General features: G+C 35.7%; 7 protein-coding genes across 9 annotated transcripts in view; 3 read left to right on the top strand and 4 right to left on the bottom strand.

Moving 5' to 3' along the window:
- The window catches only part of LOC127857999 (ubiquitin carboxyl-terminal hydrolase MINDY-3-like), a 33,725-nt gene extending 25,768 nt beyond the window's left edge, over positions 1-7,957 (bottom strand). The window contains exon 1 of the mRNA XM_052394833.1: positions 7,770-7,957. Within this exon, the coding sequence (XP_052250793.1) occupies positions 7,770-7,875 (106 nt within the window). The 5' untranslated portion in view covers positions 7,876-7,957. The remainder of the gene's footprint in view (positions 1-7,769) is intronic.
- Positions 7,958-15,940: 7,983 nt separating this feature from the next.
- LOC127858695 (fibroin heavy chain-like) lies at positions 15,941-25,530 on the top strand. Its single transcript, XM_052395920.1, has 2 exons — positions 15,941-16,075; positions 16,365-25,530. Exon 2 carries the CDS (start codon positions 17,489-17,491, stop codon positions 22,001-22,003), a length of 4,515 nt encoding a protein of 1,504 aa, XP_052251880.1. The 5' UTR covers positions 15,941-16,075; positions 16,365-17,488; the 3' UTR covers positions 22,004-25,530.
- A 9,811-nt stretch (positions 25,531-35,341) lies between these two features.
- LOC127858479 (uncharacterized) lies at positions 35,342-35,881 on the bottom strand. Its single transcript, XM_052395668.1, has one exon. The coding sequence runs from the start codon at positions 35,879-35,881 to the stop codon at positions 35,342-35,344; it is 540 nt and encodes a 179-aa protein (XP_052251628.1).
- Positions 35,882-44,367: 8,486 nt separating this feature from the next.
- On the bottom strand, positions 44,368-48,584 carry LOC127858152 (uncharacterized transmembrane protein DDB_G0289901-like). 3 transcript variants are annotated; one of them, XM_052395115.1, is made up of 4 exons: positions 48,439-48,518; positions 47,067-47,188; positions 44,910-45,802; positions 44,368-44,876 (listed from the first exon to the last, which is right to left on the bottom strand). In XM_052395115.1, the coding sequence occupies exons 2-4, from the start codon at positions 47,186-47,188 to the stop codon at positions 44,554-44,556; spliced, it is 1,338 nt and encodes a 445-aa protein (XP_052251075.1). In that variant the 5' UTR covers positions 48,439-48,518; the 3' UTR covers positions 44,368-44,553. The 3 variants fall into 3 exon arrangements, with proteins under 3 accessions (XP_052251075.1, XP_052251074.1, XP_052251073.1); XM_052395114.1 differs by having other exon boundaries at positions 44,368-45,802; positions 48,450-48,584; XM_052395113.1 differs by having other exon boundaries at positions 44,368-45,802; positions 48,439-48,515.
- Positions 48,585-54,799: 6,215 nt separating this feature from the next.
- Positions 54,800-56,873, bottom strand: LOC127857588 (serum amyloid A-2 protein-like). Its single transcript, XM_052394063.1, has 4 exons — positions 56,697-56,873; positions 55,964-56,126; positions 55,362-55,472; positions 54,800-55,037 (listed from the first exon to the last, which is right to left on the bottom strand). The coding sequence occupies exons 2-4, from the start codon at positions 56,122-56,124 to the stop codon at positions 54,878-54,880; spliced, it is 432 nt and encodes a 143-aa protein (XP_052250023.1). The 5' UTR covers positions 56,125-56,126; positions 56,697-56,873; the 3' UTR covers positions 54,800-54,877.
- A 3,867-nt stretch (positions 56,874-60,740) lies between these two features.
- LOC127857587 (uncharacterized) lies at positions 60,741-62,546 on the top strand. The gene is made up of 3 exons (XM_052394062.1): positions 60,741-60,889; positions 61,353-61,473; positions 62,091-62,546. The coding sequence occupies exons 1-3, from the start codon at positions 60,784-60,786 to the stop codon at positions 62,521-62,523; spliced, it is 660 nt and encodes a 219-aa protein (XP_052250022.1). The 5' UTR covers positions 60,741-60,783; the 3' UTR covers positions 62,524-62,546.
- A 5,486-nt stretch (positions 62,547-68,032) lies between these two features.
- Positions 68,033-72,089, top strand: part of LOC127857585 (hornerin-like) — a 6,095-nt gene continuing 2,038 nt past the window's right edge. Inside the window, exons 1-2 of the mRNA XM_052394060.1 lie at positions 68,033-68,190; positions 68,595-68,715. Of these exons, the coding sequence (XP_052250020.1) occupies positions 68,076-68,190; positions 68,595-68,715 (236 nt within the window). The 5' untranslated portion in view covers positions 68,033-68,075. The remainder of the gene's footprint in view (positions 68,191-68,594; positions 68,716-72,089) is intronic.

Here is a 72,089-nt window from a genome sequence, read left to right as displayed (position 1 = left end):
TAATAAAATTTTCACTTGTTTTATACCCCTCATTACACCAAGCCTATCATCATCAATGACAAACAAATAATATTTTCAAATTCAATAAATCCTTACATATTAAGTCACATAAATCAATTCATACAAATAAAACCTGTGATTTCCATGTGCATCATAAAATAAACAGTACTTTAATATTGTCATGACAATCCAACACCCTATATACACTATAATGTACATGATCATTACATATTGTAGAGCTTGCGTCCAATTAGGAATCTCATTTTACTACTGTAATTTTAATTAGCAGACAAAATGCCAGCTGTGCTCATGCCATCTGTCACATACAGGCTTAAATAAACCACACCAATCGGTCCCTATGGGTATATTCATCCACAAAAAAATCATGGCCAGTTACTTAAGACTGATGATGAAAAGCAGGTGTAGTCCTCATGGATATTGAGCATTTCATGCATAAATAAATTTTCTATCGAAACACACTTCCAATTTTAATGTTAACACGACGTAAAAAAAACATTCATGCTTCAAATAAACCGTGTTCATGTATAATGTGTTGACCCAAGGCCCTGATTAAAAGCGCGCAAAAATTATGCTGGACATGTACAAACGTCACGTTATCCGCATGGAAAGCGAGGGTGTATTGGATTGTGTGCACTACGTCGATACCGACACGATTATTCGCATTCGTTACTGGCCCACGTGTCTTGTTTAATAAGAACCAATGTGAACAATGAACATATTAGATAGAATGTTAACATTTTGTTTTCCGAGTTCAAGTGTTTTGATTCAGTTGATCACTATATTTTGACCAATATTTTTTATTTGTATGCATTTACTTACATAAAACACTAAGCGGGATATAGGAGTCGTTTACGTATGGATTTATAAAATCATGGAAATTAGCACTATTCACAGGTGAGTTAGTTTCCGTTTAAATGGTTATGAATTAATGTCTGACAAAACGACTGGATAATTAGTGTTTAAGAGTTTTGAAACACAAAACAAGTTAACAGTAGAACATACTAGAATAAATCGTATTCCTATTTACTGTTTGGAATGTGTTGCGCGTGTAAACTTTTTTGTGCATAAATACATGTCTATAACGACGTCATTTCATCGCTTAGGTAAACTACTGCATATGTATATACAATGTGCGCGTTCTCATTGGTTACTATCGATGTTAATGTACGTGTACTAATTGTGCTTGCAGAACAGAGAACTATCAAAACTGTCAGCGAAATGTCACTCTCTTTCATCGTTTGATCTAAGCCTTTATTGTTTGTAGTGAATGCCCATGTATGCTAGTTGCCTGGATAAGCTTTTACAGCAGTCGATTGTTTCCTGTGACAATAAACTGATAACATAACAAGCATCATGGATGACTATATATGACATGTGAAAATATAGAATTTTTAGATGGAAAAGTTGAGAAAAAAACTGACGATGTTGTAAAAAAAAGAAGGCGAAGTCCACATCTCCTTCATGTAATTTTAGGGCGACATTATTATGTCCCCGGGGAAGTTATCGCCCACAAGGCCCTCACGGACGAGCCCTGCACATGTAACTGCCTCAAGACAGAAAGTACACAGAGACAAGCAAATTCGTTGAAATCCCCCTGCAAAATAAAGTTTGTTAATGGATGGGTGCAAATTCCTTCATATATGGTATAATCCTTCAAAAGTATTTAAGTGTAGGGTAATTAATTTTATGAATTGCAATTTTTCTCACTGATATCTAAACACTCATGCAGTTTCATATTGAAATCTTGTAGCATGTCTGAGATATAACCCTGAAAAGTTACACAATACAAAACCAACAAAGGGTAATAACTCTTATTTAAGAAAGTGTAGGGTTATGGTTCTAGTGCATTGCACTTCTCCTCATTGATAGCAATACACCCATAAAGTTTCATGTTGAAGTCTTGTATGGTATCTGAGATATAGCCCTGAAAAATTACATCATAAAAAAACAAAGGGCAATAACTCTTATTTAAGAAAGTGTAGGGTTTTGGTTCATGTGCATGGCAGGCCACAATGCCAACGGAAACAACGTCAACAGATACCAAGATGGAAGCATAGACAGAGCTCCAGCTAGGCCTAAATGGAAGGGCGCCACAACCTGCCCTTCAGAGGCCCCGCCCTGCCCTTTTATTTATAAAAAAAAAAGATTTTTTTTTTTTTTTGCATATGATATCATAATTTATAAATCTCTTATAACATTGTAATAAATTTACTCCTCATTGTAGACATTTTATTTGCATGGTTTAATAATAATGGGAATAATATATTCTAACAATTATTAATAACATAAAAATTAATATGCAACAGTGAGTATTCCAGATACTACCGCACACTCGACAGTGCCCTTTTTACAAAATTCTGCGTGTTGAAACTTGAAAGTGCCCTTTTGACAAAATAGCCCCCCAGCCCTTTTCAAATCCTTGCTGGAGAACTGCAGAGGGGAAGATGCAAACCATGCAAATGTTGCTTGACAAATACATGTAGTTGGAACTAAAGGTGGATTCCCACTGCCGATCCGATCAACTCGATCATCCCGATCACCGAAATTTCCCGACCAAACCCGACCAAGCTCGACTAAAAAGGGTATACACGACTTCTTTTCGACCTCTTGTCGATATAACATGACCCCCACACGACTCATTCTTGATGTCCACTCAACCATCTTTCCGATTTCTGCTCGATCATCTCGACATATACGCGAGCCCTATACGATCACAGCTCGACCAAGTGGACCTCAGCTTGATCGCCACCAGATCTTCACATGATCAGATCGTGATGGTCGTACTACATTTGTACAAAGTCACGAACGGTTGTGTATTGAAACAGGAAGTCAAAGCTGTCCAAAAGCTGCTGTTGCCTTGCTGTGCGCTGTGCAGCACCAGATCCCGATTTGTTGGCAACCTTGATGAGCTTTGAGTACTGTGTCCACATATTTGGGTCAAATATTGTAGACAGGTCACCAGGTATAAGGCCCAACTCAGCCTCCTTCGCGGCCCATGTACTGTTTTTCTTCTCCTTGTACTTAAACCCTGCGTATGACTTGTCAAACAGGAACGAGTTCTCTCGCAGCCACGCAACAAGGTCATCCTCTTCGCCTTGAGTGAGTGTACGTTGTAATGTTTTCCGGGGTTTGAATTCAGTCTGCCAAATTGAAAAGAACACTTATGAATATCAATGATAATTGCCATTAATGTTATTTTGTAAAAAAGGCCCTTTGAGCCTAAACTGTCAAACAAATACAGCAATATACTAACTGTATGAATGCATTTGTAAATGACAAACCGTTTAACAGTATAAATAAATGTAAGACAATAACTTTTGAATTACTTAGTAAACAAAATTAGTGTTATTTCAATTTTTTTGTATTGAATCGTAGAGAAAGTGAAAAAAAAACAACAACATTTTGGTACCTCATTGTCGGGAAAATAAGGGTGTTCTTCCACAAGCTCAATTGGATGTGTAGGTGGATCATTCCTCTCTTCCTGTGAGGATACAGTTACTTCAGTCTCAGCGACTGTACAATTACCACTAGTTTTACTAGTTTTAGCAGTATCAGTCGCCTTGTTGCCCTTTCTTGGCATCTTTGGATGTTTACTCGTCCGATTCTAAGAAGGTTGTGAGAGATAAACACGACGTTTTGCACATGAGTTTTGTTTAAGTGACATGAGCTCGTGTATGGTCGAACAGCAATTGGGAAGTGATCGTGTACGGTCGAGTAGCCGTCGGGTAGCAGTCTAGTAAATCTGTACATCATATTGAATAGAGGTCGAGTGGATCGTGTTGCAATCTAAAATAACTCGGGTAGAGGTCGAGCGGATCGGGTAAAGATCGTGTCAAAGATGTCAATCCGATCGCGACACGATTGCTTCACGATCAACTCGATCTTCTACTCGACTAATACATGACGACTTCCCGAGCGCTTCTCGATCCATTTCCTACTCGACCGCTACTCGATAGTTTTTGACATGTTAAAAAATATCGGGTAGAAAGCCCGACCAATGGCGACCTACCTGACCACCCCCGACCACTCATGCCGACCAAACCAGACCAGTACCCGACCGCTTGGTCGGGCTTAATCAAGTTGATTGATCGGCAGTGGGAACCCAGCTTAAATGGAAATGCGGACAGTAATCCAGATGCAAACAATCATGCCTTTGGAGAGACACAGTATGCTATAAATAAGCCGCTGCAAAATCCTCAGAAATACTTTATGCCCCACATTTGATTGGGACAAAGGAGTTTAAAAAAAACAACTGTTTATTTGTTGCTGGAATTTGTAAATGAAATGTGAACAATCAGGGTTGGCATATTGACCGGTCAATTGAGTATTGACCGGGCTGGTGGTCAATACCCGGTTAAAACCGGTCAATACTGGTCAATTGAAAATTGCAGCATTTAAACATCACAAAGGAAGACTTTATTATTAGTTATTCTATACTATATCAATCATTATTCTGTAATTGATAAACTTTTTCGGCCGACGTTGATTTTTTTTTTAATTTAACGTGTCAATTCACGTTCTGTGGTGCGTTAAAACTCAAAGAAAAACAGTGTCAAAAGATGTCATTTGGTGTGCTATTACTCTTCAAGAAAATCCCCCAGTCGTTAAAAAAATAGATAATTTTTTATATTGTTTAATTGTTTTAAAACTTTCCCGCACAGATAGTAAAATCCCGACTCGAACGATTCCCCAATACATCCGTTTCAACCCGACTCTATTACTGTATACTTACTACTTTTCAAGTTTCTATTTATTACCCGATAATCCCGTTTATTCCGTTTTTATAAATCACTTTCTGGTAAATATTTACGATAAAAGCTCTCAATTATTTCTTTAACACAAACCTTGCCATTTTTCTATAGTATCAAATAAATTTTAAGTGACTAGATTTGATGAAATATTGCCTCTGAACATGCGTCAATCCCCTGACGTGTAGTGTGCTTGTTAAAACGCTCAATACACGCACGCTTCTATGCAAATGACGCGACGTTGTACATGCTGCATAATTTTCGCGCTCTTTTTTATTGAGAACAAGATTCAACACAAAATAAATTTGCACTGCTAATTTGAAGCAAAAATATTTTAACGTTGCGGTAACATTATTACATTCGGAAGTGTGTTTCGGATTAAAAACGCGTTAACATCGACTTACGGGAATGGGTTTCAGATTACAAATTTAATTATTCCCATTTGAGATTTCAACAAATATTAACAGTTGCGTTATGAATTCAACGATAATTTGTTTAAACACTTTACGAGTCGAATAAATGTTTTGACGGAATTATGCATGAAATTCACGTTGTCCACGAGGATTACGGCCGGTTGCCATCATCAGTCTTCTAAGTATCGATTATCGGACGAAACATTTACAAGTGTGCGTAATTAATTCAATGAAAATTGGTTAAAGCGCATTACGTGTCGAATAAATGTCAGAAAAACAAGGTGAATCAGTTCAATAAATGGACATGATGAAATATACATGTACTGGAATTAAATTGTTATCGCATAATTGTAACCAGGAGTCTTTTGCACAACTTACTCGCTATAAGTAATTAATTGTTTACCACTTGCAATTAATTTCTCGTATTAATTTTGAGTCATAGGTAACACATGTTTACAGTAAAAAGGTGTGATGATGAAGCCCGAAACCGTTTTTAATGTACAGTACTGTACTAATTACCGGTTTTATATTACGTAAATGGTACAACTTCTTGCTAATCAAGTTGCGATAAACTCTTACTTCGTGCTCGACGTCAATCAAAAATAATGGTCGATAGTTAACCCCGCCATCATAAGCATTCGCGTAACCGATTGGAGGGTGAACATCACAGTTTGACGACTGGAAAGTTACCAGATAGATCCTTGTCAGCATTTAAATGACTGTGTAATGTGGCTAGAATAATCAATACGCGCGTCATGCTATTCTCTTATCAGTGGATTATCCATTACCCCATGTGGTGTTTATGGCGATTACTTGTGAAATTAGGTACCGAGTGCTCTTTTAAAACAGGGAATATTGATACACTGATTGAGAAACCTTGATTTTTTTTACAATCTCTTCTTTCTTTTACTGAATAAAACACTGATCGGAAAATTTCAAGCGCCCCGGGGACTCTTATTTCGAAATTCAAGCACCCCGGCGAGGGATCGTTAAATGGCCTGTGGAAAGCCCTGATTTGATAAGCATTTGGACAAAGAGAATTCTTGTGCTTTCTAGGGTCATAAATCTGGACCCTAAGCCTTAATTGGTAATAAAATGCATGCAGTGTTATGTCTCTGATATTGAAAATGAAGCAAATCTGCCCTTAGGCTATTTCATATCACTCACACAAAAGGAGATACCTTGCTATTAATTTAATAGTTACTTCTAACTTGTCTCCTTACTGTATTAAGAGGTTTTTTTTCCTTTCATATTAAAAAGTTCTATTGGTCTTCAAATGAATAAGCAATCAAAGTTCTTGATTTTGCCAACAAACAATGTTTTCCAATTGTGGGTCTACTCTAGACTCTTCTTTTCAATTATTTTTTTCTTTTAGTAATTATTTCTTATTATGTTTTTTATTTTTATATCGATGGAAAATAAAATATTTTTTTCACTATTTTGTTTAAAAAGTATTTAAAGAAATCTAGGCAAGAATACATGACAAGTAAGGGTCGTGTCAAAAAGGTGCCATTTAAGGCCCTATTATCAGACAGTTTTGGGTTCCTCAACCTGTATAGGTGAGAAGACTGTGGGGACAGTGGGGCATGAGGAACAACTAATACACAGTAATTGACAGGTTCATGTTGAATCAAGCACATAATTATCTGAACATTCATAATTCATTAGAATCGAAAAAAAGTTCGATCGACCAGAAAAATCCAATTGACCAACTTTGACTCATTTGCCAAATTTGAGAGATTGGCCTACAAATTGCATGAAAAGGAATAAAAAAGTGGGTATTAATAGCTTAAGACATTATTGGCAACATGTCTGTTTAATTTATATTATCAATATTTTTTAATTAAGCATGGAATATTAATCAAAATTGGGGGTAAAATTCAATCGACCAGTATTGACCAGTAATGGCAACTTCGGGAGTATTGACCGGGGCGGTTTTTACCGGTAAAAACCGCCGGTTAAAACCGGGGGCGGTAGATTGGTGCCAACCCTGTGAACAATACTATTCAGGATGCAATTTTTATAACATGCCATTTAAAAATAATCCACACTAATTTCCATCTGTTGAGTGAATAAATATTTATTTTTAAAAATTAACATGAAGCATTTTATTTTGACAAAAAAGTAAGATTCAGATTTGCGATCATAAAAATGTTAGCATTGGCAGTAAAAATATAGGGACAGTCTTTTTCACATGAAGCAAATCATTTCTGTGCACCTTACTACCTGTGGGACATTGAATTTCTGGATAGACATTGTGTCCCACACTGGCAAAATATATGTCACACAAAATGTTTGTCATGTTTCACATAAAAATGATAAACAGTATTAAACTTCACATAAAAATGATAAACAGTTTTAAACTGCTCTTATAATTCAGAATTTTATTCACTCAAGATTCAAAATCTGCAGCATAATGAATTGCTTCTTTGAATAATTAAATACATAGTATTAAGACTTTTTTGAATGTGTTCATGCTGTGGTATAAAGACGTTTAAGTTTATTATTCTATTATCATGATGTTTTCACTTTGCTGTTGAAGTTGTTTAACAGTCAGACTCAGACTTAGAATAGAAAATTAACCAACCCTGTGACCACCTCAAGAAGACTTCGTCTTTTAAATCATTTCCCCATAGAACAGATTTAACACTTTCAATTGTTTCATCACTGATATGGTCGTTTACTTCTGCCATACTGGTAAACGACGTTAAATTCAACAGCTACTTCTACTTTTCTTTTGATTAGTCCGCCATATTGATTTCATTGGAAATAATAGAAAGCTACACCGGACAATAAAGAGGCGAACCTGCACTACCGGTATACTCATGTAAGTTAATTAGTATTCTCAGGCTAGTAATGTACAAAAAAGTGTGTTTATTGATTATCAACAATTGGACTCGGAATAATAATGAAACACTTTTCATAGAAATTCTTTAAAACGAGCATTCAATATATACGTTTTGATCTAACGTATTGTAGTGAAATAAGGTCACTAACAAAAGCCTTGCTGTTGGGCTAGATCTTTAGTGACGCGGCTATAGTGTCTGACTACCAATGTGGAGGTCGTCGGAGCTCAGGATTTTTCACTTAGTATAATTTAAAAGCCTACAACGTGGTAACTTTCTTTGTTTATTGTGCGTTCTGCGTTATCATAATTATTCATAACCATTAAAAATATAGAAGGTATGTAAGTGCATTCGTTTAATGACGTGTTTTAAACTAAAAGTATCAGTCTACATGTTCCTTATAATAACCATATAAGGTTCACTTAAAAATTGCGCGTTGACTTTGTAGAAATCGGCATCATGTTTTCCATCTTACCTTCTAATCTATGAAGGGATCAACTCGAAACTAAATAGATAAACATATTTCAGTGAAACTATGTGTGTTGTACATACGCTTTTTGATACCATAATTGTTAATATTTATTACGTAACTGCTGTCTGCATTTTTACTGATAAAATTTTCCCGTAAATCTTACAATTAAATCGAAAGTAGCAAAGTATAAGTAATAAGTGATGTGTCTGGTGTAGGTTTTGAGCAAGGGCTGGTAAGGATGAGGAAAGGTATTTAAATTGTAACACGTGTTGTTAGTGTTAACATCATCAAATTTTTCCTATTTCAAACAGTCTAACACTATTACGCGCTAATGCTCACGTAATTAAATGCCATCTGCAATTTTTTATTCAAACGTACGGACGAAATGGAGGGAAATACTTCAAGACAAATCCAAACAAAAGTTATTATAAGTGTAAGATTCAGGAACCTAAGCACACGATCCTCACATTTGTTGTCAAGCGATCTTCCTTGGGATCTAGCCGACCAGTATCTTGATAGCGCTCACTGTGCTTCTCGATATCAGGTATATAAATGCTACCTAAAACTGACATCAAGGGTTTTGTTATAATTAAAACTTAAAATTAACATTATAAACGTTCTATATTTTGCATTCTAAGTTGAGATGAAATGAACTTATTTATATGCGTCGGGTCTTTTGATGTGTCGCACAAACTCCATCACTATTATTAATTTGGAATTCAAAATACATCACTAGTTTGCAATAGTATGTAATTGACTAATACAAAATTAATAATAAAAGAATAAAGAACTCTCTTATATTGTTTAGAAGAAAATAATCTACTTTGAACTTAACTTATCTGTTATTGGTTATTGATAGACCGTTCTAGCAGGCCATCATACACTTGATTCTTGCTGTAAAAAATCCGGACTTGTTGTGTTATTCTTTTTCTCGATCTAAGTGCAATCATGTTTAAAAAGAAATTACTATAGGCGAGTTGTAGTAAAAATGTGCACGGTTCATTTTTATCAGCAGTTTTTATGTATGAAATATGAACAACCTATCTTAAAAAAGCAATACGTTTTATACATCATGTATGTTTTATTCATTCAAGTATGTATACATTTGTTGGTATTTGACAGATAAATATCATTGAGGTTCGTCTTTGCTTCATTTACCCCCTAAAATCTACCGGTAAGCACTGAACAAACTTAAGCGTTTGTGGCTTATCGTGGCACATGTTTGACACATTTTAGTTTGTATATTGGTAAAAAAAAATGCACACGTTGCAGATATATGTTGAATTTGATGAGAAGAACTCACTTACAGTTAGAAGACTAAACAATTGAGATGCGCAATTACAGTATTTAAAAGCATCTTGATTTAATGGGAGATGAATGCTTTCATTTCATAATACTTATTATTTGATTCTGTTCTACATCTGTTAGCAGGGAATGTATTGATGTTCATTAGGGAAATTGCTGATATGTTTGAAGATTGGAGACAACAGCGGGAAACTTGCGCGAAAGCGGGTTACAACAAACAAACAAGAAGCCGTAAAAAACGTTGAAAAAACGTGTCAGACTTTGCTCATAATATCCTTTTTCATACTTTTTTGTTTCTTAAGTACATTCAGCATACAACCTTTTTTTTAATGATGGTTATGGGGTCCCGATGTTCAACATGTTGACTATATGTTTGACTTAGTTTTTTTTCCATTCAATTCCGTAAGAATTGGAAAAAAGTATGTTGTGACCAACACACAGAGGATTTATTTGCGTATGCGTTTGCTCATATCAACTTCCGGAGCCTTTCTTCGTTGCGGGTACACTAAATTAAACACACTGACACACGTTGAACGTAAAATCAAGAATATTTCATTTTTAAAGACTTTTAATGTCCTTTAAATGGTAAATTTATTAAGTTGTTGTGTACGTGAACTTCTCGCACGGGTTTTATTCACGAATTAATAATTAAACACACAAGGTTTTGAAATCTGTTTATTATGCAAGTCCAACGGGAATGCAATTAAAAAATAATATGTGATCTATGTACATAGTTAGCACATGTAATGCCCCAGTAAATCAAATATTAAAGGAAAAATGTCGCAAAGAGCGAGATCAAGTATTTACAACTACCGGTACTTAAGAAACAAGTTATTTTGACGCTACGGTAAATATACCGGTCGATATTAGACTGTACCCGAGTTGTATTCCCGCCCAAAATCCGATGGCGTAAAACGCGCTACCGATAACCGTAAAACGATACTGTTTATCTTAAACAAACTTCTATTTTAAAGAAAACAAGGGGCGTAGCTGCTATTAGGCACAGCACGCCCGGGCCTACAATTATTTTTTGAAACATGAAAACAATAAATATGCTTCAACTTCGAAAAACGCTATATGTTGACCCTGAGGGAGGTGAGGTGTTAGAAATCTGCATTTCATATTGACATAATCCTCAGACAATGGATTCTGGTCGTGTTCAAAGGACATATCTTCCAATTATCAACTCTACTTCTTTCTATGTGCATAGATTCTAACTCGCTTCTTTTCACGTGACTTGCTGTTACAAGTTTACACATATCTACATTTAGATCTACTTGTCTCCCTTTCAACACTATAGTAGGTTGTTATTGATTATCATTGGATTTTAAAAAAAAACATTCCGAATTATGTTTATGACCTCGGAAAATTAAAATGGACCACTTGCCCCCGTATCCCGATCTATTGACTGAATCCGGGTCGGTTCGGTCCCTTGATGCAGAACAAAAACGTGCCGTTATTAACATGCAGACAGTATTATTACAAAGAATTTCCATGGTTTGACTTGTGAATAAGTGGAATGTTAAACGTTTAAATGTTTCTCTGTTCCATATTGTTTTAAAATTTAGTTCTCTGGTATAAAGACAATACAGTAAAATTAAGTTCTCTGACATTGAGATAAAACAGTAAAATATCAAAGGAAAACAGGCCAAAGTCTTATATTTTATTTTCTTATTATTTGTCTAGATATGCTTTAAATCTCACCCCACCACAGGCGTTATAGGATTCAAAAATGTTCAGGGGGAGGACCCAGAAACCCCCCTTTTTATGTATCATATCCGGGTCTACAGCTAAAAAATGCTACCTACGCCCCTGAAAACTGCATAAAATGCTTTTTGAGTGTGAGTTTTGATAATATAGAGGCCATTTTACAGAAAATTGACATACATGTGAAAATAATTAATTTCAAAAAAATTGCCGACAACGACCGATTTAGCGTTAAATTTCCTCGGTACGTTTTAGTATATTTACCGTACCCGGGGTACATGTAAGTAAACTTAAGAGTACCCGGGGTACATGTAAGTAGTACCCGAGCCGACAACGACCAATCGAGCCTAAATACCTGAAAATGAAACTATAATTAATGCTCGATTGGTCATTATAGGCTCGGGTACTACTTACATGTACCCCGGGTACTCTTAAGTATATTTATATGTCCTAGCATATACTTCCTTAAGTATATTTAAATGTCATAGCACACATCACCTATCAGTCAATTCTGTCTTGTGATCCTGAATGCTTCATCTAACGATAGTTGATGTAACACTGTTTTGATTGGCCAAGGAAAGAGAAGCAGCGAATGAAAGCAAACGATACAGAAGGTCGTAGGCCTGAATATTGCTGACGTTAATAATTTAATAATAAGACGTTAATTTTAATTACTTTATTACTATGTTATGAGTCGGTTATGAGTAAATATTTTGATTTTAAAGTGTATATGTTATCACTGATCATTAAACTACAGTATGTGCAAGCAATGATAAAATCAATCAACCGTGACGATCGGATGTTTTAGCTAGTGGGGAAGGTAGCCTGCAACAGGCCAAATATAATCATATTGCGTTTAACCAATACAACGTGCAAAAGATGAAACCACACCTAACCCACGTGCAAAAGCGCCCGATTGTCTAGTATGAATGATTTTATCGCTATCTTGCGCAGAATATAGTCAAATGATTACATGTGAAATTTTAACTCAAAATCTTAACTCAGTTTTGAGATATTCAAGTTTGAAAAAACATGAGTTTTCACAACATAGACTTGATTATTTGTGTGAATAAATGTTCATGTTTGCGCTGAGCACTAGTATTTTCAAACAAAGATTTTTTAATCATAAGAGTACTTTCACTTTGTATATTATAAGAAATAGAACGAAAATTCAGATTTGGCTGCAATGAAATAAAAATGTACCTGGTAACTACTTCAGCTGTGAATTTTAGAATAACTCATACAAAAAATGGATCTTTATGTGACAACTTGCAAACATTTACGATTAACGTAGACATTTGCGTATCAGACATTGCAACGTTATTTAAAGGGACAGTGTCACTTACAGATGCCCAAAAGGACATTTTTCGAATAATATAGGTATATAACTGTTAAGTATATTATTTTTTACATTCTTAATAACTTATGTAAGACTGCTGGAAATTGCTTGAATACAATATGAAAGCCATACAGGAGGTTATTTGCCAACAGTGTTTATTTTCCAATGTTTAGTCCATAAATGTATATAGTTGGTTCGTGCATGTACACAGTAATGTACATCATGAAATTCCCGGAAAATTCGCCAGCACTACCGAGATTTAATGACCCAAAGCAGACACCTCGAAACAAACCAGAGGCATATTTCGAGTATTTTAATAACTGTAGTATACCTGTGAGCTGTGATCATGTTTAAGCTTATCACATAATGTAAACAAATAACAGTTTTATTATATGGAACGGAAACAATTTACAGATCACACATCAATAAGTTACGAGCAAAACATTGGCACAGTAGTTTCATTAATACAAAGGGAAAATGAAGTGTTCCAAGTGTATTTGTTTGTCTTTTAATTTAAATTGAAGCGGAGCCTATATTCGGCTCACAAAATCATGTCACATAAAAATCAAAATTGAATCAGAAATATGAAATAAAAAAGCTTTTTATTAGTTCTTGTTTACATAAGTACGTATTTAAAGACTCCGAATTACACATATGGCATGCTTGTTCAATTGCTTATTGGTAGAATTTGGATGTGCCAGTATATATAAATACGCATAAAGGGAAATACAAGTTAACGGAAGAGACCAGGAGAACGGAATTGCGCAAATTAAGTTACCACTGTTTGGTTAAGACATTGAACTTGCGGCTGCAGTCTTCTATTCTTTTTTAACTTATTCGATAGCCGCAAACTCTAAAGGAAATATATTGTAAAAAAAAAAACAATAGCAAAAACATAGTGTACTACTCATAATAAACACAAAACCGTGTAATAGACACTTGCTTTTGAGTTACCATTTTATTTAAAGTATGTGACATACCGGCATGTCAAGTGTACGTCTAAACGATAGTTGCATTTGTGTCGGTAATCAATTACAGTTTGCACTATCACAAGACTGTTTTAATTGATGCCAGCATTGTTTTTACAACCTCCATCTTTGCATTTCGTACAAATAGCTGACCGTAATTAACATTGTTACTCGTGAACATCTAGGCACGTGAGTTCTCTACGAATTAGAATAGTGCATCACATGAATGTACAATACATGTTCTAGTTCTATGTCCTGAATTCTTATCGTCGTTTTCTTTACGTCTGACAAACAAAACACCTGACACGTATCATAATAATGAACCACTTTGTAAAACAGGTGCCAAAATATGTCAAAATATTTAGTTTATTACTTTTATATTTTAATTCACGTATTTAATAATTATACTTAAATAGCATTGCTTTATGTCATAATCTCGTGATTTGCCTTGTTTAAAGCTGGTTTTGCTACAAGTTTGTAAGCTACATTTCAGTTGTTTCGTTGTAATACACGTCATTTGGAAAAGACATATGTTACAATAAGGTAATGTTTATTTATGTTTTAATTTGTTCAGACATAAAACTGTGAATGTTTCTTTTACAGAGTATAGATATGTAAATATAAAACTATTAAAACATAAATGATATAAAGTCAGCTATAGGCATGATTCAAATATTAATATATACGTTCTTAAACAGAGTGTTCATTAAAAGAATTAGATTTGTGTACTATTAATGATCAAATTTACCCCAGTTGAATTCCTTTTATTAAATTGTCATTAAAGAAACCATATCATTGATCGATGCTACTTTATTAAATGGGCCCTGTAGTAACACATTGTAATGTCAAGAGCCTGTATCTAGTAACACGCGTGATTGTGAATTTTATTGAGATCATCTTGTTTTTAATTGAGATCTAAAAGTGTGTCACTTTAAGCAATTGAAAAAAAAATGCTTTTACACATTACATGTAGCATCCCAGCTTATTATTCAAATGTATTCAAAGTGTTTATATGTTATCTTATGTATATGATAAAGAAACATAATACTTCTGTAATGGTAATATTATATTTTAAAATAATAAAATGATAATTTTACTCCGAAAAAATAATTTATTTTTATTTACAAAACGATCTATATAATATGATGTATATAATAAATGAAATATTTATGAGAATTTGCAGCACAAACAATATTTTGGTTTCACAATGTATTCAATAATTTTTATTATAATCTAAAATAGCGCAAATCCGTACACTTACGTTTTGTATGGGAAATTGATTTTCATGTATGTAATGAAAATTGAAACATTGTCACAACTTTGTGAGTTACTATAAACTTATATTAAGAACATTTATTTTTGTATTCGTTATAAAAAAACAATCAAAAAGGCAGTTCAATAAAATATCGAGGCAAATAACAATAAGTTGCAAAATAAAATACTAGTTAATCACTTCTTTTCTATTGTCATTTATCAAATAAGGACATGCAACACATCAACACAAATGCATTGCATAAAAGTGTTCACATATTCAATCAATGTTGTCATGTTCTGTTACACACCACTGGCTTGGTCTTTGCAGTTTGTTTACTCCCCCCTCCCCCCCCCCCCCCGAAATCACCAGGCGCGCTTGTCAGAAATTCGGTCCTTAATATTTAATTTATTAACTTGTTAAATTATGAAACGTCTGTATTAATCCTAACATTTAGTTTTCATGTATATGAAAATATTTTACGCAGTATGTTATTATGTAATTAATAAATTAATACGCATGATAATTGTTAATGTTCGCAACATAAATGAACATTTAGAAGAATGCTGTCTCATATAATTAAACATTGATAGTTTCGATAAGCTGGTTCTGTGATAGGTATTTAGTTTTACATATTTTCCATATCATCAGCCTGGTCAGAAATCTGGTCCTTACTGAGTAAATTCAACATCTTAGATGAACCTGCAGCTAAGTTAATGGTATTAAAAGTATCTTCATTCTTTTTGAGCAGTCAACAGTGGCGCGTGTCAATTTTCTTGATCCCTTAGAGCTTATGTAACACAAATCAATCAGTTGCTGATTCGTAAATGGTTTTTCAAAGTACATGTACTCACATGCATTCATATATTCATTCAGATGTCACAAGGAACGCTAATCAGCATTCTTATGCTGTTTGGTTCCTCGTGTACGCTGCACACCATTAACAGAGATATTCTGACCACTATCAAAGACATACCACCCGTGAACGCCAGTCTGCCTAGCGTGTAAGTCAGATTTGCAGTATTTTTTCCCCGGAAATATCTTAGTTAATTAGCAAGTCCGCCGACTGATATTGAGTACATATATTATACAGTAACATTATAAAACATTTATTGTGCGATGTTTTGAGATAAAATATGATTTTGTAATTAATTAAAATATGTATTAAATATCAAAAGTGATTTTATCACTTCAACATTTATATAAACTAGACGAAAGGACAATTGTTCATGTATAGAACCAACAAACGCTGCATTCTGTGGTATTTATTTTATTTAGAATTTTCGTTTACAGGCTGCCAAATACAGACCTTAGCGATGATACTCCAGATATTCCCAAACCAAGCAGCATCAATGTTGGCCGCGGTCAACACCATAGCTTTAATGGAAACAGTATGCATCAAAACGAAATTGCTCAAGAGAAAGGTTTAACAAGTGAAACTGCAAGTAAACCAACACACTTGCAATCTGCTACTATCCCGAAGACTATAGACCCATTCGAATTTTTATTGAGAGGTCCTATTTCATCAACGCAAGGCATCATAGATCCTCTACGTATGTTTGACCGTGATCAATTGTTACTAATGAAGAAAGTCTCGCTAGGAGAATCGTCAAGTGCACATGGCGCACATACGGCAAAAACCGGAACTGTAGAACCCATAGACTTTCTTAACAACGACCAGCAGTGGCCGATGAAAGGTTCATCAGATCTTTTACGAAGAATCAAAAGTCCTATAGCGGAAATGCCGAATACGTTCCTGCCAAAAGAAAACTCCTCAAACAGTATAATTGGGCAAAGCAAGTTAGTGCCTATTGAAATCAACAAGACATGGCCTTTTACCATCGTTGGTGAAAGCGTTGCTTTAGGTCCAAATGCCGTTCCAATGCCTGGAGGGGTACACACAAAAGGAACGGTAAACGATATCCTAAGCAATATACCTAAATTGTTTGGTAAGAACAGACGCCATTCAGTTACCTCGAATAATTTCAGGTTATTCCAGTTTAACTAAGTCTCAGGACAATATATCCGGTAAAGATAGTAAAGTGAACAGCACACAACTTGATGATGTCACATATGCAGCCCATTCGCATGATAAAGGCAACTTGTCGACAGATGCAAGTCCGATAGACTATGAAGACTATTATGTATCGACAGAAGCAACTCATGTAGGCTATGACAATGGTTATGTTTCGACAATTGCGAGTCCAGTAAATAATGAACAAGGTTATGTTTCGACAGATACGAGTTTGGTAGGCTATACACATGGTCATGTTTCAACGGATGTGAGTCCTGGGAATTATGAAAAAGGGAACGTTTCGACAGATGCGAGTTTGGTAGGCTATACACAAGGTCATGTTTCGACTGATGTGAGTGCTGTAGGCTATGATCACCGTTATGTTTCGACAGATCCACGTCCCATGGACTATGATCAAACTTACGTTTCCAAAGATGCAATGCCTATAGGCTATATTGCAACCAATGAAGGTAATGTAGTATATGAAAAAGGTTTCATTTTGACAGATCCAAATCCTGTAGGCTTTGAACAAGGTTTGGTTTCGACAGATGCAAGGCCTGTAGGATATGAAAAAACTTATGATTTGACAAAAGCAAGTCCTGTAGGCAATGGACATGGTGACTATCTGAAGGATACCAATCTAAACAAGGATACACAAGGTGACCTCTCCAAATATGCAAGTAATTCGGGAAATAAACAAGGCTACCTCACGAAAGATGCAAGTAATACGGGAAATGAACAGGGTTACCTCCCAAAAGATACAAGTAATACGGGCTATGGTGAGCGTTACCTACCGAAACAGGGTTACCTACCGACAGATACTTTTCTAACGGGCTATAAACAGGGTTATCTACCAAAAGATGCCAGTCTCACGGGCAATGAACAGAATAACCTTCCACAAGATGCCAGTATAACGAGTAACGAACAGGTAACTACTCGTACGGGCTATAAACAGGGTAACCTCCCGAAAGAGGCCAGTCATACAGGTAATAAACAAGGTTACCTCGCAATAGATGCCAGTCCTACAGGCAAAGATGAGCGTTACCTTCCGATAGATTCCAGTCTTACGGTTAATAAACAGGGATACCTACCAAAAGATGCCAATCATACGTACAATGATTTAGGATACGTTCCAAATAACTATCTTTATGTTGAGAATGAGCCAGTAAACGTCTCAATTTATACCAGTCAAGCCGGCCAGAAGGATGTAAGACCAGAAGTCAAAAAGCAGGTGTACGTTCCCAAGAACTATCATGCGGGCAGTGAACAACAATACGACCCTATAGATAAACGTACTATGGGCATTGAACAAGAATACATACCAACAATTAAGACCAATGCGAATAACCAACAAGGCTACATACCAAGTGTGAAAAGCCCCGTAAGCAGCGCACCCGGTTACGTACCAATATCAAGAAATGAACACGATTATATCCCCAGTGAAGCATTTCAAGCAGAAAGCGGACATGGTAACTTACCAAGTAAGGCAGGCTTAAAGGGTAATGAAAACGGTTACGTACACAGTGGTGCGAACCCAGAGGGAGCCAAACAAGTTTATGTACCAAACGATTCACGTCCAGTTGGAAGTGATCACGGTAACGGACCCGGGGATTTAAGCCCAGTAGTAACTGAAAAAAGTAACGTACCCAATGATATAGGTATGACGGGCAGCGAACAAGTAAAGGTACCAAGTGATACAAGCCGAGCGGGGAGCGAACATGGTAATGTACCTAGTGATTCACGCCTCCTGAAAAGCGAACAAGGTTACGTACCCAGGAAAGAAGACCCGATGGGGAGAAAACAAGGTTACAAAACCAGTATTACAGGCCCAATGGGAAGCGAACATGGTTACCTACCCAGTGATGTAGTCTTAGCGGAAGGCAAGCAAGGCAGCGTATCTAGAGTGGCAAGCCCAAGAGGGACCGAGAAAGGTAACGTTTCGATAGATGTAGGCCCACGGCAAAACAAACCAGATTACGCACCCAGTGATGCAGGCCCGGGAGTATCTAGTCAGGGTTACGTATCCAGTGATGCCGATCAATCGGTAAAGAAACGAGGTTATGTTCCCAGTTATGCAAGCCTAGCGGTACCTGCACAAGTTTATGTAGGGCCGGGTGGAAGTGAAGAAGGCTACAGAGTAAATGATGCAGGCCAAACAAGAAGAGAGCAAGGTTACGTTACCAGTTATGAAGGCCTAGGAGTCACTGAAAAAGTGTATCTAAGGCCAATAAGAATTGAACAAGGCTACAAAACAAGTGATGCAATCCCAACGGGAAGCGAACAAGGTTATTCATCAAGTGATGCTGGCCAAACGGGAAGTGAACACGGTTACGTACCCGTAGATGCAAACGCAACGGGAAGAGAAAACGGTTATGTACCAAGCAGTTATGCAGGCCTAGGAGTAACTGAAAAAGTGTATGTAGGGTCAAGTGGAAGTAATCAAGACTTCAGAGCAAGTGATGCAGAGTCAATGAGAAGAGAGCAAGGTTATGTTCTCAGTTATGCAGGCCTAGGAGTAACTGAAAAAATGTATGTAGAGCCAAAAGGAAGTGAACAAGGCTACACAAAAAGTGCTGAGGGCAAAGCGGGAAGCGAACACAGTTATTTACCAAGTGCTGCAGGAAAAGCGGTAAGCGAACAAGGTAATATGCCAAGTTCTGAAGGGCTAGCGGGAAGTGAGCAAGGTTACTTACCCAGTGATGCGGGCCCTGGAGTAACTGAAAAAGGTCACGTACACAGAAATGCACGCCCAACGGGAAGCGAGCAAGGTTATGTACCAATTGCTGCTGGCAAAGCGAGAAGCAACCAAGGCTATGTTCCTAGTTCTGCAGGAACATCGGGAAGCGAACAAGGTTATTTATCAAGTGCTGAAAGCTCAGGGGGAAGCGAGCAAGGTTATGTACGAAGTGCTTCAGGCAAAACGGGAAGCGAACAAAATTATTCACCAACTGCCGAAGGCTCAGCGGGAAGCAACCAAGGCTATGTTCCTAGTTCTGCAGGAAAATCGGGAAGCGAACAAGGTTATTTATCTAGTGCTGTAAGCTCAGGGGGAAGCGAGCAAGGTTATGTACGAAGTGCTGCAGGCAAAACTGGAAGCGAACAAAATTATTCACCAAGTGCTGAAGGCTCAGCGGGAAGCAAGAAAGGTCATGTTAAAAGTGCTGATGGCTCAGCGGGAAACATACAAGGTTATATACCAAGTGCTGAAGGCTCAATGGGAAGCGAACAAAGTTATGTCATAAGTAATGTAGTCAAAGCGGGAAGCAAACAAGGTCATGTGCAAAGTGCCGAAGGCTCAGCGGGAAGCGAACAAGGTCATGTACCCGGTGATGCTGTCAAAGCGGTAGGCGAACAAGGTTATATGCCAAATGCTGAAGGGCCAGCGGGAAGCAAGCAAGGTTACTTACCCAGTGATGCGGGCACAGGAATAACTGGAAATAGGTACGTATCCAGCAATGGAGGTCTTACGGAAAACGAACAAGGTTATGAAACAAGTACTGTTAGCAAAGCGGGAAGCGAACACGGTTATTTACCAAGTGCTGCAGGAAAAGCGGTTAGCGAACAGGGTTATAAGCAAACTGCTAAAGGGAATGCGGGAAGCGAGCAAGGTTACTTACCCAGTGATGCAGGCCCAGGAGTTACTGAAAAAGGTTACGACCCCAGTTATGCACACCCACCGGAAAGCGAGCAAGGTTATGTTCCAAGTGCTGCGGACAAATCGGGAAGCGACAAAGGTTATGTTCCAAGTTCTGCAGGCAAAGCGGGAAGCGAACAAAGTTATGTACCCGGTGATGCAGGCCTCACTCAAAGCGAGCAAGGTTATTTACCAAGTGTTGAAGGCTCAAAGGGAAGCGAACGAGGTTATGTTCCAAAAGCTGAGAGCTCAGCGGGAAGCCAACAAGGTTATATACCAAGTGCTGAAGGCTCAGCAGGAAGTGAACAAGGTTATGTACCAAGTACTACAGTCAAAGCGGGAAGCGAACAAGGTCATGTACCAAGTGCTGAAGGCTCAACGGGAAGCGAGCAAGGTTATGTACCAATTGCTGCTGGCAAAGCGGGAAGTAACCAAGGCTATGTTTCTAGCTCTGCAGGCAAATCGGGAAGCGAACAAGGTTATTTATCAAGTGCTGAAAACTCAGCGGGAAGCGAACAAGGTTATGTACCAAGTGCTGAAAGTTCAGGGGGAAGCGAGCAAGGTTATGTACGAAGTGCTGCAGGCAAAACGGGAAGCGAAAAAAATTATTCACCAAGTGCTGAAGGCTCAGCGGGAAGCAAACAAGGTCATGTTAAAAGTGCTGATGGCTCAGCGGGAAACGAACAAGGTTATATACCAAGTGCTGAAGGCTCAGCGGTAAGCGAACAAGGTTATTTCATAAGCACTGCGGTCAAAGCGGGAAGCAAACAAGGTCATGTGCTAACTGTATATAGCTCAGCGGGAAGCGAACAAGGTCATGTACCCGGTGATGCTGGCAAAGCGGTAGGCGAACAAGGTTATGTGCCAAGTGCTGAAGGGCCAGCGGAAAGCAAGCAAGGTTACTTACCCAGTGATGCGGGCACAGGAGTAACTGAAAATAGGTACGTATCCAGCAATGGAGGCCTTACGGGAAACGAACAAGGTTATGAAACAAGTACTGTTGGCAAAGCGGGAAGCGAACACGGTTATTTACCAAGTGCTGAAGGAAAAGCGGTTAGCGAACAGGGTTATAAGCAAACTGCTAAAGGGAATGCAGGAAGCGAGCAAGGTTACTTACACAGTGATGCAGGCCCAAGAGTTACTGAGAAAGGTTACGACCCCAGTTATGCACGCCCACCGGGAAGGAGCAAGGTTATGTACCAAGTGCTGCGGGCAAATCGGGAAGCGACAAAGGTTATGTTCCAAGTTCTGCAGGCAAAGCGGGAAGCAAACAAGATTATGTAGCCGGTGATGCAGGCCTAACTCAAAGCGAGCGAGGTTATTTACCAAGTGCTGAAGGCTCAAAGGGAAGCGAACGAGGTTATGTTCCAAAAGCTGAGAGCTCAGCGGGAAGACAACAAGGTTATATACCAAGTGCTGAAGGCTCAGCAGGAAGTGAACAAGTTTATGTACCAAGTACTACAGCCAAAGCGGGAAGCCTAAAAGGTCATGTACCAAGTGCTGAAGGCTCAACGGGAAGCGAACCAGGTTATGTACAAAGTACTGCAGTCAAAGCGGGTAGCGAACAAAGTTATGTCATAAGTACTGCAGTCAAAGCGGGAAGCAAACAAGGTCATGTTCAAAGTGCTGAAGGCTCAGCAGGAAGCAAACAAGGTCATGTACCCGGTGATGCAGGCAAAGCGGTAGGCGAACAAGGTTATATGCCAAGTGCTGAAGGGCCAGCGGGAAGCGAGCATGGTTACTTACCCAATGATGCGGGCCAAGGAGTAACTGAAAATAGGTACGTATCCAGCAATGTAGGTCTTACGGGAAGTGAACAAAGTTATGTAACAAGTCCTGTTAGCAAAGAGGGAACCGAACAAGGTTATTTACAAAGTGCTGCAGGAAAAGCGGTAAGCGAGCAGGGTAATATGCAAAGTGTTAAAGAGCATGGGGGAAGCGAGCAAGGTTACTTACCCAGTGATGAAGGCCCAACGGGAAGCAAGCAAGGTTATGAACCAGGGGCTGCGGGCAAAGCGGGAAGCGACAAAGGCTATATTTCAAGTTCTGCAGGCAAAGCTGGAAGCGAACAAGGTTATATACCCGGTGATGCAGGCCTAACTGAAAGCGAGCAAGGTTATTTACCAAGTGCTGAAGGCTCAGCGGAAAGCGAACGAGGTTATGTACCAGAAGCTGAGAGCTCAGCGGAAGCGAACAAGGTTATATACCAAGTGCTGAAGGCTCAGCGGGAAGCGAACACGGTTATGTACCAAGTAGTCCAGTCAAAGCGGAAAGCGAACAAGGTCGCGAAACAAGTGCTGAAGGCTCAATGAGAAGCGAAACAGGTTATGTACCAAGTACTGCAGTAAAAGCGGTTAGCGAACAAAGTTATGTACCAAGTGCTGAAGCTTCAGCGGGAAGCGAACAAGGTAATGTACTAGGTGCTGCAGGCAAAACGGGAAGCAAACAAGGTTATTCTCCAAGTGCTGAAGGCTCAGCGGGAAGCAAACAAAGTCATGTTCCAAGTGCTGAAGAATCATCGGGAAGCGAACAAGGTTATATACCAAGTGCTGAAGGCTCATCGGGAAGCGAACAGAGTTTTGTACCAAGTACTAGAGTCAAAGCGGGAAGCGAACAAGGTCACGTAACAAGTGCTGAAGGCTCAGCTGGAAGCGAAACAGGTTATGTGCCAAGTACTGCAGTCAAAGCGGGAAGCGAACCAGGGAATGCACCAACTGCGGAGGGCTCAGCGGGAAGCGAAAAAGGTCATGTGCCCGATGATGCAGGCAAAGCGACAGGCGAACAAGGTTATATGCCACGTGCTGAAGGGCCAGCGAGAAGCGAGCAAGGTTACTTACCCAGTGATGCGGGCCAAGGAGTAACTGAAAATAGCTACGTATACAGCAATGCAGGTCCAACGGGAAGCGAACAAGGTTATGTAACAAGTACAGTTGGCAAAGCGGGAAGCGAACAAAATTATTTACAAAGTACTGCAGAAAAATCGGTAAGCGAACAAGGTTATATGCCAAGTGCTGGAGAGAATGCGGGAAGCGAGCAAGGTTACATACCCAGTGATGCAGGCCTAGGAGTTTCTGGAAAAGGTAACGTACCCACTCATGCAGTCCCAATCGGAAGCGAACAAGGTTATGTACCAAGTAATGCAGGCAAAACGGGTAGCGAACAAAGTTATATACCAAGTGCGGAAAGCGAAACGGGAAGCGAACAAAGTTATGTACCAAGTGCTGAAAGCAAGGCTGAAAGCGAACAAAGTTACGTACCAAGTGCGGAAGGCAAGGCGGGAAGCGAACAAAGTTATGTAACAAGTGCTGAAGGCAAGGCGGGAAGCGAACAAAGTTATGTTCAAAGTGCTGAAGGCAAGGCGGGAAGCGAACACGGTTATGTACCAAGTAATGCAGTCAAAGCGGGTAGCGAACAAAGTTATGTACCAAGTGCGGAAGGCAAGGCGGGAAGTGAACAAAGTTATTTACCAAGTTCTGGAAGCAAGACGGAAAGCGAACAAAGTTATGTACCAAATGCTGAAGGCAAGGCGGGAAGCGAACAAGGTTATGCACCTAGTGTTGCAGGCCTGGTGAAAAACGAACAGGTATATCTACCAAGTAATACAGGCTTAGCTGCAAATGTACAAGTATCCATACCCAAGGATGCGGGCCCAGAAAGAACTACACACGGCTACGTACCAATCGATGCAGGCTTAGCTGGAATAGAACAAGTTTCCATATTCAAGAATGCCGGCCCAGAAGAAATTAAACAGGTTTACGTTCCGATTGATACAGGCCCAAACAACAAATGGAATACATCGATGGTATCTAAACATGGAGTTGAGAATGATCGTCCACTACCGGAAATGATAAATGTGGGTCCTTTGACTAAGCTTTCTGCTATTGCCGCGTTTGAAACAATAAATGAAAGTCAATTGGGTGCAGAAAATGCAGCTGTAAGAACCTTTCTGGGGTCTAACAAAATGGAAAATATTGTGGTGTGGGGTTCCACGATGCAACATGAAATCATTTCAGGTGTGAAAGATGGTCTCGTAAATGATGATCCCTTTAAAAAGCAGATGAATAAATCAAATAATAGAGACCATTCAAAAACTTCTTTGAACGGAAATTCGGATGGAAAAAAAGGAAAAACTTATACCAAGGGTTCATTACGCATGGAAAATAATGTGTTACTCAAACCTCTGAGTAAAATTTTAAGCAATAAGGCCGATACATTGGTAAACATTGATCTTATCGGAAAGTCTATACAATTAGTAAAAGAAAAATATGTTGAGAAAAGAATTGGAACGGAAAACAACGTCCTTGGATCTCAGTCTAACCCAAAAGAACAAACTATAAACAACCCCCAAACAGTTCCTGCAAAAGTCATTAACGGCAAGACATATAATGCGGCGGATTTGATGGAACCAGGTGCAATTCAGAACTATATTAAAGATGAATCTGAGTTGGCAAGACCTACAGATTGGTCTGCTGTAAACCAACGTCCCTCTAATGAAAATCGACAGTTTACGGGTAGGCGTTGGCGCACACGAAGCCGCAATCGGGGTAGACAGAACAGATTTAGACCAACGTCTGGAACGCAAAATGGTCGGAATGAAAGAAAGCGGTCAGGGTCCAACAGACGTCAGTGAGATCAAAACGATAGCGTTATGATAAAAAATTGTATAGATCGGTAAATATGTTTATGTATAACGCTAAATGGATATAATGTAATCTATGTATACTCTTCAAGAGCCTATGTATGTCTTTAATGTAATCTGGAAATACACATTTAGTGTATATATACTTTCACAAAAGTTGTTAAACTAGAAATGCTTGGTTATTCATACACACAATATAATATTTATGGTAATGAACACAACTGCAGAGCTTATCCAAAACTAAATGCGTATTGTTATAAACACAACTGCACAGCTTTTCACAACCAAAACTCAAAGTCAATGTTCCAAAAAACAACCATGCAGAACCTTGCATTAAAGTCCTCAATGTATAATGTTACACCCACACACACACAAGTGCAGATTTAACAAATAAGACAGTTTGTATGAATTTTGATGTTATAAAACATATATTTGTATGTATATTAAAAAACACGTAATATTTTATCCCATTCGGTACATTACAGAAATAACATTGTAAACGTATTGAATGTTTTCAGTTTGATTGAAACCCTTTGTTAGCAATATATATGCGTGGTGAACGTAAATTTGGCTGTGATATAGTTAGAACTTTGCTGAAAGTTTGTTTTTCACAACACAAGTAGAAAGACTGTATTTTCGGTAAATACAAATCTGCAAGCCCAAGTTCAATTTTCACATACAATATATGATCTCCAAGATTGTTCACAAATTTTGTCTAGATATTTGAACTATTATACTTTGAAAATATTAATCAGTTCGAATATCGCTATTTCGCTCTTTAATTTACAAAAGATACACACTCAGTTAACTATAGATTTTATTTAAATAGATAGATAATATTCCATAAATTTTATATGCACACCAAGGCAACACTATTCAATGCATCCATTCAGGCAAAGATCGATGCTATCAGTTGCGTAATGTTATATACATTATTAATAGGGCTTTTTAATACTTGCTGAGCGTATCCAAACACATTATTAGTATGTAAGTTTAGTGGACAGATCATTGTTTGCAGATTACTTCTTATTATCAATAATTTACACAAATGAAAAATAAAAAAGAGTATAGGTTACATACTGTGTCATCGAAAAAAAACGGAACATAAACAATCGAGAGACCCACAACAATTAAAAACATTATCGGTATTTCAGATGCAGTGCTACTGGTATTTCCTGATATTCATTTATCAATGCATTTATATTCAATTACATTCATTTACATATTAAAGACTTAATAAAAATCAGATTTTCAATGAACTGTTTCTTCAAGAAATTCGTTGAATGTTGTATGAGTAATACATGTTAGATCTTCACCATTTTTTATTCATTTTCTTTTTCGAAGCTTCAATAACAGATTGACCATGTTCGGCAAATGGAATTATTTTAATTGCTAGCAAATGTAGAACCCGTCATAATAAAAGTGAAACTCCAGCTAAAACAGAATTATATAATCAAAGTTATACCCCATGGCAATTAGTTTATTGCAATTATTATGACTCAGAAAAACAAGCACTTTACATAACATACAATAAAACGCATTTACACATATGAATTAAACTTGGATAACCGCCAGGGAAAGGTCAATGCATAGCACATATGTTAACACAGGTTTTAAGGAGCTACAAACCTAACAGCATTTATGTGTACATCAAGATTAACCTGAAATCACAGATTTTATATCAAATAACAATAAACGAATATACCTATAAACATATCAAATGCAACGTGTCTACCGACTGATAAGAGATAATTTGCGAAACCAGCATAATATTAACAAGTGTTTAAGTACCAAAGTATATTATAGAAGGTGATACGCATTTCTCTCGAATTGTCATTGTAACGTTTTGTATATGTTTGTTCATATTTATTATTACCAGTTTTTATTTTTAATTTCCATAAATGCAAAGAGTTTTTCATAACCATGTTCCAAACATGATTATGCACTTTTAATTTCAATTGCGATGTCTTCCACGCGCTCGTTTTCCAGAACTGTGTCCCCTTTCTCTTCCCTTGATACCGTGCATGTTCTTCTTACCACGATTCCAACTAGCAGTATTCTTTTGCCTACCTTCAAATATGCGTTTCATGGTATGGCTCAGTATTTGCGCCGGCGGAGTTTCGTCGTTGTTGACGCTAAAATGATCACTTCCAAAATCTTCTTCCAAGACAGTAGGTGTCGTATGTGTTGTTGTTAGGACCAGGTCAGCGTTCCGTGTGTTTATAAGTGTGGTGCTGAAATAGCTCTTTGTACTCTGCTGAGTGCTAGTAAAGATAATATTTTCTGACCGATTTCCATCCACGTGTATCATTTCAAGGAGCAAAGTAAATTCAGTGGTTTTCTTATTATCTTCTAAGGGCAAAACTGTATGCTGCTCGACTATGTTAACATCTTTATTAGATTGATTGTTAGTATGTCGAATTCCACCATTTTGGTTATATGCAGGTATGTCAGCTTCGTCGGTGATGAGATTATATTCAATGCTTTCGTTTTTGTTTTCATACTTTGCCGTGTATGTGTTTTGAACCGGTTCGGCAGTGGTGTCGTTATCGTCACTATCATCTTCTACATCGTCATTCTCAAAAGTGGTTCCGTTATCAATAGAAACATCGTCGTGTTTGGGACTCACTAAATATCTATTTCTTTTTTGGAAATGGCCGCTTGTAATTAGATCCACATACTCTTCGGCATCGACTAATCTTTCAAATTTAAATCTGTCTAAATTTCCATCAGTAAAACCTTCGTCATGCAAGTCTATATTCGAGCCATTTATGTCGCTGTTATTGATAAAGGCACTGTCATCCATCGTACTTGCCCATGTTTCCTCTTGGTTTGAAATGTCACCTTCGAACGGTTTCAAAGTCAAATTAGTGTACGAGTCATTATAAGAGACGAAATCGTCGTTGATATTGTCTTCCGTAGTTTGAAAAGTAGCGCTGACCGCACTGACTGTAAATGTTTGAAATGGGTCTAGCGCCGATGCTGGTTGTTTCTTGTGAAAACCAGTGTCTGTCTGTCTGTTTAATGAAGATGTGAACTACATTTGAATGCAACAAAATACTAAATTGCTTTAAAATGTTTTATACAAATTATAAGCCTACGTATCTAATGAAATATTGATATAAATGCGTATAGTAGATCTTACTTGATAACGTGCATGAACCAAAATACACAATAGTGATAGATATTGGATTATAGTTAAATTTGTTGTACATGCAACGATATACTGTGCATGCAACACTATTAAATCTTTCTTGCAACACAAAACTATATTTTTTTATAAACTTTTATGTTGTATCAATTATTAAATACGTGTCTAAATGTATATTTTATGTGCAAATATTTGTAAGCATACACGTATAAAATAATTATAAACAAAAGCGCTTAAGGGATTCAGTAAATGAGCCTTGCCTGTGAAAAGAGGGTTTAATGCATGTGCGTAAAGTGTCGTCCCAGATTAGCATGCGCAGTCCGCACAGGCTAATCGGGGACGACACTTTCCGCCTAAACTAGATGTTTGCTATGAAAATACTTTCTTGAAACGAAAAATGTCATAAAAGCGGAAAGTGTCGTCCCTGATAAGCCTGTGCGGATTGCACAGGCTAATCTGGACCCCCGTTTCAATGATCACGGCTCAAATATGTGTTGACGAGAGAGTGATGTAAACCGAGGCAGAAGGCTGTGACTGACATGACTCATAAATGGTGGAGGGTTAATATGCACTAATATATGTTAATATACCGCGAGTATGCCTGTGCTTATATTTTATTTTATACCGAACAAACACGTTGTTATTGAAACAGTGCATCAGTGCTGATTATTTTTATTAATCAAGCGCTCATAGACGTTTATTTTGTTGTATATATTCTCCCAGGGCTATTGTTTTTGTAAAACATCATCACTTAATTTATCGTGAAGCTTATGCTATGACGAGAACGAAATCGCTCTTTCGCGGACTTGACGGTAGTCAACTCAAAACTCATAAACGCTCAGACTGTTTAAAAACATTGTGCTCAATACTGTGATATACTTGTACTCAAACACAGCTGACATACTCGCCTTTAAGTCGCCTATCTGCTCGTCCAATATTGTATATAAGCTGTGTTTTCGTCCAAATATATCATTAATCATTACACAACGATGAACAATATTTTAAAAATATTACAGCCCCATTTGTATGTATTTCGTTATTTCGTCATGGCATAGACTGAAGACATGCGAAGGTGTGTATGGAATTTTAAAGTAGGTAATATACGGTATTATAAGAAACTGTTTGTGGACATGAACATGGAAACAGTTTTACTTTAAAGTTTTATCTATCATCGAAATTAAATTGACAAAAAAATACTGTTCAATTGACAGACGGGATTTGTATTGATTTATAATGCCATACGCGTACATGAGGACTGAGGTAGTGTCCCCGAAAGCTTCATCGCAGTTGACGCTGCAACTCAGAAACATAGCCACCAGCACTGCAACACAGCAGCGCATCTGAAACATAGCCACCAGCACTGCAACACAGTAGCGCATCTGAAAAGATAACAATTTAAGTACAATGTAGTTTGCCCCTCATATTTAGTTTAACATTGTAAAAAACTATGATTTTTGGATAGCGGAAGTTGCGTTTAATTAAAAAAAAAATCAGAAACAGAGATCGACTGTTATTAAGCCGCTTCTAGTCTGACAGGTTGGAATTAATTGTGTTCATGCATTTTTAATTTATAAGGAACAACTTATAGAACTGGATCATTTTTAACTTGCATTTGTTTGAAAAGAATTAATCTTAAATTGAATTTGTTAATGTATAGATCATTTGAAACAAATACATAAAGTATCCCCATTTTACTTTTGTTTGTTTTTTCAACTTTATATGTATAGGGCAAATTGATAACAACATTATCTACTCGGTAAAGACATTGATATGTTATACCTTCAACGCGACTAAAGTTTGGTTGACTACTAAAGTTTAGCAAAGAATAATTCTTTATTCAAAGCAATAGGGCTTTTGAAATCACGTCCCTAAATTGTGAATACATCATTACGTGCAGTTCATAACTATCGTCCGGTCACTTTTTTCATAGTCCTTCATTTGGAGTAGTTGATAATTAATCGCGTTTAACGCGTTAAATTAAATACTTGTAATCTAAAACTATCATGAAGATTTTAAAATAGTTTATTTGTGAAATTTGCTTAAACTGCTTTAAACAAATTAAATCACGCTCAGACTACATTGAATCACACGTTTAATTGTTAATATGGTTATGAAAAATAGAGGACATGGAAGTCTAGCGATGTAAGTTGTTAAACAAAATACACTTATTTTTAAAACAGAGTATTGATAATCTGCTGAAACAAATAGGTCATACAAATTACATGATGACAAGGAGCTTTGTCTTAGCAACATGCGTTTAGAACAATATCGCTAATTCGATGGAAAGTGTGTAATACAGATAAGGATAAAGACCTGCATGTGCTTACAACTAACACGCCACCTAATGTATTTATTATTTCTGCTGCAAATTTAGGTGTATCACATAAACTTTCATGCTTCAACAACTAATATTTTATCATCTGATAGAAAGTCGTATCTTATAAGGCGCTTACGTATAAATAGATTAATGAGCCGTGCATGTGCGTAAAGTGTCGCCCCAGATTAGCATGTGCAGTCAAACATGTGTGCGCTGAGCACTTCCATTATTTCCTAAAGGTTTTCTTTAATAAGAGTACATTTCACTGTGCGTGTTTTACGAAAAAGTCAACTTGGCTTTGCTGCTTTAAGAATAAAACGTTGTGTCGCAATTGCATCGAAATTCAGGCACAGTGATTAAAGGTGACTTTTCACGTTTTGTTAAAACGACGCAATTAAAAAAATATTTCAGATTAGCACTTCTCCATTGTAGCTATGATATTTTTGAGGAAATAGTAATACTGAACATTCACCATGCTCTAAAATATCGATTATATGCATCTTTTGACGATTTAAAAACCTGAAAATTATAAAGCGCTGCAACGCGAAACGATTGCATAATTTGGAGAGTTCTGTTATTGTCGTTATATTTTGTGAAACTACGAGAATTGCTTATATAAAGTATAAAATATATATATTTCACTCCAGGTGTCAGTGGTTCGAGCCCAGTTGAGTGTTACTTTTTTCTTTATTTAATTTTATTCATTTTTTTTACTTAAGCTTTTTAGATCCAATGTTCACATTTATCAATATAAAACATTTAATGACACACTTACATGCCAAAATCTGTGACAATACCCCTTTAAAACAAATTGAGTTAAACACATTTAATATATTTTTTTAAATACTTTATTAAAACTGGTTTATAGTATTCTCGTTTTTCTACGATAAAATACTCAAATAACACGATGATATAATTGCTTTCATATTTATTAGCTTCAATTTGGTTTTTGAGTGGATATAAATACGTGCTCCAATTAGTAAAAAAAACACTGGAAGTGAAAAAGAGACATCATTCGTAATTACGCGGGAGAAGTTATCTAGTGTTGAGAAAGGTCTATTGAGCACGATGAAATGAATATTTTAATGGTGCAAATAAGATATATTACACATTAAATTTCATTTTATTTCATTAAAATTGAAAGCCTTGACGATTATTTTCAAATCTATTTGCACCTCACCTACCTTGAACCGTTAATCCAATGCCGTAACTGACGGTTTTGACAGTTTGTCGGACATAAAATACCTCGTGTGCACTTTCGATGACAACTGTAAATTAAGCTCTCACGCGACTATGTTTTTAACAGTCACACGAGCGTGCTTTTCTAGAACAAATTCAAGTGTTATATCAGAAATAATGAAACAAAAAGCTTATTTTCTTTTTATGAATCTTTATTCGGCATATATCATTGCCGTAAAGTCAGCTAGTAATTATAAACCGTACCGTACCAGAACTTGCCCATAATAATAGGTGGTAGTGTATTGTTCCTAATAATAATAGATGCTTAATTTACATTAATAACATTATTGTTGTGTGTATTTTATAAGTTATTTTCACTTTTAAGAAGGATTATAATAATTCTAAATAAAATGCGAGGACAACGTATGCATTCATTTGCATAATGGATCAAATTGCAAAATTTTAAGGAGACAGTGCATTCCAATTATACAAATGGGATGTTTATCGTCTTGAATTCAACAAAAATATAAAAAATATTGCTTTTTTGTTTTTTCAAATTAAATGTGTGTCTAATAAAAATATCTATAAAATTGTATTTAAATATTGTTGCTTTCAATCTACGGACAATAACGTAGATGTATGCTAATGTGTGTGAGTAGTTTGGTCTTCATATTCCCTAGAAAGATAAGATTAAATTACAATTGCCCTTGGTTAATTAATGAAAATAGTCACGAAATAATTCAATGGGCATTTACATGTCATTGCATATGTGTGTTTATGACGATGTCGAAATAAACTATTCTGTATATATTCTGTCTTAGCTAGGTTAACCAAACTAACCTTTTAACCCTTTCCCACTCAGAAGCAAAGTGAAAATTGCTATGTGCAAACACCATAAAACCAGAACTGCGTGCGAGTAACTCGCAGTCTGTTATTATGCTGTTTGCTGCTTATCAGTATCTAAGGGTTGGAAATGAACCCTTAAAAACTTGAATTTAGTAAGAAAGGTCTTAAATGAAATGTAACTTTCTACGGGACAACAAATGCGTAATAATACCTATCTAAGAAGTAACGGCAGTAGTCGGTTGTCAGCTAATGGTCTGACCTGTTTTCACGCTAATAAGACGACATGCATTATTTCTATGACGAGTCTATGACGTTGCTTGTAAATCAGACAATCACGAGATGCTGCAGACGCACAGGTGACCGCGGGTTTTCTAGAACACAAATGTGATTTTATTTATGTTTTAGCCTTTTAAGTGTTTTCGGGTTGGTTTACAATGGGCATTTGAGAGTTCGAGTGGTTAAACACCAATCTGTTGAAAATTCACCTTTAATGAGCGTGCAATTTAAATTAGCCCGGATGCTGTGACGCACATCTGATATCCCAGAATGCACACTTTTTTTTAATAAGAAATGTTATGCATTCGATAAATGATATGATTAGTGTCATTTCAGTAGCGTATATAACACGTATAAACGAAACATCACATATTTACCAGTTGTTGATGGTTACCAGTTCTGCTGGCTGTGTTTGATGGCTAGGAGTCCAGCCACTTTTTCTCATGGTCTCTAGTTTAACCACATTAGTCAGCCCGCTACTTAAGTTAAGCTAAACATGTTTGATTACTTCGATCCCAGCCTCATGTCTTATGGTCACTAGTTCAACCACACTTCTCTGACCGATACTATAGCGATGCTAATCATTTTATTGACACGTATCCAATCCTCATTTCTTATGTTCAACCACACTAGCGTAAACGATGCTATAGTAAAGTTAGTCTATATGTGCTCTATATGTGTGAGATGTTTAAATTTGCAACTGAAGCTGATCGCTCTTTTTACTACAAACTACGTTTGCATATTACATGTCTTACTTTTCATGTGTGTTGGTCTAAGTCTTACTATACGTGACTTACAGATACTAATTCGGTTAAACGTACCCAATTATAAAGAGTCCAACCATGTGTGCATGATGTATATGCAATTAGCGTGTGCATGATGCATACTTTCCAATTATGCACGTGTGGAATGTACATGTTTAAAATTGTTTAACAATATAGTTGTTGATCAACGATAAATGTCTCGTTGCGGCCAACCGTATGATACACGTTTTCATTTCTTATAAATCCAAATGCATGTATATAAAAAAATGGAGTCAGAATGTTGGATTCAACCAGTAACAAATGGTAATATAATTGGAAGAGTATGATAATATTTTGCAAGGCTATGATACGGCTGAAACGGTTAAGAACACAATATTGCTGACGATAACAGGGTTTTCTTATTGCTAACGTTAACGTGTTTTTCCGATATAATAACACATTACTTAACCCATTTATGCATAACGTCTAGAAAAAATGCATTGGCAAACAGCTTAGACCCAGATGAGACGCCGCATGATGCGGCGTCTCATCAGGGTCTGCGCTGTTTGCTTAAAGGAATTTCTGTAAGAAGTATTCTAAATATAGAAATAAATATACTATACATCCCTAATTTTGGAAATAAATTGATCCAATTAAAATTAAAAAGGATGGGAGAGTCCACGAGGCATTAATGGGTTAAGCTGCACTTACAACACTAAGCATAATTCTATGGACAGTATGGAGCTTTTATTGAACAATAGACACTAATGCAGTTTTGGCTATGCTGATCATAAAAAAATAAAAATTTCAATGGTGCTGCGATGTATCATGTGTCTCATATTCTAATACAAAATTTGGCTTCTTTTTTATATTTATTAAAGCAGATGCGTGGTATTTAAATAAAACACCTCGATACAAGTTATTCGATCGGATGCGTTTAAACACGATTGTGCATTTCGAAATACCTTTATATTCTCCGGATGAAAAGAAAACCACCACTTAAAAGGCATCCGAGTTTTTGACATTACAAGCGTAACACAAAAGTATCGTGTTCTAAAATATTCGTAAAAATCGTCATAACACATACATATTTCGTTGAAAAGTTATTATTTTTGCTTAACACGCATCCTTAATTCCATCCAGGTCATCTACAACGTTTATACACTGCTGGAATATTTATAATAACTCCTTTATTGTTGATAGTTTAAGAAATATATTATTAATAACGAGGATTTTACATATCATGTTTTTATATGATACTTATATACTTACCCATAGTAAAAAGCATTCACGAAACATATTTTGCTGACTTACTTTACGAAATAGTACTAAAAACCAAAAACATGAGCCATTTTGTGCATATTAAATGTTTGAAAATATTCCAATTATTACAAGTAACTCACACATTACTCATAAAAACCATGTCACATAATGAAAAATACGCAACATCAAATGACAACGCCCGTATATGTTATTGTCCTCTTCCGCCACCTGAACCAGATCCTCTCCCAACGTTTCTTCCACCTTCACTGCTACCATCTCCGGCAACGCCTCCACCGTTTCCACCACCACGGTCACCTCGACTGCTTCCACCATTGATTCCGTCGCGACCCCCTCGACTGGTTCCGTCGTTGTTTCCACCGCGTCCACCGCGACCGATACCACCATCGCGACCACCGCGGCTTCCTCCGTTACTAACATCGCGACCACTGCTCCTATCTCTACCGATACCAACATCAACACCACCTCGATTAATGCTTTCTCGATGGCTACTAACCCGACCATCAAAGTTATTTCCTTGTAACCCATCCATTCCTTTGTTCGGCCGATTGTTATCCTTTCTACCCTTTTGCCAAGACCGACCATCGCGATCACCCATCTTTTTATCCGCTCCGCTTCCTTCTTTTCCACTCTTAGAGACGTCGGGCCCGGCGTCTGTTGTGGTCGATGAAGCCTGGGTACTTGAGGGCTGGGTGCTTGTAGTTTCGCTGACCTCCAATACTGGCGCCATCGTTGTTGATTGTATGTTTTGTTTAACGTCAACTGCGGATGCAATGGAGCCATCATTTGAAGATACCCTGCAACATAAATTTTTCATCTTTTCTTTATTCACTGGACTAAAAGTTAAAAATATAATAATTTATCCTGACATAATTTAACTAAGACATTATTTTGATTGAGTGTGTTTATTGGTCGATAGACAACACAAACGCATTTAAGTTCTTAATAGGTTGAATGTTACCACGAGTTATCCGAGTAAAGCCTGGTTATCGAATATCCACGCATCATAAGGACAATAGAAATTGTATTTCTCTTTGAAATATAATTGTCGGTAATAAAAAAGAAAATGATGTCAATATCAAAATGAGCCTGCTTGTTATTCAATATATTCAACAACTATTGATATGAAAAATATATTTGTTAAAGATTTTCTGACTGTGACTCATTATTACAGCCAAAAAAATACACGCCACAATATATTATCAAAGTTTGTTAAACATTTTGCTTATTGTTGCCTTTAATGAAATCAGCATGTAAGTGCTTTCGATTACTTATGTTGTTTCTTTTGTAATTTTTGTTTTTCGTGTGTTGATATAATTTGGTAAATAATGTGTTTTAGCTTGCATTAGTAAATGTCAATACAACATGTAATAAGTAAAAATAAACAAAAGTACGAGTTTTTTGCAACATATTTTGTTTAATTATCAAATTAAAAAATCTATGTTTTTCAGCATATTTAAACTGATAAGGCAAACACACAATACTGCGAAATTGAAATACATGTCTGTAAAGTTATAGGAGTTTAATACAATACAGTAACCATACACGATAATTTGGGGAATGGCTCCGAAACTTTCATCGGCATTGACGTTGCACATCATCAACATTCCAAACACTAAAACAGCTAGGCAACGCATCCTAAAATAGAAACATCGAGTGGCCCTTAGATCATAATATTTAGTGACAGATTTTGAGATTAGAAAAGGTGGGTTCAACGACTGCAAATACGCGACTTGCAATCTTGAAATCTATGATATACGTTGTAAATTGGCGTTATCGTCAAATGCAGTGTGTATTTTTTACCATTCATTTTTGAGGTTGATTGAACAGCTTCGATTACGTTTTTAACCATTAAGGTAAATTAACAAGTGCCACTAGATCTACACAAAGTGAAACATACTTTACAATAATTCAACGGGTTAAGTAAATATTTTGTTGCAAACATATGTAGCAATGATTTATCACTTTTTTATGTAATGCATTCATATAAATTATTTTTTATGTATATTTAGAGTGCAGCAAACAGGTGATGTATTTTCAATTATGAAAGTGAGAAAAACACTTTGATGTTGTTTTTTTTCGACTCGAATTCCAGATAATTAATAACTTTGTTAAAAACAAAGAAACATAGTACGTTCATGTCCCCAAAAAGATAAGTTTGTATCGAGTAAAGAAACGTAAAACATTTATATTCAAACTTGTACACACTCAATTTCTGAACATATCTTAGATGTATACTAATTATGTAAACAGTTTGCACTTTTTATTCCTGAAAATACAATTTACAGCAACATACGCTTTGTTTTAATTCATTTAAATTTAACGAAGGAATGCAGGGACATTACATTTATATGTTCACCTTACTAACCTTGTAGTTAATCCTTGACGGTAACTGACGGCGTTGACAGACCGTCGCGTTTATAATGCCACACAAAGAACCCCGCCGGCAAATATTAACCTCTGTCGGTAAATCAGACTATCACGAGACGCTGAACACGGTCAGATGACTATAAGTTGTTTTAAGAACAATTCAGTAATTTGACTGAGTTGTGACAGTTACTCTGTCCGCTAATGAGACTGCGAAACATTGAATGACTATATGAGCCGCGCTCTGTGAAAAGGGGGTTTAATGCAAGTGCGTAAAGCGTCGTCCCAGATTAGCCTGTGCAGTCCGCAGTCCATTTTCCGCCTAAATTTGATTTTTGCTAAGAAGATACTTTCTTGAAACAAAAAATATCATAAAAATGGAATGTGTCGTCCCTGATCAGCCTGTATGGACTGCTCAGGCTAATCTGGGACGACACTTTACGAACATGCATTAAACCCCCTTTTCACAGAGCACGGCCCATATCTTAAAAAGTAGCTCCGGACAAGACAGCGCAAATGCCCAATGCGTTAGTTGATCTGCTGCTGTGCAGGTCGCATATAATATTTGACACATTTTCTTATGACGGGTTCAATTTATTAGAATATACGTGTTTTCGGTAATTATATTCATACAATTAGATTACAGTTCGTCGCTTGATTGCTTTAGCTCTCTAACTACCATTTTCATTGTTTTGGAGAAATACGCATTTAAAGGTTTAATCTTTATTTTCTCACTTATTTATGAACGTATGTGGACAAAAATATACCGGTGTGTTTATCAGCAAACGGAGAATATGAATTATTAAATATTTACTTTAGTAAATAATATGTTAATGTTATTTGCCATATGTTAATACGTGAATGTTATTTGCAATTTTATATATGGAGATATAGCATTCTGGTAAAAAAAAATCAACCAAAATCGTTAATGCTGTACTGAGCTTGAATTCTACTTTGCTCTAAGCCCCGGAGATTTGTAGTACAGCATTCACCCGTTTGTAAAAATGTGGGAGATAGAGCAAAATGGAATCGAAAATCTTCTTCTGTGACGACTGAATCTTGAATCCGATTACGTCATATTAAAGATCTCGTTCTCACGAACACAGCAATAAAATACACATTTTTGAAAAAAAATGGAGAGCACTATAGCAATAAAGCGACGAGTTGTATTAAATAGTTTTGATGTTGATGATAAGCACCTTTTTGCTGAGATTACTTTGACAGAAGTATATGTAACTTTGCAAACATCGGTTTCACAAATTGCACTATTTAAAACTCCAAACTATGTTCATACATATTGAAAACTTACAAATTAATGTTGCATGAATGCAAAGAATTTTAAGGAAAACAGCAAAGTATAATATAGGTCACTTTAAGCATAATTGAGATAATCAATAATTATTATTTTATAATATTAAGTAAATGAACATGTCTATGTCCTCTTCATGGGAAGATTATAAATTTGTATGTGTGTGATATAAGAATACTTCCATTTGTAACACTGGTGGTATTTATATATTAATTATACTTAATTATATTGTTCCACAAGTGCGGGTTCGTTAATGTTCAGGAAGATTTAAGACATGTAAACCTTTTATAAGGTTGTTTTATACTTTATTATAGTGCTACATATTAAATATTCAATGTTGAATTCCAGATATGAAGACAACCTGAAATTAATAATAACACAAATTATAGTAAAATAACATACATAATAATATGATGGTCATCTAGTGGCTTTTATACAAAGTTGCATAGAAAACCATATAATGATCAATATAAAACATACATATCCGCTTTTATAATACATTCATGACTTTAACAATATTTCAATATTCTTACCATTTATGGAATGGCTGCTTTACCCTCACACACTGATCTTACACACAGGATTCTCCGTGAAGATGTTAAGCTCTGCAAGTTAAATGCATGTGCTAATAAAGCATACAGAAATAGTGACTAAGATAGGAAAGAGCAATTCTGAGAAGTGCTGCCATTTTGCCAAGTCGCGGAAACACATTACAAATTAATATAAATGCACAATATATTAGATAATTACTTGTCCAACACAAATCAATTAGCCACAATCTTTATAAAAACACTATTGCAACCAAGAGACTTATACTAACCTCAAAGAAGAACGGCTCTTAAATTACATTTGAAAAAGCATGTCCTTCCAGCTCAACCCATGAAATACTACTGCCAGAGCGGGAAAGAAAACTTGCCCAACAGATTCAATGTACAGGAAAGAAAATAGGATAAAAACAACTATGCACACAAGGGAGACAACTTTTAAATAGAATTTGTGACTGGTTACACACTTCCCCCAGCTCATAAATGATGTCCTCATCATAACATGTGTATGTCCATAATATTTGTCAAATGTCACAAGAATTGTCCCTGTCACATAACATAGTCTGTCTTACATAAGAAAATACAAACTTACTATGATACAGTACTATACCAATACAATAAAGTAAGCATTACACCAACTTACAATACATTACCACTACAATTGTACAGTAACTATCTATACAAGTACAAATATACAACTCATACTTACAACTAGATCTGTACAGACTACAGATACAGACTACTAATACTTACCATGTAGCCAGCACATTTAGCTCTCCTCTGTTTTGAATATGTGTCCTCACATAGACTAACACATATTTAGAACAAAATAAAACACACAACATAGAATATAAAATAAACTTGTGTATCAAATATCTGGCTATTTGATGCAACACAATGCATACCGATTGTAAAAACACACAATATAATACACACATGAAAAGCAACAACAAAATTGTTTCAATCAATTCACTGTTCATAAACTCTTCGAGAATAGTGAACCATGAATTTTCTCGCATATTTACACATGCATACATTTTAAAATCTTTATACCTATCTGGGACATTTCTTACTCTGTCTGACCTTCTTGGTGCAGGTTTTGGTATCTCTCTTCCATCTTGATCTTCAACACGCTCTCTAACCTCATTCGCTGACTCGCTTACATCATTCACTTGCACACTCTCCCTTTCTTCAGTACTTGGTTCTAAAACCTCATCAACATTTTCAGTAAGAACAGGGCTTTCTTCTACATTTACACCATCTTGGTCTTCACTTGTAACTCCTACATGTTCAACATTTTCAAATGTACTGTCATCTTGAATGACAGTATTTGGACATTCAGTATGTCCATTATCTGATACATGAACTACAACTTGATCATCCGTAACAACGGTCTTCGTTTGGGCGTCCCCAAATACAAGTTGCACTAGTTCATCTTCTGACTCAGTGACGTCACTTTCTTCCCCATCAAGTTTCTCTTTTACAGAAACATTTTCTTTGTACTCATCCGGTACCGGTTCTTTCTGTCCTGCAAAATCATTTATCCTAATGATTTCTTCATCTTGATTTGCAACCAAATGCAAATGATTTCGATGTAGAGTTTTTATACCTTTTGTTTCTAAGCCCTGAAATTTATAAACTGGCACATTATCATTCATTTGTTCAATTACAGTATAAAGTTCTTCTTCAAATTTGTCTGATATCTTATGTTTTCCTTTAAAAGCAAGTATCTTGACCAAAACTTTGTCTCCTACTTCAAGTTTAGCTGCTTTAGCTTTCCTGTCATACACTGACTTTTGTTTAAATTTTGCTTTATCAATGTGTTTTTCAACAATATCCCTGGTTTTCTGCATTCTACATTGCATATCCGCAATATATTCTGAAAAACTTTTCTGATTCGAATCAGGGTTTGCTTTCTCAAAAACAGCATCAATAAACAATTTTGGTTTACGACCAAACATCACTTCAAAGGGAGACAAGTTAGTGGAGTCATGAGGTATGCAATTATAGCTATATACTAAAGAGTTTACATATTTCTTCCAATTTTGTTTTTCTGAATTTTCCAATGTTCCAAGCATGTCTAAAAGTGTACGGTTGAATCGCTCTGGACCAGAGTTTCCTTGTGGATGATAAACAGTAGTATGTGATTTTTTTATGTTTCCAATTGTACACAATTCTTTGATTATTTCAGATTCAAAGTTGGCACCTTGGTCACTATGTAACCTTGTAGGTATACCATAGTGCACAATAGAAATTATTATAGAATATTTCTGCAGTAGATTTTGCAGTTTGGTTTTTTGTTGGTATAGCCATGGCAAACTTAGTAAAATGATCAGTAATAACCAAAATATTTGAATATCCACCCTTACAAGGTTCAACACTCAGAAAATCAAAGCAAACTAACTCCAAAGGATATGTGGTATTAACATTTATCAATGGAGCTCTGATGTTCGTTGAAGTTTTTCTTCTCAAACATCTGTCACAATTTAAAATCCAGTTTTCAACATCCGTTAACATAAATGGCCAGTAAAAACGCTCTCGCAGCAAACGTGCTGTTCTGTCTTTTCCGGGATGACCAACCTCCGTGTGTAGACCACAAAGAACTTGTTGCCTATAAACTATAGGTAAAACTAATTGTTAACAGTTTCATCAATTTCCCTAATCTTTCTAAATAAGATACCTCTTTTAATGACAAAATTACTAACACACGAAAGTGATTGTTGGTCAAGTAATCAGAAAACTTTTCTGTTACTGCCCATTTTAGAGCTAAAAACTCTAATTTAAAAGCTGAGTAGTATTTTAGGTTTGAAAACATTTAAACGACATTTTGAGTAGTGAAATTATAATATTTTTATCTTTATCTACTTTTGTGAACATAAATATGGGTTAAGCACTACTTATTCGGTATGTATTTGTATATAAACAAATTATATATTCATTCATGTTAGAACATTAGGTGGAACAAGTGGAAAAAAATAGCACCCACGTGTTATTGTCTCCTCTAAGAAAACGAGAAAAACAGTATCGAGTCATAAGTCATGAAAAAATAAAAGAAAGAAAATACAAACTTGGAGCAGCTAATGTTCTATATATCCAAGATCGAGAAATATAAAAATATAATAAGTTCACTAATCAAAATGTACGTATAATCGTCACTTGCAATTGTACCTAGGGTTGCAATACTCAATATGTCATAAGCATGAAGCAGTTGAGACATTTATATGTCATATAAAATGTGTGTGTGTATATGAAAGAGTGTATATAAAGGCCCTCTTCGTCTTCACGACTGCGCCTACGGACCAACCCGTATAGAAAAACTCTCATTTATGTACAGCATTATGCGGCGTCTCATCTGGGTCTACGCTGTTTGCCAAGGCCTTTTTCCTAGACGTTAGGCATAAATTGGTTAATCTGTCACTGTACGCTTCTTACCTGTCTTATTGTGACTCGTTGGACATTGTTTACATATCATACTATATATTTGACGGTTATAAGTCCGAATTTAAATCTCGGAAGGCATTTCAATTTTCGATTGCAACATATCTTACTTATATTGTTTGTCTTGTTGTTTCATGTCAAGCTATACGCGTTACAAAATGCACTGTCGCTCTGGATGTAACGCGTCCAACTACACGTGCAATGAAGTTACTAGCACAACTAAAAAAAAAACCGTGTCTGAGTCATACAATATGTATGTATTTGATAATTATATGTTAGGCCATGGTTGGCATATAGTAAAAGTATTATCATACGCGTATTAGATAAATTAGTCCAATTATAAGTTTCTGGTGTCCATGTGTCAAAATATACGTGTCCAATTGGCGCTAGCTCCGCAGTTCAGCTATCTCCGCAGTTCATGGTTTATGGTTACATCCCATGTGTTTTAAGTTTCGAATACATATCAATCCACAAATAAATGACCGATATAATCTGCATTTCAGCATGTTCAGGCAACAGTATGTCAATACATGCTGGCTGAAAATCTCACCCTTTGTAAAACTATGGTACAGGGAAATGACACGAGACAAAATAATTGTAAACCAGTTTTGTCACTAATAGCTTCTATGAATTTAAGTTTAAGATACCTAAACATATCATTTAAACTTTTTAACTTTTATTTTATGCCCCTGAAGGTGGGCATATAGTGATCGCATTTCCGTCCATCTGTCTGTCCGTCTGTCCTGTGTGAAAGTCCGCCACACTTTGCGTTTAGGTTTCGAAAAATGCTCATAACTTCTATGTCGCTTAAGATGTAACCTTCATATTTGGTATGTATGTGTATATGGACAAAGCCTTTCTATACGCACACAAATTTTGACCCCTTTGACCCTGACCTTGAACTTAGGATCCGCGTTTAAGTTTCGAAATCTGCGTTTAGGTTTTGAAAAAGCATTTTTCGGGGGCATATGTCATCCTTTAGTGACAGCTATTGTTTATTTATGTATTTGACAATGAGCGACATGTTCTAATTTGCAAACTACTAATATGCAACCCATGCAGACGTGACTAATTGTGGCGAATTAGAAAAAAATATCTATGTGAATGTCGTCCATGTGCTTTAATCTGCGATGCATCACATGTCTCACCTGATATTTGCACCAGTTAATGAAGTCACTCTACCTTCCTTGGACAGTAAAAAACGGCAAATGAATATTCATAATTCGTGAATACATTCTTGTAATTTGATTTGAGGTGCAATATGCTCTACAAAAAAAAACCCATTAAATTAAGGGCTAATAAGTAAGCAACGAAGAAAAACCATTTTTTGGCGTTGCATACTGATATCAAAATATTGTTTTGGTCTTAAAGGTCTCGTTAACAATACGTTCAAATCAACACAAAAACATACACCTTTTGTGAAAACTTAAATGTTTCGAAAACACGCTTTTTGTTCATGAAATATATTTTATCGAGACAATACATCGTTGTTACCGACGATGAAATTTATGAAAACTCCTTCACTGTTAAAGTTTTAATTTAATAAATAAACAAAAGTGTCTTAACGCATTATTTATTTATCGTGCAACATGCTCAGATACTCTAATACATAGTTTATACCGGTAATACAATGAATTGTTTATTTTGCTTACCAACTGTCAATATTACATTACACAACGCTCAAAATATATTGCTGAAAACGTATATTATACTGTAAAAATTGCAGCGCCTCTGCATTTATTGTCACCTGCCACGACCGGAACCAGATCCTCTCCCACCGCTACTTCCACCACCACTACCACCATCACGGCCACCGTTGTTTCCTCCGCTACCGCCATCACGACCACCGTTGTTTCCTCTTCTACCGCCATCACGGCCACCGTTGTTACCTCCGCTACCGTCATCACGACCGCCGTTGTTTCCTCCGCTACCGCCATCACGGCCACCGTTGTTTCCTCCGCTACCGCCATCACGGCCACCGTTGTTTCCTCTTCTACCTCCATCACGGGCACCGTTGTTTCCTCCGCTACCGCCATCACGACCACCGTTGTTTCCTCCGCTACCACCTTCACGACCACCGTTGTTTCCTCCGCTACCACCATCACGGCCACCGTTGTTTCCTCCGCTACCACCGTCACGACCACCATCGTTAGTGCTGCTCGCGCTGTTTTCAATACCCTGATTTCCCCCACTCTTTGACTGGCGTCTACCACGACCGCCTCCTCCGTTGTTGCCACCGCGACCACCGCCACTTTTTCCTCCGCTACCACTATCACGACCACCGTTGTTTCCTCCGCTACCGCCATCACGACCACCGTTGTTTCCTCCGCTACAACAGTCACGGCCACCGTTGTTTCCTCCGCTACCGCCATCACGGCCACCGTTGTTTCCTCCGCTACCGCCATCACGGCCACCGTTATTTCCTCCGCTACCACCATCACGGCCACCGTTATTTCCTCCGCTACCACCATCACGGCCACCGCTGTTTCCTCCGCTACCGCCATCACGGCCACCGTTGTTTCCTCTGCTACCGCCATCACGGCCACCGTTGCTTCCTCTGCTACCGCCATCACGGCCATCGTTGTTTCCTCCGCTACCGCCATCACGGCCACCGTTGCTTCCTCTGCTACCGCCAACACGGCTACCGTTGTTACCATCGCTCCTGTTACCGCCTTGAGCATCATGTACCCATTTCGGCCCAAAATTATCCTTTCTTCCCTGTTTCCCAGACCGATTACCGCGATCGCCCCATTGCTTATCCACCCCACTTCCTTCTGTACCGTCGAATCTTCCACGTTTTCCGGATTTTCCGCTCTTCGAGTCCCCAGTACCGGCGTCTTTCTTTGGGGCTGTTGAAGCATCGGGGCCTTTACTTGACTTCACGGCATCTACTGGTGCGATGCTTTCTGGTTTAAAATCTGGTTTAACGGCAGATTCTGGACCGCCTGAGCCGGACCCTGAGCTTCCCTTGTCACCTTCTGTCTTAGAAACCCTGCAATATCAGTGTGTATGTTACTCTTGATATGCTTTCTATGGAAGATATATCATGAGCATCATATAAATCGGGTGTACATGATTTAAATGTCAAAATGTGTTTGTGTAATTATCGAGCAAACACATACATGTACATATAAACGAGGAATATTCAACCAAAAAGTATTATATGTTGATTGTATCATAAATATAATTTGTTTGCTGAAATACAATCTATAACGATGTAGCAATTAAGATTTCAACGACGACATCGACATTTTAACTCGATTTTTTTTTTTTGAAAAACAGTGTGTTATATCTGTTGTATGAAAGAATATGCAAAGAATACTGACGAGAATAATCGCACGATTAACGCGAAGCAATTATCCAATAATTTAATAGTATTCTTGTACTTGAAATTTTATTCGATGTCTTTTTTAATTAAAGTCTTGTATTATTCTCTTACACACGTATTGAGTTTTAACCGATTTTTTTTTTTGCTAATTTGGTTTTCATTAATTTGTTTGATACAACTTAAAGCCTATTGACTCATAAATTATTGTGTCTAAAGTTTGTATGTATTATGATAAACTGGTCAAAGCCGAAGAGAATCCCCCTTATATCTTTACCAGTTTCATACTTGTATAGCTTATGTTGTTTTCTGCTCAGTAACAACGAATTTTCATTTTACTTATTTATAATTATCTATCTTGTATAGTGTGCTGAATGATATATGTTTTCCCGAATTTTTATTATACTGTTATATTATAATATATCTTGTATAGTGTTTTGAATTAAAGTTAGTAAGCTACAGCAACTATAATTATCTTTCAATGAAATTTCAACACATTAACAAACATTTATTTACTTCCACCTGTTTCTTTTCAAGAAAGAACTAAAACAAAGGTGTAATAATAGTATGCATATATATATACAAACCACAACGTTTCAATTCAATAATTTACTAATTTTGTTATTCATGTATTGCCATATGGGCAGTGCTCTGTGAAAAAAGGGTTTTGTGCATGTGCGTAAAGTGTCGTCCCAGATTAGCCTGTGCAGTCCGCACAGGCATATCAGGGACGACACTTTCTGCATTTTTGATAATTTCTTTAAAAGATCGTATCTTCTTAGCAAAAACCAGTTTAGATGGAAAGTGATGTCCCTGATTAGCCTAAAAGTATGCGGACTGCACAGGCTAATCTGTGACAATACGCTAATGAATCAAACCCCCTTTTTACAAAGTACGGCCCATGTACAAAAAATATCCGTGTTACGCTTACACTATGACGGTCAAGTTCGTAACGTCGTCGTCGCCAATCTTGTCAGTGATCTTGTCGACGACAGTTTGCGCCCAGCAACATCCGACTAACAACGCGACCAGGAGACTCGTTAGAAACCGCATCTAAATGGTCGAGAAACACATTCCGATTAATATTCTTACACGTGTAATACTAACATTTGTATACTTAACAGATTATTACTTGCCTTTACTTATCTGTAAACCTCTAGCTTAACCCATTCATGCCTAGCGTCCTGAAAAAAGGACATTGCAAACAGCGTAGACCCAGATGAGACGCCGCATAATGCGGCGTCTCATCTGGGTCTGCGCTGTTTGCTTAAAGAAATTTCTGTAAGAAATATTCTAAAAATAGAAATAAATATACCAGACACCCCTACTTTTGGAAATAAATTGATCCAATTTAGAAGGATGGGAGAGTCCACTGGGCATAAATGGGTTAAGGCTTACCTTCGGAAGCAATAGCGTGAGCGCTGCCGAGGTCGAATTCCAGGCAAGACAATAATTTTTACTCAACCTTTTCTTGATATTTGTATTGTTTAAAACGATTCAAAACATTAAATATTTGTAAAAAATATATTTAATGACATTAAACAAATCTGTGTACATGTGAACATATGTAAAACTATATTTAATGACATTAAACAAATCTGTGAACATGCCCCTTAAAGATCAATGCTACGAAACTATAAGCTTCGATTTTATAAAATAATAATGATGCGCTCATGGTTTTCACAAATCGGTAGTTGTTCACTCACTCTTACTTCATTTACTTTTTATATGTACAAAAAACAACAGTTTTCCAAGGTAACTTTTAAACTGTATTGTTTAATAAATAGGAAGCTAAAATTCATCTTTATTGTTACACATTCTCTGTTAAATACTTTTTTCTTGAATATTTTGTGTTAAATTACTGTCTGTTCATGCGCCCAATATAACTTATTTCATATATAATCCTTTAAATATTTAAAAAGATATAACAAATTGATAAAATATACTAGATAACAAACGATAACACACGATTACACATCATATACAATTGTAGATTACATAGAAAAGCATAAATAGCTTACACCTTGATCTTATTATGCATAATTCAGTCTTCAAATCCACGTTTACAAATGCTTTTTTGGCATTTAAGTTTATAAAACACTTTTTTTATTGTTAAGTACGTGATTCATACTTCTTTCGTTTACATATGAATTACACAAGAATGATGTTGTTTTGTAATTAAAACAGACAGCAACAATTCGAAGGATGCCTTAAAAAAAGAAAACTTAATAATTAAACTATTTAGAAAAAAACACACACATCCTATCGATATCTATCATATTCTTCTTCAACATTACACGTACCTTACACGTACCTTACACGTATGTGTCCAACACTGAGGAAGTCTGATTCGGAGGCTTATATTTATATTCTTCTTTTCACACTTCGTGGTAAGAGCTGTCAACAAAAGTAACTTAATAATATATTTTAATCACGGGACTTCTTACAGCACAATATCTAGGACTTATCTAGAACATAGCCAGATGCCATTCACATGCAGTTTGGTTTAATGGTTTATACGTTTTACACATTGTATCAACATAACGTTTTTAAGCGTGACTTATAATGAATTACTGTTTCAAAAATCAGCTGATATTAAAAAACCCAAAATAGAACAATAAAAGACGGTAAGGAGAAAGTGTATTTAACAAAAACTTCGAAAAACTGGACCTACTAGTTCATTTGGAAGGACACTCAAACGTCGATAATCGTGGCTTTGATTCCCGGAGAGAGAACTGTTCATAAAATAATATTACGGCAATTATTTTCCAACCAATTAAAAAAGCGTCCAAAGCAAGGTTTGAGTCGGCGAAGTGATCCCCGTAATATTACTGAAAGACTTAACTTCTACTAAATTGGGCGAAAAATACATACATACAATCTGTGTCGACTTTGGTCAAACTTTGGTAACACCCGGTAATAACTAAATGTTTGTACATGCATGTAATCATGTGAATTAAGTTATAGAAGTAGCATTATTAGTTAATGTAGAAGTAGTAGAAAAAGTAGCAGTTCTAGCAGTAGAAGAAGTAGAACTTGCAGCAGACGTACAAGTTGTTGTTGTTGTGTTTGTTGTTATATGTTTAATCAATCAGCAAAATACGTGGGTAATGTTTGATTATCTAACAGACTTGTCAAAGTAATCTAGGCAAACCTAGAATGAAAATCGCCACATAAAAAGATTGTGGAAAGTAGTGTTAGTGTTTTTCTATTATTTTTTGTTTATTCAGGCATCGGACTAACCAAGCATAAACGCTTAATTATGCACGTGATGTTAATGCGCCATAAACCACAACATAAATTACGAAATATGATTAAAGTATCGTTTTATAAAAAATATTTTAGCTTATTGTGGAAATTCTAATGTAAACATTTATGTTCATGGACATTTATGTTCATGGATATTTATGTTCATGGATATTCCTTAATGACGATTAAGTACGATGATACAAGTAATGTTGCATGTTTTTTGGGAACATTCTTTTCCAGCTACGATGTTCAGATATTGGACTAAAAACTTAGCTTTACGTATGTAATAAATTTGGGCCGTGCTCTGTGTAAAAGGGGTTTAATGCGTGTGCGTTAAGTTTCATCCCAGATTAGCCTGTGAAGTCCGCACAGTCTAACCAGGGACGAAACTTTCCGCTTTAACTGGATATTTGCTTAAAAGAGACTTTGTGCAAGTGAAAAATTCCATAAAAACGAGAAGTGTCGTTCCTGATTAGTCTGTGCAGATTGCACAGGCTTATCTCGGACGACACTTTACGCACATGCATTAAACGCCTTTTTTACCGAGAAAGGCTCATTTTTATTACCGAGACAATGACATTAACGTCTTGCTGTGCCCAAATTTTCGGATGTGGGGCACATGAAAATTTGCCACTATCTTATCAAACCGTCGTATTTTTGTCACACGTAACTCAAACAATTTACTGTCCGAGTGATGACACTTCAGGAACATTTTGATACCAAGTAACTTAAGCAAGTGAATTTAGTCAAGTACCTGCATAGAATTGTGTTACAACAAGCGGAATGTGTTGGGGATGTCATTTTTAGTTGTTCGCTTGCGAACAACTAAGGTTAGTACTACGCGTTACAAGTCGGTCTGAACTTAACTACGCTAAGGATGATAACCACCGCATCTGCCGCATTCGCGCGAGAAAAGTTGTATAATTTATGCAAGAGGTTTGAGTTCTTCAACTCTATTCAATCACACATATAAACCTGATGTGAATATCGTGCTATATGGAATATTTTTGAACGGAGCGTTTTTAGAAAAAAATCACTAAACAATGTTTGTATTATACGTTTCGCGGAGGAGAATGTTTAAAATGATTGAAATAGTCCACTATCTGCAGCGTCTTAATGACGTAGTATTTTTGCTCAGCATCGGTCATTCATAATCTGAGGCTTTTAATAGATAAGGGAAAATAAATATTTTGCTGATAAACAAGAATAGTGGGATGTTTCGTAACATCGTTTAAAGTACACGCTACTACAGCGGGGTTAAATTTGTCTGGGAAACGTTCTTTTGTTCTCAATAGATAGCGACGATCTTTTGTATTCACGGGTGCAAATAACGCAATAGTAGAAGGTAAAGTTTGTTTATATTCACAGTTCTCAATTGATAAAACGTTGAAAATGAGTTCACCAATTACTACAGGTATACTATAGACAACAACAAAAATGCTTTAAAATCGCTAAAGCCGAATATAAAAATTAACTAAATATAACAAGAAATATAGGTAGTCGGCACAACTGCTGACTTTGAAATAAAGTTTGCAATTTACGTTTCTCAATAATTAAATTGAAAACAAAAGTTTAACTATTGTGTTTTTTTGCACTTGTTAGTCGCATATTCACCGCATGAAATGTGTGTTTTCATTTTCAAACAAAACATTAGTGTAAGTAGATAAAAAATATACTACGGGAGTGCACATCATATGTGACAACACATGCCTTATTATGAATGTATTTCTTCACCAGCGAAATATTGTATGTCAATAATTGATTTACACGCAGATTTCTTTCGACACATTTAAATCACAATTTCATAACCGCGTCATGCCAAAATGGGTCTTATGTGTTTTGGCCAGCGTATCTTAAGCCCAACCTGTGCATTTGCGCAGTCTGGTCAGAGGCGATGCTGTTCGCTATTAAATATCTCAATGTGTTATGGTCTAATTATGTAACTCCTGACCAGACTGAGAGATGCGCAGGCTAAGTGGGCCATATATATGATGGGCGCATATGGAATAAGACCCATTTTTGCATGACGAGAGTCATAAAAAACACATTGCGAAATGTAAATGACACATTTAAGCACAATGCTTTTCGATAAATAATTGAATTCAAAATAGCAAACTTGTAAATAAGGGCAGCCTATCCAGGCGTTCAGGAACGATTTCCGGACTTGCTGACCGAGTACGGCAAACATTTGTAGTTGGATAATTAAACAATTTTCCTCTAATCGTGACACTATACTATTTCGGTAATGTTTGTTTTCTCATCTTGAAAGCAAAACTGTGTTTATCGATAGTAAATTACATATTCACCGGACGATTTAGTGAACGAGTACTGATTCTGAAATTCTGCGAGATTGATTTTAAAACGTAATTGTAACTGGGCCACAATGTGTGTCGTTCGAACATACAGAGAGAAGTCCGGAATTCCTCACACTGAACAGTGCTACATCCTTTACGCTGAGCACAGACAGTGATGTAGCCAAAGTTCAGAGGTTTTATATCGAACCATCCTATGAAATATTCGAATATATTCATGGGTGTCTGCTGCCGTTATGTAAAAGTCATTTAAGGTGAAAAGCTGGGTAAAACAGCTACGGTGAAAAAGCGCATTAGTGCTCTATACCCATGTTTAGGTCAGAGTTGTTGACACCGTGTGAACTGCTAGGTTAACAAGTAATGCATAAACAACAAAGTACGCGTCAACAGGGCTGTCTTTATGATTACCTAATTGCTCGCAGATTATTTTTTATTTATTTTCATCAATTATCGTATTGTATATTTTAAATTTGTATATGGTGTCAAAAATCAAAAGTTTTTTTTACAGGGAGTTTCCATCATGCACTTATATTTTTAGTGAGATAGGTATTCGATATTCCAAAAATATTCATTTAATGTGATAATTATTGCAAATTGCCTTTATATTCAGTTCTCAATACCATTTTAACGTCAAAAAAGGTCCCTGTTGTTGTTATTTTGTCTAAGTTATCTATATACAATAAATAGGGTGATAACAAGTGCACGCACATCTTGACCCGTGCGTTCAGTCACACTCTTTATAAATTTGAATGGCTTGTGTTTATTTCAAACTTGCGATTAATTTTGAAAAATTATTTGCGTCTTAAATGATGTAATATCGAACAACTTTGGTGCATTCAGCGCTTTGATTTATATTGTTTTCACAAGAATATTCTTTCTGTAAACGGCTCATTTCCCTAAAATGAAGAACGATGGACGTCATTTCTTAAAGAACTTAAAAGGACCTTTACACGTTTTGGTAATTTGACACAATTGAAAATCAATCGTTTCATATTCGCAAAGTTTCGTTGTAGTTCTGATATTTGTGAGAAAACAGTAATACTGAACATTTGCCGTGCTAAAAAATATAAATTATATTGATCTTTTTACAATTTAAAAACTGAAAATTATAAAGCGTTACAAGCGCGAAACGATTGAATATTTGGAGGGTTCTGTTGTTATCGCAATAATTGTTTATACTACGAGGATTGCTTACATAAAGGAAACAAATACACTTAAACGGTATTAGCAAGGATTGCCGAGTGGTTTATTGCTAGACTTGTACTTTGATGGTCAGTGGTTCGAGCCCAGTTGAGCAGTGCTTTTTTTCTTTCTTTAATTTTATTCTCGTCTCTACTGGAGATATTTAGTCCCGGTGTTTACAATTATCAATTTAAAACATTTCATGACAAACTTTAATATATGCCAAAATCTGTGAAAAGGTCCCTTGAATAGCATTTTGCATTCCTTATTTGTTATGACATACATTTGAAAATACATATATTTTATATCCCGACATGAGATGTGTATTTTAACGCATAATATGCAAAAACGCATCGCGCCTGTCAAAGTCCATGTAAACAACGTCGAGTTAGGAAAAAAGGTTATTGATGAAGACAAACGGCATATGACAAAAAAAGTGCATTTTCAGTTTATGTTTTTTAATATTTTTTTTCTCGAAATCGTGTAGTTGAATAAAATAATGAAAACAAAAAGAAGTAAGAAGACAAAAAAAAAATAGATAAGCAGAACTCGCGCGACGAGAGCGCTTCAGAAATTAGATATTGTCAGTAAATGTGTTTTGTTTATAATGATTTTACTCGAACTTTCAATGTTAAGCAATTGAATCAAAGAATACAATTTAGAGCTTAAAGTAAGAAGACAGCAGAACAAGCTATTTCCTCGTTTGATGTCAGATTGAAAACCTTGGTCCCTTGGTTGTGAATATCAAACTGACAAGGTGAAATACATTCTATTTAATATATGAGCAATTGACAAGGAGTTTTGTTCGTCACAAGGCGTTTCTTTAATATTTAATTTTATTCTGAATTGAGGTATTTTGGTATGATATACATGAGAGAGTTCCTCATAACCCATTTATGCCTAGCGTCTAGAAAAAGGCATTGGCAAACAGCGTAGACCCAGATGAGACGCCGCATGATGCGGCGTCTCATCAGGGTCTGCGCTGTTTGCTTAAGCAAATTATGTAAGAAATATTCTAAATATAGAAATAAATATTCTAGACATCCCTTATTTTGGAAATCATTTGATCCAATTTAGAAGGATGGGAGAGTCCATTAGGCATAAATGGGTTAAATATCGACCCTTTACACGTTGTTTAGTCCTAAAACCTATCAGTCAGTATAATTAGAAGATGACTCAATAATTGAGCCACGTTCTGAGAAAACTGGGCTTAATGCATGTGCGTAAAGTGTCATCCCAGATTAGTCTGTGCAGTCCGCACAGGCTAATCAGGGATGACAATTTCCGCCTAAACTTTATTTTTGGTAAAAAGGGACTTCATTAAAGCTAACAATTCCATAAAGCGGAAAGTATCGTCCCTGATTAGCCTGTGCGAACTGCACAGGCTAATCTGGAACAACACTTTACGCACAAGCATTAAGCCCAGTTTTCTCAGAACGCGACTCATTTCATGAGCACGTGAAGGTGAGTCAGAATAGCGCTACAACAACGTGTTATATCTTTTCTGACGGTTTTTAGTAACCAATTATGACAAACAAGAGTATTTCTTATAAAAAAGCTTTGTCACTTTAAAGACTCAGAGTACAGTGTATGTTATCCTAACTAAGTGGCATATGGGCTTATCTTTCACGTGCATTTGACAGGTTTTCAGATTATGTAATAAAATGTATATTTAATTAAAAATAAATATAATTGCTTGAAATTGAAGTGTATTTAAATTTCACTTTGTCCAACTAGTCAGAAATTGCTTAAATATTTTTAATCTGTTGCATCTGCTAAAGGATTTCAAAAGTCTGGTAATTTAGCTACATCGGGCAAGTCTGTTAACTTCACAAACGTGAATCAGATAAATCGAATGTGATAAAACATTTACTCATAAAAACAAGATTGAATTAATAATAAGAATAAACAAACGGACACGGCAAATATATGAAACTTTATTTATTTATAGTAAAGGTTTCCACACAATCGATCGCATTTGGCTCAAATGTATTCATCTTTAGACGTGTCGCTTCTTCCGGTATTTGCTGGGAAGTCCCTTGGGTCGGTACCTGTTGGGGTCGCCTCCGCTGCGCCCGTGTAAGTTGGCCGCCTGGTCGGCGGCGCTAGAGGCCGCAGAGTCACCCTTGATGTTCCGGTCCACCCACTCGCGCGTGTTGCTACAAATACACATGTTCACGAAATGACGATATTACATTATAATGCAAGTTCTCTATGTATTTTTCAATATTTTCATCCAATATATATAAATAGTAATTATATGCAAATTTATTTCTTAATTCACACAAATCTTACGCACTTAATTATAAATGCTTTCACAATTTTATATGCGATAATGATCGAATAATAACGCTTGAAAATCGTGTACTAATGGCGACTTTTATAACTTCTTTTACGCGACTCTTTTGCATTCCGAAACCGAATCCGCGTGTCGCTTAAAAATAAGGCATATTTAACAAATTAGTGATGTTATCATGTGTTACCTGATCAACCCTGCGGCCCACTTGCCACCTGATCCGTGAGAAGCGGCGTCATGGTTCCCGCGTGCATGGAAGTACTTGTCCGAGTTCTTGAAATTTGCATCACGCATGTCCCTGCAGAAAAAGTGATTTTCAGTTATCTATTTCGTCTTTTGCATCGTACTCCTCCTCATAATTACCAGCAGCAACACCAAAAATAAAAGGAGTAGCAGTAGCAGCAGTAGCAGCAGTAGCAGCAGCAACAGTATCTTCATCAACATCGTTGTTATCAGCATCATCATCGTCGTCATCATCACCATCAATGATCAATCATTATAATCAATGATCAATCATTATCATCATCATTACGAATAACACATATCTTTACTTTTATTTTCTTCATCAGTATACATGTATTTAGAATAATAATCATCATAATTAAAATCATCATCATCTAGCGCGCATATGTGGTCAAATACACACCACCATACAAACTTTAAAAAAACATGTTGATATTTTCGTAAATTAACTTCAAATCAATAAATGAATGTCATTCAATGGGAAAAAATCGAACATTGAACCTTTCATGATGCATAGTTTGCCATATGCCGCGAAAATTCACTTACGTATAAGCATTCACCATAGACCCAGTTCCCCTCACGGCCCCGCCGACGAAATCAGATGCGCTCTTTACACTGTTTTTGGCCCTGTCGAATATGTCTCTCCATTGGGCATCGGAAGTTCCGACCGCCGCCACCATTAGAACCGAAAGCACTAGTACCTTCATGTCTAAAGCAATTATATCTTAATTTGGACAACAAACATACATACAAACACGGAAAGTGCCGCTTCAGGCCGACACTGGTTCTGTTATGTATGGGTGTGAGACACACAGTTTCAGCATCCAAGTTTAATGTTAAACTCAAAAGATAAGTTATAATGTAAGTTACAGCTCGATATCGGACGTGTGACCTCTGAATCGCACAGTAAGTGTACTGTGTGCCGTAGCGCGTTGATAATGTCAATTTGTGAGAATTCAACAGTCCAAATTAATTCTTTTAAAAATATTGCTATACATAAGACAATTCAATTGAAATTAGAGAAAATAAGATATAAACATTTTTTTTTAAGTAAATGGAATAAATTAAAATACCAGCATATATTTACATCGTTTTCTATATACCAATTGTAAGGTTAACTTCAATAAAGATGTATTTGACTGTCCGTGAGTACTGACGGTAAATAGTTAAGTGATTTTAAACAAGCTTTGTATGCGTTTAGAGACAATGCTTTTACATATCGGCTTAATACACACTTAGTTAGTGTAAACAGATACGTTGAAAATAATATAACTCTTACCCCAGTTGTATCAATGCCTTGAATTAGAATGTTCTTGTCTGCTCTGCATCCGTATTTAAACACATCAACCCGGATGCAGTCTTACAAAATGGCGTCATAAATCATCGCAAGCACACCCATGCTATGTTTGTTTAAATTCCCCACGCATTGTTTCACTAACTTCCCCTCGCGTAGACTGAACATTTCAAAACAATGCTCACTGAAATGATGGTTGAACGGGAAAACCAGGCTTAACCTTTACTGTGTTTTTTTTATATATGTTTTAACCGCAATATTAACGTGTTCAAAATCATGATATTTAATAGACTAAAGACTCGTTGTCACCCTTTTTTTCATTACATTTTTGTCTTTTCTGAATTAATTAAACCGCCGTTAAGTCGATAACTTCAGAAAACAGCACGTATACGCTACCTTTTTATCGATGCTAACATAATTAATGTAAAAGCTGACGCGTAATTAACTCGCTGTTTAGTAAACAACTTTAACCACATGAACGTCATTCATACGCACGATAATATTTTTGATCATAATACAAATGCTTTTATGATTTAACCGTCTCTGAGCGTCAAACTATTTATAAACGTAAGAATAAATACCACGCGACGTCCCCATTGCAGTTTGCCATGTTGTAGGTATAAAATGTCGTTGTTGATATTACGAAACAAAGATATCTTAACGAAACTCTGCAGTCTGATAGAATACCTTGCTTTAACCCTTTCCCACTCAGAAGCAAAGTGAAAATGGCTGTGTGCAAACTGTTTGCTGCTCATCCCTATTTAAGGGTTGGACATGAAGCCTTTAAAACATGAATCCAGTAAGAAAGGTCTTTAATTAAATTTAACTTTCTGAGGGACTACAAATGCGTCAAAAAATACGTATCTAAGTGGTAAAGGGTTAAACAGTTTTGTCTACTTACGATTGATCAATATAAATAATCTTAACGCCATTTCTAAATCAAAAATTTAGATATTGATATTCCATATTGATCAATCGTAGGTTAAGATATCTTGATTCCAATGAGTTGCCTATCAAGTAACTCCCGGAGTGGGTATCGCATGTCGACGCCATTTCCACCGAAATTTCTAAAAGTTACAATATTTGCCCTTTAATTACTTCTCAATAACAGCTAATGGAATAATAATAAACTTTCAGAGAAATTGTAATCCAATATGGGGCATGTAAGAATTTATAATATTATACATATATGCGTTAAATTAAAGGAAGCGTTTTTTCCAGAAATAATACACTTGCATTGTTCTTAGTGTGTGAGTGTAGCTGACTAAGGCCATGTTGGACGGGGATATTTCGAATTAACCCATTTATGCCTAGTGGACTCTCCCATCCTTCTTAATTGGATCAATTTATTTCCAAAATTAGGGATGTTTAGTATATTTATTTCTATATTTAGAATATTTATTACAGAAAGTCCTTTAAGCAAACAGCGCAGACCCTGATGAGTCGCCGCATCATGCGGCGTCTCATCTGGGTCTACGCTGTTTGCCAAGGCCTTTTTTCTAGACGCTAGGCATAAATGGGTAAATTATCAGCTTTATATTCATTTACATTCAGGGAATGTTAACTTATGAAACGGTTAAGTATATTCACTTTAGCCTTGCATATATTTGTGGTTACAGAAACATGAAGCCGTATACAATTAGACGCAGTTACAATTACGTTATGAAAGCATCGATGCACACTTAAAAATACACAAATTTAATTACCATTCCATTCACATTGTATGCCATGATCAGTATTTCATATTCATTAAAACTTACATAATATCTTGCTTTTAATGATTTAATTCACAGGGTGAAAACTTTCAACGTATATTTTCTTAATAATGCGTTTGTCAGTCAACGGTGTAAATGTTCTATTACATCATACTTGCGACTTCTTTTTATTTGAATCAAGACTAGCATCCAAAGTACAAAAATGTCGTCAACGTCCCAGAAGCCAATAATAGCACGCAGCTGTATCAATTTTAGTGCACAGAATCATAAACCCACGCATTTAAAAAATAGTCAGGTAATATTAATAAACTGTGAATACATTTACATTAAAAACTTTTATTAGTTCTCTTGTATATATTCTTTGTTAGTATATTTTATTCAATTACAATATTGTACGCGGAAGTTTGATCTCTTGAGAAAAGGGATGCATATGAATTTTTATTAGCCATTTCACTAGTAACCACCACAGTAAACCGATGTATTATGAATTTATGTTTTATCTTATGTACACCTGTAACTTGATTTAAATAAAGGGTTTCACGGTCAGAATTATGTGCGTTATTTTTTCAGATTTTTTTCTTGCAGTTGTCCTTTGGTTAAAAAGAAATGGTCGCGTATTACGCTCATTATGACTTTTAAAAACATAAGAAGTTTAATAAAAGTGTCTTGCAAACGTTAGTCCTCGGACGGACTGACTGACGGACGAACAGGTGGATATACAACTGCATGACCTATTGTTCAATCCAAGTATAACACCATAAACAAAAGATATCTTTTTTGAATCCAAACTCAAAATATAACAATATGCTTATTGTGTTTTAGATTTTAACATGCTGTATTAAGAATGTTTTAATTCCAAGTTATGCAAAACAGAGGTGTAACCGTTCATAACTAAAAAAACACGCTGACGAAATAAAATCAACAAAATAAAACCTGGCGCATATTTTAGAAAGCTTGACTGCATTTCTGATTATAACTTACAATGCGAACAAGATAATCCTAATCCAACCAGGAGTTCAAACAATGCTGGAATGCAAATGTCGGACGTAAATCAAAATGTAAGACGTCTGTGACATGATCTGGATTATCGAAAAAAATATTGTTCAAAATAACGAAGCGAGACCACACATAGCCCATGACATTTAAAGGTGAGTCAAGGTGACGGAAAATTCATAAGAAGGGCAAAATGGGTTCTCACTTTTCGAAAACAAAAGTCATATACCAAGCGAAGGTACTACGCACATACACATAGCGACTTGATAAAAAATGAAAATATGATCAGTCAATCTTAGGACATATTTAATTTGATTAATTTAACTAAATGTGTTACCTTTTATACCGGCCCAATGGCTTTGTTTGATATTTCAGAGAAAAAAAGAGACTTTAACAAGAGAAACTTTAATATGCTTAAACAATATGGTTACATAATAACTTTTGGACAATTTTAGCATTATTTCAGTCTCATCTGGTCAATTTACGATGAAACATCTTAACGATCGGGTCATAGCATGTTTGTTACAAACTTTTTATTTGTTATTACTTTAAATTATGCTCTATTTTCTATGTGATTTGCTCGAACCCGGTGTGGTTGCCTTTAATAACATATACATTACATTTAAAGTTCATCAGATTTAAACCAATCCAGTAATATCAGATCTTTTGCTATGCGTCGTGTCCGTTACAAATTTGAATTATTTAAGAGGTGAATATTTGGCATTAAATCCGATGTAATGTTCAATGAATCCCATCTGATTATGACATGCTGCTACTAGGAACAAGCAAGCAAAAATCGTTTTTTATTTTAATCAAATTATTTGGTTCTCCGAAAATGAATCAGTTATTCCCGAAACGTGTGTTTTATAAATATAATTGTACTTATAGGAACTCGATATAACAATTTTCTAGGGTTCGTATATTTCACAATATTTAAAATGTAATACATAACACGTGTATTATAAGGGGCATCTAAGACCAATGCTTTGGTAAAAAATTGTCAGTAATAACATGTCAGAAATTTTCAAACCCTGCAGACATGTTAACCATAGTGTCACTCGATGTATACACATTTAAAAACATGTAAGCAGTATTTGGTATTCTTCATTTATAAGATTAGGAAACGATATCAGTCGTTTCAAAATATGCTAATGAAGAGGTCTAGGGTGTGTTCTTATGTTAATAAGTAATACGCATATTATATATGCTTTTAGATCGCAACAATACATTTGCTAACAATCGGAGTGATTCATTTTTTGATAGCAAGTATATACTATATAAGGAAACGCCAAACTAATATATACGTTACCGCAAGCGATCCAGATAGTTCACTTGATAGCTGCGTAGAAACAACAATTGACGTCATGAAGCTGAGATTTCTGGTCGCCGTGGCAATCGTTGCACCCTCGTATTGCTACGACGCACCCAAGCCAAATGAATGTACAAAGGATGGGCGATTCTTTCCGTGCGGTACGATTACACAAAATTGCATCATCATTTTTGAAAAGATTACGGAAAATTGTCAAGCAATAAAGTTTTTTTTATACAGAATTATTAAATAACGACACATGAACTATTTGATTATCTACAGAGTTTATAACTAACCAACGCTATGAGATACCAACCACATGCATCCAGTGCTATTTCTCTTTAATAAGATATGCTTTTGTAAAACTTATGTTTTATGTAATAATGATAAAAACGTACAAACCAAATCATCGATTGTTTGTGTTAAGTGACGTATTACGTTTCAGTATAATTACAAACACAAGCGTTATTTAAAATAAAATGTGCTGTCATAACTCGTGGCTTTTCTGTAATATGTGGGAAAATGTGACCAACATATCATCGATCGCTTGTGCGATTTATTTTTTTGTATATGAACGTTTAAAATGTAATATTTTTTTATTTTTTCACATGCTATATTTTGAAGGAAAGTTCGCGGACCCCAGTGATCGTTGCAACGATTGCGAATGCTTCCTGGATGGAAACTACACATGCTCAAAGAGGGTCTGCCCTGCAGTGAACTGCCCCGTTGAGAAGAGGATGTACAGGTGGGTTAGGGCTTTTAACTCCTCGTAGTGGTAACGAAAGAAACAGTCGTTTATTAAACATAAACGATTTCGTATATTTTAAAACATCCAATTTAGTTTATGCATATACTTTTCTGTATTGTATTCTAACTCAATTTACAATAGATGTATCATACACTTAGCGCGTGTAGAAACTGTCGACAGACTGTACACTCCGCCGTTGTTATTTGACATAATTAGCCAGAATTTCATTGTATAAAAAAAGAATTTTCTACTGTTAGAAATGAAAGGCAGGCCCTATTGATCGTAAGTTAAAAGAATTACCCAAATTTTGTTAAGCAGTGTAGCTGACTAACCCATATTTTTACCATTATTTACGACAATAAAATTTTGCGCTAATTTTCCTCAAGTATGCCGGAATAAATAAATTTCTGCTTCTGCATTTTCCAAATTGAAAATTATAGGGAAGGGGGATTTCATTTTGAAACGATGTTATCCGAATGATGACATTATGGGTATTGAATCTCATCTAGAAATAATGAGCTGTTACAACATTTTTACAATGACTCGATATCGGATGTAATATACTTTTATTAGTATATTTGTACATACTATTTATATTTTCCCAAACCATTTAGACCAGGTTCCTGCTGTGCGGTATGTTTTGACCATGGAAGCAAGACCTCCGATAGCAGTAGCGATATCGATCATCACACAAGTTCTGACAAAGATGAAAGGTACCGTCGCACAGTCGCGTATTACCCAGGCAAAGGGTCATCCGGATCAACAACAAGCGAACGCCATACATCGAAATCCAGCAGCGATAATCCTCCAGAAGGGTATAACAGAGCACGACGGTCATTGAATATCGATGGCGAAGCAGATGTTCGCCGTTTCGTTCGTACGATCGTGTATAAGCCAGGTTCCAGAACAAGCGACCATCATGGATCTAGCTCCAGTAGCGATGGAAAAGGACACCAAGGCGGAAAAAGCTCGGGAAAATCTGGGTCAAAATCAAGCCACAGTTCCAAATCCAGTAACGGTGGAAATGGATATAAAGGCGGAAAATAGCTCGGAGAGTTCTTGAAAAAAAATTGTGGTGCATTTTGATTTTACAAAACGATTTATTCAAATAAAACGACCAAGCATCCAAAACATCTCTCTTATTTCTTGCCTTTCACAAATGTTCTCATACGTAAGGCCAGTTATTATCTTAATATGGATATTTCAACAAATTAAAACCATTCAAAATGAAGATTGCTCAATTTTCATAAGAGGAATACTTGTCCATTTGTAAATGAAAACAAAAAATAAATATTACAATTACCGGTATGTGTAAAGCATGGATCTAAAACACCGCTTGTAATGATTCAATCGTAATCACAGATTTTAGTAACTGTATCTTTTGATATTAACTGTTTTAATTATGCAAATTAGAAATTTCATATATCATGGTCGAATTAATTAAGTTTACATATTAACCGTGTAGTCGGTGGTTGTGTAGTTATAAAATAAATAAGTGGGTTATATTTCAGTTTTCTTTTTTTTATATTAATGATGATGGTCTGTAATATAATTGCATGAAGTATTTTACGTATTGTGATACATTATAAATCAGATGATTGAAACAATACAAAATTCTTCAAATAATAAAATGATTACAATTATAACAATAATACACGTAAACACAGTAACAATAATAAAATGAATAACAAGTGACCAGATCTAGACAATATATATATGAAGAATTGTAGGTTATGAGACCAATTTAAAATGCCTACAGCTATGACAAGGTTTAATAACGAACTGGGTCAATGTTTATGAATAATTAAAAATCATAGGGATGATTCAGAAAACAACTCATAAAAAAGCATGCACTGTTAAAACATATCACCACTGATTCACTCACAAACATCACTTTCACACTGATTACCTCTCATCCATCGTTATAGGATTATGAATGAATTGAAATAGTAATAAATACCCTGCTACAACAGTATATAATAATGTGCTGGCTTCCTTCTGAGTAAAGAATCGTGTATGCAAGAGAACACAATACACATTCACGTCACTTAACCTACATTCCAGTTTTGTTTTCGGACGGATCTGGCCGTATTATTGTGTGGAAAATATAATGACCAAAAGCTATTTAAGTTCGGACCTCGAAATGACGAGAGTTTATGTCTAGTAATGCAAGTTCGATATATTGTTAATTGTATTCATCTGAATATATCAATACAACAACACATACGTAACTCTATACCTTTGCGAATTTAATTTAAATATAATATATATAATATATGTTACATATACACTTTTATAACAGTATACATATAAGCGTTCAATAATAAAAGCGTATTTTCAAAAATAATACACTTGCAATGTTCTCAGTGATTAAGTGTATCTGACTAAGACCATGCTTGACGTGAATATCTTGAAATAATTATCAGCTGTAACGCTGCTGTAAAATGTCTGCATGAAGGGAATGTGAACTTATCAAAACGGTGAAATATATACCAATGAGCCCTGCATATATTTGTGGATACATATACCAATACCAATAAGCCTTGCATATATTTGTGGATACATATAACAATAAGCCTTGCATATATATCTGGATACATGTACCAATAAGCCTTGCATATATTTGTGGATGCATATACTAATAAGCCTTGCATATAGTTGTGGATGCGTATATCAATGAGCCTTGCATATAATTTGTGGATGCATATACCAATAAGCCTTGCATATACTTGTGGATACATTTACCAATAAGCCTTGCATATATTTGTGGATGCATTTACCAATAAGCCTTGTATATATTTTTTTTATATATATACCAATAAGCCTTGCATATGTTTCTGGATACATATACCAATAAGCCTTGCATATATTTGTGGATACATATACCAATAAGCCTTGTTTATAGTTGTAGATGCATATACCAATGAGCCTTGCATATATTTGTGGATGCATATACCAATACGCCTTGCATATATTTGTTGATACATATACCAATAAGCCTTGCATATATTTGTGGATGCATTTACCAATAAGCATTGCATATATTTGTGGATACATATACCAATAAGCCTTGCATATATTTTTGGATACATATACCAATAAGCCTTGCATATATTTGTGGATGCATATACCAATAAGCCTTGCATATATTTGTGGATACATATACCAATAAGCTTTGCTTATATTTGTGGATAAATATACCAATAAGCCTTGCATATATTTGTGCATGCATATACCAATAAGCCTTGCATATTTTTTGTGGATGCATATACAAATAAGCCTTGCATATATTTTTGGATACATATACCAATACGCCTTCATATATTTGTGGATGCATATACTAATAAGCCTTGCATATATTTTTGGATACATAAACCAATAAGTCTTTCATATATTTGTGGATGCATATACCAATAAGCCTTGCATATATTTGTGGATACATATACCAATAAGTCTTGCATATATTTGTGGATACATATACCAATAAGTCTTGCATATATTTGTGGATGCATATACCAATAAGCCTTGCATATATTTGTGGATGCATATACCAATAAGCCTTTCATATATTTGTGGATACATTTACCAATAAGCCTTGCATATATTCGTGGATACATATACCAATAAGCCTTGCATATACTTGTGGATGCATATTCCAATAAGCCTTGCATATATTTTTGGATACATTTACCAATAAGCCTTGCATATCATTGTGGATGCATATACCAATAAGCCTTGCATATATTTTTGGATGCATATAACAATAAGCCTTGCTTATATTTGTGGATACATACACCAATAAGCATTGCATATATTTGTGGATGCATATACCAGTAAGCCTTGCATATATTTGTGGATACATATACCAATAAGCCTTGCATATATTTGTGGATGCCTATACCAATAAGCCTTGCATATATTTTTGGATACATATACCAATAAGCCTTGCATATATTTATGGATACATATACCAATAATCCTTGCATATATTTGTGGATACTGAAACATGAAGATGTACAAAATTCTATGCAGTTACACTTAAGGTATGACAGTATCTACGCACACTTAAGAAGTACACATCTTTTATTAACCATTTTATTCACATTGTATGACATAATCAGAATTTCACATTCATGACACGCAACATAATAACTTGTTTAGACGAACATAAGCGATAAGGTATATATATAAAGCATTTTAATCATTTAATCCACATGGTGAAAACTCGGATTCGACGAATATTGTCTTTATGATGCTTTTGCGAGTCAACGGTGAAAATAGTGTATTACACCTTGCCCCCAACTTTATTTGAATTAAGTCTAGTACCAAAGTACAGAAACGTCTTCAAATATAAAATCAAAGAAATGTATAACTTTAATAATAGCACGCAGATTTATCAATTTGAGTCCACAGAATCACAAACCCACGCGCTTAAAAAAATAATCAAGTATTATAATAAAAAAACAGTGCATACATTTTATTAAAATCTTTTTAAAGTGTCTTCTGTATATGAACTTTATCAGTATATCTTATTCAATTAAAATATTGTAACCGGAAGTTTGAACCCATTGTAAAAAGGATGCATATGAACTTTAAATAGTCGTTCCACTTGTTATCACCACAGTAAACCGATGTATTATAAATAAATGGTTTAACTTATGTACACCTGTGATTTCATCTAAAGTATAAGTTTCACGGTCACAGTTATGTGCTTTGTTGAGAAATTATATTTTTTCTTTCAGTTATCCTTTGGTTTTTAAGAAAAGGTCGTGTATTATGCTCAATGTGGCTTTTCGAAACATACGCAGCTCAATAAATTAAAGTGTCTTTCATACGTTTTTCCTCGGACGGACTGACTGACAAACGAACAGGTGGATAGACGACTAGCAAACCTATAGTTGAATCCAAGTAAAACACCAGGTACTATAGATATCTATATGAATCCAAATTCAAAATATAACACTATAATAATTGTATTTTAGATTTTAACATGCTGTATTAAGTAGGTTTAAATACAAAGTTGTGAAAAACAGACTAAGGTGTAACCTTTCTTTACTTAAAAAAACACGATGACGAAATAATATCAACAAAATAAAACCTGGCGCATATTTTAGTAAGGTCGCCTGCATTTCTGATAAGAACTCACAATGCGAACAATATAATCCTAATCAATCTAGAAGTACGAACAATGGTGCTTTGTAAATGTCGGACGCAAATCAAAATGTAAGACGTCTTTTACATGATCTGGATTATCGAAAAAAATATTGTTCAAAATAACGAAGCGAGACCACACATAGCCCATGCAATTTATATGTAAGTCAAAGTGACGCACAATTAACTAGAAGGGCAGGTATTGGTTCTCACTTTTCGAAACAAAGTCATATACCAAGCGAAGGTACTACACACTTACAAATAGCAACTAAGTAAAAAAGGAAAAAAAGATCCGTCAACCTTAGGACATATTTTGTTTGACTAAGTTAACTATATGTATTACCTAGTTTACCTGTCCAATGGCTTTGTTTGATATTTCACAGAAAAAAAGAGACTTTAAAAAGAGATTGACTTGAATATGCATAAACAAATATTGAAACATAATAACTTTCGGACAATTTTAGCATTACTGTCGTAAAAAAATACTTATTTCAATCTGATCTGGCCAATGTACGATGCAACATCTTAGTGGTATACGGGTAATAGCGCGGTTGTTTTAAACTTTATATTACTTATGACATTTAATTACATTATGCTTTTTTTCCATGTTATTCTCTTGAATCCTGCGTGGCTACCTTTAATAACATATATAGCACATTTAGGCTTCATAATGTCTATAGCACTCAAATAATATCAAATAAATTGCTATGTTTCGTCTCCGCTACAAGTTCGGATTATGTTATAGGTGAACATTTGGCATTAAACCCGATGTCCTGTTCAATGAACCATACGGATTATTGCATGCTGCTACAAGGGATAAGCAATGTAACGAAGAAAGAAATGCGTTCTTTATTTTAATCAAACTGTGTGGCTCTTCGTAAATTTATCAGTAATTTCCGAAACGTGTTTTTATAAATAAAAGTATACTTTCAAATGGGAAACCGATATAACGATTTCTAGGTTTCGTATATATCGATATATTTAAAATGTAATACATTAAATGTGTATAATAAGGAGCATATAAGACTTATAAATTGGTAAACGATGTGTCACTTATAAAATGTCTGATTTTTTTAAGGCTGCGAGAGTCATTCCCTTTTTCGGGATTATAAACCTGCAGACATGGTAACCATAGCGTCACTCCATGTATACACATTCAAAAACATGTAAACAGTATTTGATATTCTTTATTTATAAGATTAGGAAACGATATCAGTCGTTTCAAAATATGCTAATGAAGAGGTCTAGGGTGTGTTCTTATTTTAATAAGTAATACGCATATTATATATGCTTTTAGGATCGCAACAATACATTTGCTAACAATCGGGTTGATTCATTTTTTGATAGCAAGTATATACTATATAAGGAAACGCCAAACTAATATATACGTTACCGCAAGCGATCCAGATAGTTCACTTGATAGCTGCGTAGAAACTACAATTGACGTCATGAAGCTGACATTGCTGGTCGCCGTGGCAATCGTTGCACCCTCGTGCTACGACGCCTATTTACCGGCACCCAAGCCAAATGGATGTACGAAGGATGGACGATTCTTTCCATACGGTACGATCATATTTTTACATTATATTTGATAACAAAACGGACAATTGTCAAACAATAAAGTTTAATTTTTATTGAATTATTTAGGAACTTTACATGAATATGTGATTATCTACAGAGTTTATAACTAACCAGATTAATGATTAATAAAATATTCTTTTGTAAAACATAGCTTTTATGTAATAATGGGGGAAATGTTACAGTCTTATCACCGTTTATTTGTGCAAACTGATTATTAAATTTGAATATAAGTACTAAAACAAGCGTTATTTAAAATAAAATAGACTCTCATAACACCTGGCTTTTCTGTAAGAGGTGGGAAATAGTTAAAACATATTATCGATCGTTTGCGAAAAACATTAAAGAAAAACATGTTTTTTAATGTATTCACAATATATACTTTTAAGGAAAGTTCGAGGACCACAGTGACCATTGCAACGAGTGCGAATGCTTTCAAGATGGAAACTACAAATGCTCCAAGAGGGCCTGCCCTGCAGCGAACTGCCCCGTTGAGAAGATGAAATACAGGTGGGTTATTGCTGTTAACTTCTCGCAATGGTATTCACTTCCAAGATCGGTCAATGCTACGGTCAAGAAAATAATAGTCAATGTATTTTAAAAGTAAATGCTTTGGTAATGAAAGAAAAACTCGTGTATTACACAAAAACGATTTTTTACACTTGAGGAAAATCTATTATGTTTATGTATATACTATTCTGTAATGTATTCTTAATTAATTTACAAAAGAGGCATCAGAGATAAGCGCGTTAAGAAACCTAACGACGAATTAGTGCTTTTGTGTTGTAGCTTGTACAAACATTAAATAAAACAACGAAAAAGGCAAACACGTTTTGCCTTTTCTGTTTTAAGGCGCGTAGACACCCTCATATAACCTACCTTTTCGTAAAGAGCATTCCGAGCCAAATTGATTTAAACAATAAAAAAATATTGGTCATCCAGTATGTACGAAAAAACTCTACGCGAATCAACGGTCAGTGTTTTAAGGCCATCTTTTTTCCGGCTTTTCTCCAGTTGATGACGGTTTCCCGCCATCTGTCAAATTCTCACGTAGTTTCCAACCTATAAGCAAAACGCTTATTTTGTAGTATACAACAATGTTTTTCCTACCACATGTCATGCACACAGAAATATTCAAAAATAAAGTCATGGCAAGTGCCCACACAGAGAATTGTGTTTTCAAATAATTGACGTTCCATTTTTAGAGGGAATAGCATTGAACACCAAACGTATTTAGTATACGGTAACCTTACAATCTCCACGCAGAGTTGTCGTTCCTTCCTCTCACATACAAGTCTGCGAAAGGCTCAGCACGCCATTTTGTCTATATAATAGCTAAAACCGAACAAACGCATTCAATGTATATTTGATTGGATATTTAAGATCGCATGCATTAAATTAAAAAATATTACTTTTAAATGTACGATAAATCGTGCAAAAACTTGCGAGTTTTAATGCAACTCTTTGGAACTTTTTTATTGCCCATTTACGCAGATGGAATCATTTCACGCACTTTACAAATGTCAACAATTGAACATAATGTTAATTGAGTGACGTTAGGAATTGCTTCGACGTGTGTATGTATGTTGGTTTCTTAACATCAAGAAACCATATCAATTTTATAATAATGAATTAAGACTGATATAAGATATCATGGTATGATATGGTTTTCTTTAATGCAGTGAATGCAATGTAACCGTCGTGCAAGAGATTGTTTAGTATACTGTAACCTCAATGATGAACGCTTGGTATGATCATGACATGAATGAGACGCTTTCATAACAATAGTCCGTTCTGAGCCCAAAACAGAGGTGAATGTAATGTAACCGTCGTGCAAGAGATTGGGTAACCTTAATCAAAATGCTATACTGCAATAATATATGACTGTGTGAATCGCACTTCTCTACTTAGGTTACACAACACCAAAACAGTTTACAACAGTACAAGTACCACGTCGTTATTATATGACATAATCAACCAGCATTAACCAACTATGCATTGTATAATAAAACAATATTTTCTTCGGTATTGCATCATAAAACAGTATTTCCTACTGCTATGAAGACGGCAATGATCATGAGTTAAAAGAATTACCCAAATATTGTTTGCGGTGTAGCTGACTAATCAACGGGAATAAAATGTTGCCGAAATATTCCACCAGTATTTCGGAATCAATAAAATTATACTACTACCATTGCCTAATTGTAAATAATAGGGATGGGTATAGCATTGTGAAACGATGTCAGCCGAATGATGATATTTTTGCTATCGAATCTCATCTAGACATAATCAGATGTTAGAGCAGTTTCATTCTGAACTCACCAAATCTTAATAGACTGTGTGCGTGTCCCTTTATGTTATGTTCAGTTTTATATCACTTAATTATTCTTATTCCGTATTCGTTCCTTATCCAAAAAGTCGTGCTATATTTCGTTTTATAATGACATACACACATTTTAGAACATTGAGCTTTGTATGAGTCAGCATTCCAACGAAAACCTAGTGCACTTTCTTTTAACGTAATACATACTCTCGCGGAGGATATCAAGGTCAGTGCACGGTAAGTCTGTCTGGAAATCGTCCCTGAAAGCTATAATAGGCTAACGATAGTTAAATAAGTGTCATTGTAAACGAAGTCTGGCTTGCATCTCTATAGGAAAGAAGATAGATTTATCATAACAAAACTTAATTGGATATAAATGTCTGGAGCGAATAGGTGGAAATAAAACGGCGTCATCGTGCAATAGTTAAGATCCATGTCTTTCAATGGTGAAAAACAAACTATAATACTGGAAGTGAAATACATGGAATGTGATGACGCATATAATATGATTGGAAGCGGTATCATTTACATCTAGGTACACATGTGTGATTGAATATATGTGAACATATATATATATATATATATAGATAAATAGTTAGTAAGCTTCAACCCCTCAAAATCCGAATAAATGCTAATATCTAGCTATGCGTAATATTAATATACCGATTGTTAACGTCCTTAAACATTTAGGTGTATTTATGTCTAATTACTGTACTTGGCATGCACATATATCGTATGTAAAAGAAAAAGCATGGAAAACATTCCATATAATGCGTCGTTTAACAACATTTCTCGATAGAAAAACGCTTCAGAAAATATAATTTTCTTTTATACCAATTCTTGAATATTCAGACACTGTGTTTGATTATTGTACACAATATGAAAACGATGAACTTGAAAAAATCCATACTGAAGCCGAGCATATAACATCTGGATGCACACGTTTAGTCTCAATTGACGACCTTTTAAATGAGCTAGAGTGGGACACCATCAGCGAACGCAGATGCAAACACAAATAAATATTTATGTATGAAATTATTTCCACCAATGTCCCAAACTATATGCAATCTCTATTGCGCCTCCAACAGTGGGTTCACGTAACAATTACTCTCTAAGAAATTCATCACATTTACAAACAATTCAAGCTCGAACATCATTATATTCAAGTTCTTTCATACCATCTACTGTATGCGAATGGAATCGTCTCCCCGACGACATCAAAAATGCTGAAACGCTCCATTCCTTCAAAATAAAAGACTGATTAACAGTGGTGAACTTATAAATACAATATCAATTTATTCTGCCCCATGCATCGAAACTATTCTATATGGAGACGAATCACGTGACTACTTTACCAATACTAAAATAGCTGATGCAGTTCACAAATTTATTATAAATAGTAAGCGATTTGATAAGTAACTATGCTACAGAACGAATGGCATACTTCTTTTTCTTTCTCGCTCGAACTCAACAATTCTTCACAAACATCTTCTTTCTTTTCTTTCATAACCTTTCTATTTATTTCTTACATTTCTCAAACATGTCAACATATTAATTTTAT

This window comes from Dreissena polymorpha, chromosome 14, assembly GCF_020536995.1.
Source record: "Dreissena polymorpha isolate Duluth1 chromosome 14, UMN_Dpol_1.0, whole genome shotgun sequence".
NCBI lineage: Eukaryota > Metazoa > Mollusca > Bivalvia > Myida > Dreissenidae > Dreissena > Dreissena polymorpha.
This window is presented reverse-complemented; position numbering and strand designations above follow the sequence as displayed.

Bases quoted from the DNA above. Each gene is read 5' to 3' on its own strand.
- LOC127857587 (XM_052394062.1), top strand. From the start codon at position 60,784: ATGAAGCTGAGATTTCTGGTCGCCGTGGCAATCGTTGCACCCTCGTAT. The intron at 60,890-61,352 runs GTACGATTACAC...TATATTTTGAAG, and splicing joins TGGGCGATTCTTTCCGTGCG to GAAAGTTCGCGGACCCCAGT. The intron at 61,474-62,090 runs GTGGGTTAGGGC...CAAACCATTTAG, and splicing joins GTTGAGAAGAGGATGTACAG to ACCAGGTTCCTGCTGTGCGG.
- LOC127858479 (XM_052395668.1), bottom strand. From the start codon at position 35,881: ATGGCGCCAGTATTGGAGGTCAGCGAAACTACAAGCACCCAGCCCTCA.
- LOC127858152 (XM_052395114.1), bottom strand. From the start codon at position 47,188: ATGCGGTTTCTAACGAGTCTCCTGGTCGCGTTGTTAGTCGGATGTTGC. The intron at 45,803-47,066 runs GTAAGCGTAACA...CTGATATTGCAG, and splicing joins ACGAACTTGACCGTCATAGT to GGTTTCTAAGACAGAAGGTG.
- LOC127857588 (XM_052394063.1), bottom strand. From the start codon at position 56,124: ATGAAGGTACTAGTGCTTTCGGTTCTAATGGTGGCGGCGGTCGGAACT. The intron at 55,473-55,963 runs GTAAGTGAATTT...CTTTTTCTGCAG, and splicing joins TCTATGGTGAATGCTTATAC to GGACATGCGTGATGCAAATT. The intron at 55,038-55,361 runs GTAACACATGAT...GTGTATTTGTAG, and splicing joins TGGGCCGCAGGGTTGATCAG to CAACACGCGCGAGTGGGTGG.
- LOC127858695 (XM_052395920.1), top strand. From the start codon at position 17,489: ATGGACTATGATCAAACTTACGTTTCCAAAGATGCAATGCCTATAGGC.